We start from the raw sequence: 57,351 nt of genomic DNA, 5'->3' as shown, positions 1-57,351 counted from the left end.
TAAAGGAATATTTGCTGTTGTTGCATACAAAGCAGAATATATGATCTGAGGGCCAAATGGCATGGGCTGTTAATGATGTGATATGTCCCTGAGTGCAGGATTCTATTTGCAGAAGTTGTAAGTGTGGGTCCATTATCAGGATTGGCACCTTAGCAAGGAGAGGGTGCTTTAGTCCTTTGCCTCTTACTATGGTCCCAATCTGGATCACACCCCTCCCTCCCCACCCCAGAAACTTTAATTTACATGGGATTTTAAAAAATCCCATTGGAGTTAATGGGGACTTTTTCTCCAAGCAAATTGCAGGAATGCCCCTCTACCCGCTGATCCAGATCACTAAACAAAGGCTCTCTCTCTCTCTCTCTCTCCTCTCTCTCTCTCTCTCTCTCTCTCTCTCTCTCTCTCTCTCTCTCTCTCACACACACACACACACACACACACACACACACAAACACACACACCCTAACCACCCCAGGAGCCCTGTCATGATTAGGAGGGGGACACACTATCTTCTTTGATAAGAAAATTCGTTCAATAAATGGCAAATGACATAATGAATGTTATATCTTTTTTGGCCCTGATCTTCAAAGAAAATGGAGCACTCAAATCCTTCCCCAACACCCTTGGCTTGCCTGCACTGTGGGAAGAATAGGGTTTCTTTCATGTATAGATGTACCATAGATAAAGAAACACACCTGGTGTTATCCTGTTTCCCATGGGAGTCTTATTCAGGAAGCTGTGGTTGTGATTGTGTGTGAAGCTGATCTGTGATGGTTTCTACATGAGAAAGGAGGATCCATGCAACCAGGTCACTATTCTCTCTAGCTCATGTAATTGGTGTGACCACTACAGACATTCTAATGGGAAAAAGCCCTGTAAATCAAGTTTGTTGCTAAACTTCTTGCAACATTAGAGTGGCCTGAAGTAATAGGGCTGGAATTATTATTATTATTATTATTATTAATTTTATTACTTATATCCTGCCTATCAGACTGGGTTGCCCTAGCCACTCTGAGTGGCTTCCAACATAATACAATGGCAGCAACACATCAAACATTTAAAATTCCCGATACAGGGCTGCCTTCAGATATCTTCTGAAAGTTGTGTAGTTCAGTGTTTCCCAACCTTGTGCCTCCAGCTGTTTTCGGACTACAATTCCTGACCACTGGTCTTGCTAGCTAGGGATGATGGGAGTTGTAGTCCCAAAACATCTGGAGGCACAAGGTTGGGAAACACTGGTGTAGTTGTTCAACTGTTTGACATTAGTTGGGAGGGCATTCCAAAGGGTGGGTGAAAGCTGTTTCCTGGTTCTGCTGGATCTTTTAGCGGCTTTTGACCATGGTATCCTTCATGAAAGATTGAGATGGGTTTTCTAGAATGTCTTGCCAGCAGATATTCCGATACAGCATATCAACTTGGATCTGATTGAGTACGTTTGCTTGATATAATTGAATAACTAAAACTAAAGCATACACTGGGTGAATTTTATGAGTTGTATAAATATCTCGGTGTTTTCCCTAATTGCCAAAAGTATTCCAGCTAAAACAGGCATCCCCAAACTTCGGCCCTCCAGATGTTTTGGACCACAATTCCCATCTTCCCCGACCACTGATCTTGTTAGCTAGGGATCATGGGAGTTGTAGGCCAAAACATCTGGAGGGCCGCAGTTTAGGGATGCCTGAGCTAAAATATTTTAATGGGAAAAGAAAATCAACAAAGCACACTCAGTGCAGTTTAGATGTTCTAATGAAGCAAGTTAAAAGATTTAGTTGGAAATTATTTTTATCAGGATGTTTGTAAATACTGTATGATATAGCACAAACTTTCTAACATTATTTAAATAAAACAAAAGGGCAATGGAAAGTTTATTTCATAAGGCTGTGAAAGCTATGTCTTTACAGTGGTGCCTCGCTAGATGAATGCCCCGTAAGACAATTTTTTTGCTTAACGAAGAGATTTTTCTAGCGGAGGTTGCCTCACAAGACGAATTCGTTTTGCGAAAAAATCATCTAGCGAATCGCGGTTTCCCATAGGAATGCATTGAAATTCAATTAATGCGTTCCTTTGGGCCAAAAAATAAGAAATAAAAAAAATCAATGCATTCCTATGGGATTTGCTAGACGAATTTTTCGTTATACGAATTGACCCATGGAACGAATTAAATTCGTCTAGCGAGGCACCACTGTATATCAGTTATACATGCACACATACTTCCTAGGAACAGTTGCCTTAAAAATAAATATAAATAAATAAATTGCCAACAGCTTACAAAGTTCACACTTTGACTAGTATTGCAACCACTCGTATTGCTAATTAATTGTATGCAGCAGTGCATTTATGAAAAATTGATTTTTTCCTGTAGGAAAATACAGCAGAGGAACAATTCTGGCTGTCAATGTGAATAAAATATATTAATTCTAGACTCCCTGGGATACGCCTTTCATTCAATATTTGCACTAACATAAAAAACCCTACCCCAATTTCCATGCTGTTCAGTCGAAAACAACAACTACTGATTGTATGCATGCTCATAATAATTTATTTAAAACCGGTTTCTTTCTCTGAATCAGAAGAAGTGAGATCTCTCCAAATGATCTTCCCGCCGGTGACTCCTAGTGGCATCATAAAAAGGAGACTCTTTGTACCTTCACAAAATTTAAAGAAGCACATGCCCTCATGATTTCAACATTTAGAATTACTTTGTATATTTTATTCAGACTAACCAAGAGCTAGGAGGAACCCACAGTTTCCGTGGTCCAAGTCCAGAAGAACTCAAAGGGCAACATGCTGATTTCTTTTTAGATACACTTAATTGCAGTGGTGATTCACGAATGCTTAGGAATCCAGGAATATAGGATACCTTCAAACATACTGTATATGAGTGGTGCTTTCGTGTTCTTAATGAAGCAACAATGGAAACCAGAGCTGTACGATGCATCCTCTTTTGTGATACTAGACTTGGCACACCAGTTATTCATGTCACTGCAGAATTAGTAGCACACACACACACATATCCAGGCAAGAATTGTCCGAATTAGTCACACCCAATGGATTAATCAAAGAGCATCTAAATTGCATTAGAGGTGAATGACTGAATAGTAGTATCTATTTTGATATGGATATGAGCGCTGCCATGCTTAGATAGTCACCCGCAGGTGTCTGACTTCTCACCCCACCCTCTTTGGTTTATCACCTGCCTGGTGGTAACAGATGAGCAATAGTGGAGTTTTTAAAACTGATCTGCCCTGGCAGCAGGCCCTCTTGGCTGCACTGGGATTTCCTTAGTGAAGCCAATTCCAGTGGGAGAATGCTGCCAAGTGAACCCAGCTTGCCAAAGGACAAACAGGAGCTCATGTGGTGGTTGTTTCATTTTATTTGTTACCCACCCTTTACTGGGAGGTCCCAGCAATCTAAAATCCAGAATTAAAAACAGTCAAAACAGGTTAAACCAGGCACCCCCAAACTGCAGCCCTCCAGATGTTTTGGCCTACAACTCCCATCATCCCTAGCTAACAGGACCAGTGGTCAGGGATTATGGGAATTTTAGTCCAAAACATCTGGATGTTTGGGGATGCCTGGGTTAAACCCACAGCAAAAGAGTGAGCCCTGGAAACACGCATGCCAGATGTCAAAGGCCAGAACAAAGAGGTGTGTCTAAGCTCCCACTTGTACCCTCTTAGATCACCCATTTCCTGCCCCGATGAGAAAACAAGGTCCGAATGCATGTCCTTGTGTTCGACCGATGACATGTTGAGACATCCCTGTAGTTGTAATAGTAGCCATAATGTTCTGATCTGGCCCAGAATTAATGGCCTTATAGTGTGAATATCAATGTCCCCCAGTATCGATAGCCTGGGGGTGCTCAATATCAAGTCCAAGACCAGCTCCGTAGGCTCAGGATGTTGGACAAAGGGAAGGGTGGCATGGTAACAGAATCCTCAATGTGTCCCATTGGCTCACCACAAGGTGCAAACACTCTAGACACGTACCCATCTGGACAGAAAGCAAGGGGGAGAGAGAGAGATCAAATTCCTATGGTCCATGGCAAGGCTTTCAAATCTATCTTGATGCTGGACCAAGTACCTTGGTGTACCAGTTGAGGAATACTAACTCATTGCTGCTCACCCACCGAGGTCTTGGTTCACTTCCAGCCCCACTAATACTCTCTTCCTTTCTGCTTCTATCTGAAAGCCCACCTGGTTGCATATCTCTCCTATACATGCCTTACTTATGCTTGAAAATTTTACTGGATTAGGAGCCCTGTCCAATAAGGTTGGTGGTAACCCTGGGGCTGTTTCACAAATCAGAATTTTAACAGGAAACAGATTTGTTTAGTGTTCTTTTATCATGGTTCATCTCCAAGTCACCAAATATTCAGGTTTTTCTTTTTTTTAAATGTGCAAGTTTTGATCATGATATCCTTGATTATCTAAAGACTGTTCTAGATGACCTGTTTAGACCTTTTAGACCGTATTCATTCCTATTTGTTTGTACAAAGCTTATGTGGTGACTCAAGTATGCCTGGGTTTTATTGAGCATCTGTTCTGATTATTTCACTGGGTGGTTGGTTATATGACAACAAGCATTCATTCTGATTTGCTTATGGTGTATTTTACCTGTCTCCTTGTTAATCCTATATTTATTCCACACTTTTCAGTCTATTCCCCCCTCACTTTTTCTTTTTCTTTTTTTTTTAAAAAATATTATTACAAAGAAAAATTCTTTGTGTGTGTGGAGTATGGCCTTATAACATTCCCTACTTTCACATTCCAAAACAGGATAAAACTCACCTAATTAATAAGAGTTTATGCATAGTAGTTAAGTCTCAAATCCTGAAAAACTATTCTGACAAAGGAGGCTATTTTCTATACAGCAAAACAGCAGGCTTTTTGTTTTGTTTTTGTTTCAAGTGGATCTGGTGTGCTGGGGTGACAGGGCACTTTCACTCTTTTTAATTGTGCAAATCTAAAGTTCTGATGTGCGCATGAACCCCTCCTGGAAAGAACTGACAGTCTGGAGGAGGCATGCTAAGGATCGTAAAGGGTAATTGTTCCATAAGCAAATAACCTGGAAGATTTGCCTGGATAGAGAGTGGAATGTAGGAGGAGACTTCCTGCATTTTTTCAAGGAAGAGAGGGGTGTAGCTCTGAGTCACTTTTTATACACCTGTTCATCTTCCTTAACTGGTTCAAAGTCTCTATGTATGTATGCTTCAAGGATCCTTCTCAGTTTTGGACTCTGAGGTCAAAGCACCACCTGCAGTGTACACATCCGAGATTTATATGGGTTCACCAGCCAAAATTCTTCTGGTAAGGAAAGTCTTCAACATTAGCTTTATTGTCTTGATTGAGACAAATGAAACAATGATTATTGTGACTGTGATGGAAGAGGGACTGCAAACTCTGTAAGCAAAGTATACCTAACTGTATACTTTTATCAATTTTGCATCTCACAGACTGGTAACCAACAGATTTCATGCATGAAGGTTATTCTTTTTCAAATATGTCAGATCCTACATACTGCAGACAAGGATGGTGTCTGGCAGGCAGGCAGGCATCTCGGTGCAGAATCACTGTAGAATTGCTGTGCCTACATTACAAATCTTTCTCTGTTGGTTCTGCCACAGGTATGTAATATAGCGTAACTAAAAATAATGTGTTTGTAACTTAGATCCATTGAGATTCTATTTTGCCTCCTAGGACCCAAACACTAAAACAAATACATATGGAAATGGAGAAGCAAAGAGGAAGTTTTTTGGAACTGAAAATCCATATGGGGCTGAAAGTCAGGTACCAGACAATGAACGTGTTTTTATTGCATGTCCTAATTTTGTCATTATACCTGATTGAATCTTTTCATATAATCATTCCAGGGCTCTTGATATGTGAATATAGCATACAGTTTTGAGGGGTCAAAATCTCAGCTAACAATATATTATCTAATATCCCTCAGGAATATTATAGTACAAGTATTTTGACGTCTTGCCCATTGTTGAGGAATCTAGTTACCTCCTACATATCATAAGTATGCGGGACGCGGGTGGTGCTGCGGTCAAAACCACAGAACCTAAGGCTTGCCAATCAGAATGTTGAAGGTTCGAATCCCTGAGACGGGGTGAGCTCCTGTCGCTCAGTCCCTGCTCCTGCCAACCTAGCAGCTCAAAAACACGTCAAAGTGCAGACGGTGTTTCCATGCGCTACTCTGGTCATAGCTGCCAAGTATCCCGTTTTTCGCGAGAAACCCCCTTATTTCCAAGCCTTTCCATGTGCTGCCATGGATTTTTTATATCCCTTAAAACTCCCGGATTTCAAAGTAAGCAGCTCCAAGTCCCTCCCCCAGCTGGCCAGGGACTGGGAATACCTTGCCTCCTTGCAGAGAAAAGCCTCAAAGCTTCTCCCGGGAAGTTCAAAGGAACAGCTGTTGTTGTGCCTCCCTCCTGTAGCAGATAGCAGAGATCGGAGATAACACAGACTCAGTCACTGCAGCTGAGATTATCCTGGTTGTTGGGGGAGGGAGCGGAATGCAGATTCAGAGTCTTCATTGCTACCCCTCTGGTTTGTGTGTATCTGTGTGTGGGGGTGTATCGCTCTGAGGTGAGGTGGGTGTGTTTTTTGGAGGCTCATTGGCTTTTGTGCACTTTTTAAAAGTTTGCTTTCGTTGTTTTGCTCCCCGCTTAATTAATTGTGTGTATCTGTGGGGCGGATTTTTTTGATCTATTGTTGGAAAAGGACCAAGTCCTCCCTCTAGGAAATTAGAATTCTCTCAATGCATTCTCCTGTATCTAAATTAGGCCAGACACACACTTCATAGCTGGAGATCAGAATTTTACATTTCTTAGGAATGGTGGTTATTTGCATCCAGAATGTCTGCCTGTACTTGACGCTTCTTAACAGGCAGAAATTCAACATGTAAAGATTTCCTCTTCACTACATGTTCACACTAGGGAAATGTAGTATCTGTGCTGAATGCTCACCTGTTGTGCAGCTTTTAAAGGTACAGCACCCAAGCCAGAGTCCCACATCTTTTTGCACAAGATAGTGACCGCCGAGGACTCCTTATCCCTTTCCCTTCTCCCCTTTTCATTGTATGTCTCAGAATTATATTATATATAGATGGTTTATATGATTTTATTGTTATATATATGCCAATAAAGGTATTGACTTGAAATGACCAATCATGTCAATTCTTCTCCCCCCCCCCCAAAAAAAATCCTGGCTTCGCCCATGCTGGAAGGCCAGTCTAAAATTACCAAATTGTTTCTGGTATCTGAACACTTTAATAGCAACGTTATTTTTTTTTTTTTAAATCTATCCTACCTCTCACTCCAAAGATGCTCAAGGTGGCTAACGAACAGTAATACGCACAGAATATTACAGAGGTGTGTACAATGTCTCTCTCATATTTCCCCCCTCTAACATTTTAACAAATCACTTTCAGTTATTGAGACATTGGGAAGAAAAGGGGGGAAGAGGAGGGTGGGATGGGGAGATGGATGGGGCTGGGGTCCATTCTGAAGGTGGGGAAAGATGATGGTGTGTAGCCTGGTGTAAATTAATTTGTAGCCTGGGGGGGTTACCGCGCCCTGCGGTGTGGACTGTCCCTGAGAATTGTAGACTGTCCCCGGGACAGGTGAGGGTGCTGATCCCTTATTTTCAAATCTGAAACTTGGTAGCTATGGCTCTGGTTCACCAGAAGCGGCTTAGTGATGCTGTCCACATGACCTGGAAGCTGTACGCTGGCTCCCTCGGCCAGTAAAGTGAGATGGGCGCCGCAACCCCAGAGTCATCCACAACTGGACCTAACGGTCAGGGGTTCCTTTACCTTTTTATCATAAGTATATTGTCGTAAGAAGTATGATCTCCTCCCTTGCTAGCAGGACCACCTATGGAATGAATGCTGTGTGTGTTACACAAAGTCATACTGGAACGTGCCTGTGATACCACTGATGGCAAAGCTACACAGTGCTCCCATGACCTCTACCTGCTGCTCCAAAACTAGCGGTTCATATTGCCGAAAGGGAACTTAATAGAGGATCTGTAGTCTAGGCAAAGTGCAGAGAAGACCTAAGCCGTTTTCATCCTCAACATTTCCAATTTCTCCTTGAGGTTTATTGCTAATTGCTTTTCAAACCCTTTAAAAAGGTTTGTTTTTATGTTGTTTTTTTAAATGAAAGCTGGTGTCTGTTAGGGCGGATGATAATGAACTAGATGGACCAATTATTTTATTTGGTATGAAGCACCTTCATACGCATGTGTGCTTGGGAACCCTGCAAAAAGTTAGGTCCTCTCTCTCATGCAGAGAGAGCTATCTGCATACAAGTTGTATATCTGTGAGCTTGGTGGTGCCTGCAGGCCCACTCAGTATATGGAAACAGGTAGGTAGCCGTGTTGGTCTGGATCGAAGTAAAATAAAAAAATTCCTTCAGTAGCACCTTAAAGACCAACTAAGTTTTTATTTTGGTATGAGCTTTCGTGTGCATGCACACTTCTTCAGATACAGTGAAATGGAAGTTTCCAGGCACTTATGTAGAGAAGGGGTGGGGAGGGGTGGGGATGGGGAGGGGGGATCACTCAGAAGGGTGGTGGAAATGGGTGATTGACTGACTGATAGCTGTTGATGACCGGAAACGACTGCAAATGGTTTTGCATGAAAAAGCAAGGGTGGAGATGGCTGAAGATCGCTTATCATGTATAATGAGATAAGAACCCGATATCTCTGTTCAAACCAGGTCCCTCCATGGTTTTGAGCTTGGTGATAAGTTGCAATTCAGCAACTTCTCTTTCCAGTCTATTTCTGAAATTCTTTTGTAGTAAGACAGCTACTTTGAGATCTTGTATAGAATGTCCTGGGAGATTGAAGTGTTCTCCTACTGGTTTTTCTGTCTTCTGGTTCCTGATGTCAGATTTATGTCCATTTATCCTTTGGCGTAGGGTTTGGCCTGTTTGTCCAATATAGAGAGCTGAAGGGCACTGTTGGCATTTGATGGCATACACAATGTTAGAGGATGAGCAATTAAATAGTCCTGAGATGGTATGTTGGATGTTGTTGGGGCCAGTAATGGTATTGTCTGGGTGTATGTGGCAGCAAAGTTGGCATCTGGGTTTATTGCAGGCTCTGGTACCAGTGTCCATGTTAAGTCTGGTGGTTGTATTATTGTGGGTGAGGAGTTGTTTAAGATTGGGTGGCTGTCTGTAGGCAATGAAAGGTCTTCCTCCCAGAGCTTGAGAAAGGGAGCTGTCATTGTCCAGGAGAGGCTGTAGATCTCTGATGATGCGTTGTACTGTTTTAACTTGGGAGCTGTATGTGATGACTAGTGGTGTTCTGTTATTTTCTTTTTTGGGTCTGTCTTGCAGCAGGTTCTCTCTAGGTATCTGTCTGGCTCTGTTGATCTGTTGTTTAACTTCATCAGGTGGATATTTTATTTCTAAAAAGGTTTGCTGTAGATCTCTTAGGTGAGATTCTCTGTCTGTAGAGTTGGAACAGATGCGGTTGTAACGTAAGGCCTGGCTGTATACGATGGATTGTTTGGTATGTTTGGGATGGTAGCTAGAAGCATGTAGATATGTTTGTCGGTCAGTTGGTTTTCTGTATAAGGTGGTGTCTATATGTCCATCCTGTATTTTTATAGTAGTGTCCAAAAAATGTATTTCTTGCATAGATTGGTTCATTGTTAGGTTGATGGTGGGGTGAAAGTCATTGAATGTCTGGTGGAAGGTTTCCAGGGTCTGTTGTCCATGTGTCCAGATAATAAAAATATCGTCAATGTATCGCAGGTACAGGAGAGGTTTGAGTGGGTAGGAGTTAAGGAAACGTTGTTCTAAATCTGCCATGAAGATGTTGGCATACTGTGGGGCCATGCGGGTGCCCATGGCTGTGCCGCTGATCTGGAGGAACAGGTCATCACCAAATTTGAAGTGGTTGTGGGTAAGGACAAAGTGGCAGAGTTTGGTAGCAAAGTCCGCTGTGGTTTTATCTGAAATGGTGTTCCTTATGGCTTGTAAACCATCATTGTGTGGGATATGGAAGTTGAGGAGATAGTGGGTGCCAGTGGTGTGCAGTCAGTTGACTAGGGGGACTAGGCTAATCACCTAAATGGTCCAAGAACCCTCTTGCCACCTAAACCAAAGCCTGCCTGGCTTTAGGAAGGAGGCAGCAGGACTTCATCATCCTGTCAGAGCCCTGGCACCTCCTTCCCAGAGTCCAGGAAGCTTCTGCCTGGCTTAGGGATCTGCGATGCTCACACACACAACGTTGGGGATATTGCGATGTCTCTTCCGCCCTCACAAGTTGGCACCTCCTCTACGCCTAACTGTTTCCCTATGAAACATTTCACCACACACCACTGGTGGGTGCAATCTTGCAGTTTTGAATGGTCTACACCAGGCATCCCCAAACTGCGGCCTTCCAGATGTTTTGGCCTACAACTCCCATGATCCCTAGCTAACAAGACCAGTGGTCGGGGAAGATGGGAATTGTGGTCCAAAACATCTGGAGGGCCAAAGTTTGGGGATGCCTGGTCTACAAGGTGCTCTAGAATTCTTACTGATTTGAAACTTTCTTAGGGCTTCACTAGACTTTGCTTTGAAATTAGTTTCAGGTCATATGCAAGTACTCTCTTGGCAGGCCTAATGCTCTGATCTTTTCTTTGCCAAAATGCACATCACTGAATGGGGGAAACAGCTGTACAGCAATTCCTCTTTCAAATTATGTTGCTGTAATGCAGCTGACCTGTTTTTTTCCTGGGGTGTGGCCGCTGTCACTTGGAGGCAGATTCTAGGAGCCACAGGTGAGAGCTGAGTGCAGGGTGGGGACAAAAGGTGGACAAACTTCCCCAGAAGGAGCACAATGTGTCCCCCACCAAAGGTACTACCCTGCTAACAGAGTGCTTTGGCTTCACCCCCAGAGGCGCACCTCTCAAGACAGATAGATGCCAACTGTGCCAACTTGTTTGAACATCAAACGAAGGCTAAAAATTGGGTCACATGGTAACTGCAGAAAGAATCCAGCCCATGTAGAAATGCTCGTGCGAAAATTCCTTTCATGACCAATTTTCTTCACAGCGTTCCCATAGGATTTCTGTTACAGCAGTTACTCGACATAAGTGACACTGTAGACTACTGTTGTTTAGGGTTGCCAGACTCAATAGAGGACATGACTTCTGTGCCTTTAATTTCCCTGCTCTCTTTTGAGTCTGGAAACCTTAAAGAGAAACCAGCAGACCCTTTGTTTAATTTCCAAGCAAAGGGTCTGCTGGTTTCTCTTTAAGGTTTCCGGACTCAAAAGAGAGCAGGGCAATTAAAGGCACAGAAGTTCATGTCCTCTATTGAGTCTGGCAACCCTACTGTTGTTTGCTGGTATCCTTGCATGCTTAAATGGTATCTCCACCTTTGAGCCCAGATAATGTGTTTTGGGCGTAGGATTTGGTATTGGGGCTGCTAGGCGAGCACCTAATTATGACTTGGAGCTATTCCCAAAATACAATCTGGATACTCCTTGTGTAGGGAAATGACATCACCCATGATACCTGAGTAGGAATGAAAAACTGGATTACTTGAATTCATGACAAATCTTTGTTGAAGAGAACTTGAACAAAAACTCTTCCTAGATTCAAAAGAAGTTGAATCAATGTATGTGGCAGCCACATATTGTCCAAATGGTGCAGTGTCAATGTGCTGCATGTACTGTATGCCACTGAAAATGTGGGAGCTTCATTCTGCTCCTGCTCCTGCTCATAGCTGCCAAGTTTTCCCTTTTCTCGCGAGGAAGCCTATTCAGCATAATGGAAAATCCCTTTAAAAAAGGGATAACTTGGCAGCTATGCTCCTGCTGGAGTGCCAGGCATGGTTTGGATTGTTATGCTGTCCAAGCTCAGGATCGTAGTTTGTTTCTCACTGCACAAACCACAAGTGGAAACTAATGTTTGTTATTGTTTTGCCATTTGTGGCTTGTCTGGGGAAAACAAACCATGAGCCCTGGTTCAGATGACACAGCAAACCAGACCATGTCTCATTTTCTGGAAACGCAACCAAAATATGGTTTTCAGACTTCTCATTTAATTGCAAAAGAACCCCCCCTTTTCCTTTCTTTACTGAAAAACAGTTATAGGATACTTACCACCAAGCCACTTCCTTATTAACATCACACTAGTTGCTTGACATCAGAAAAGCTGCAAGAGAAAAAAGTAATAAGGATTGTGAATATTGGTAAACCAGCTTAGAAAGAAGTCTAATAATGTTTCTAGGTGCTGAAAAAGCATTCAAGAAAATGGAATGGATTTTGTTTGTTTGTTTCAAGCATTTTCAACTTTGGAGCTAAGTTTTTATTTTTAACGGATAAAAATGATGTAAAACATAATATAAGAATCCAGCCTAGGACAAGTCCAAATCGAAATGACCTTCACAATGTAATTATGTAGTAGAATAAGTTCACACTTAAATGGTTATTAATATCCAGCTATTCATAATATGAGCAGCTTAAGTAATAAAGAACAACATCATATTGTGCTCTTCAAAGACACAGATCAGTTCATGACCCCATGACTTTGGAGCTCTCTCAGGTGATTTCATAGCATTTCTCCAGTGTCAGTGACTGCATATAATTGTATATCTTATATTTATTTAGATATTGTCTCCAACTGTGAGCATAACAAATGTGCTCTGGGCATGGGGGCTGCTGAGTGAGTACCCTATACAGCCAAGAACCATTCCCAAAGTGTGGACTGCATGTTCCTTTAAAATAGGCAATGGGCACGAGCTCGGAACCTGCAATTTCAGAAGGAAGAACAAGTGCCTTTGTTCAAGTTAATGAGTTTTAAAGAGATGAGGCTCAAATTTCTGAGTGACAGGATAGCATTTCGAAAAGAACGACTAGTGAAAAGATGTGGGACACCGTACAGCATAGATTTAAGTATTGGGGAATGGATGCTAATAAAGCTGAGGAAAATATGATGGGGTATGATTCTGCTAATGTGCAGATGTAGGCAACAGGATGGGGAGTAATTGTAGTGATATAAATTGATAAATTTATTAATGTGAATGCCAGACAGGCAGTAAAAACAGGATGTTCGTTGTGGCTCCAGTGGAACATCATACTATCTGATGGGTTGTGTAAAGCTTTGTGACTTGGAAGTTGTGTTGACCAAGTTTAAGGACAGTTCTTTCATTAGTTACATGATCACCTATTGATTAAACTGGCATCCAACTATAAATTGACACCAAGACTGGCCCTGGACTAGCTGAACGACTTCATGAAGTGGGAGTAATAAAAATGTATGTAGTTCAATATACAAAGAACAACAAAACAACTCTCTCTTTTTGCATTGCGTGGGAATTTTTCAGGTCACAACCATGGAAGGTGAGAGAAAACAGGGCATCTTTGTTGAACCCAACAAGATGATGAGCCACGTTTGTGATCCAGCTTCAATGAAGGTCAGTGCAATTCTTGAGTGGATCCGGGTGTGGATTTTCAGGTAGAAATTATAACTACTATAATTTTCAGTCCCGGATTTCTTCCCTGTGCTCCTTCTCTTTGCATTGTACTTATAAACGCTGTAAGGGAAAACACACGTTCATCTTCTTAGAGAGAAAACAGCTTGGGAAGGGCAATTAAAACAGGTATAGGCATGTGGGTTGTGTGTGTAGGAAAGGGTGTAACTTTTAAGCAGGAAGTTGTAGACCATTATCAATTAGCAACTAGTAGGAATCCTTTGTGTGTGCTGTTGAATGAAAGATGCATACAAATCAATTATGCAGATGATACCTGCAGCAAAATTTTACATTGCACAAGGCTGGGAAGCCTTAACAAATGCAAGAGTGAAGTAACTGGTTTCAAAACCTTGGAATTTGAGCATGATGCAGTTTGCTTCACCTGCTACCTGACTAAGCTCAGGAAGCAGAAAAACTTAGTACCGGTAAAAGAAATCCATTCAGGTTCCTTCTATTCTATGTAGAGACCAATGATCTCAGTTATTCCATGCTGAAAATGTGCAGGAGTTTCCATTTTAATCGATGAACGTTGTGATATGTTACATTAATGCCCACTGCAATGCGCTTGGGAGGAAATGGGTGAGATTTATGTTCTCTAATTTTTTTTTCTTTTAAAATTTTAATTAATGGTTTCCTGCTGGGACTAGTATCATGGCATATCCTCCCATTTTTTCCTAGCAAAAACCCAGGACATTTCCACCCGCTCGCTGCCTCTCAGCCTTGCCCTTTCCACCAGCCCTTCTCTCCCCACTCACCCTCACTGCTTGCATCTCTGCCTGCCATATACCTCACTCACCCTTGCCCCCCTTGCCTGCTGCATGAAATCGGGGCACCCCAAGATGAAAGCAGAACCCAGGGTGCCTTCTAAAAAGTGGGGCCATCCCACTTACAATGGGACACTTGGCAGCTGTGTCATGGCGCTTATGGGGGGGGGAGGGACCTGTACACAAGGCTGGAATGCAGCTGGAGGTTATCAATAAAGGTTAAAACAAACAGAGGCTATCTTTGTCAATTATTAGAATTGTTCTTATGAACAAAGGATAGGTACAATGCAAATGGCAATGAGGTGTGTTTTTTTTTAAAAAACCCACAGCAAACCAGTGTGCTGTGTTTTTGCTTTCATTGAATTTATCATTCAAACTCCTGCTCCTTTAGTTTCTGCCCTGCTTTCAACTCACTACATTTCAAAGCTTAAAGAGGCATCTTTTGCTTTTTGCTACTACTGTTCCTTCTAGGCATTTCACTGGTGCCTTTGCATTGATTCTGCAGCAGCTTCTCTTCCTGCCTCTCTAGCAACATGAATCACCTTCGTTCATCACCTTTCTTTCTGCCTGCCCAAGGGGAATCTCCTCTTCCCTGCAAACAGTGGAAGCTATTTGCTTGCGATTATCCTCTCACTACCCAGACAAATAACATAAGCCCTGCCAAACAGTGGCGTAGCTAGCTGCCTGGCTGCCCGGGGCGGCAAACGCAAAGGCACCCCACCAGGGGGCGGGGTGTCCACTGCGCGCATGCGTCGCGTGTCACGCCGCATGCGTCACGGCGCACGGCACATGCACACACAGGAACCATGCGGCGCAGCAAACCCCACGAGCAAGCTGTGGAGTGCGGCAGTCTCACTTGCGTTGGGGCTTATTCTCCATAGCGGTGGCCGCGTTGTGCGGCAGTGGCAGCAGCGGCCGTTGGAGATGGTCAGCCCCATCCAGCCTGCTGCCCCCCGCCGAGCCTGCTGCCTGGGGCGGCGCACCCCCTACCCCCTATTCCCTATTACCACACCACTGCTGCCAAATAGAAGGCCTTAATGCTTCTTCTTTTTGGGGTGTGCGTGTGTGCAAAAGACCAGAGGTCTTATCCCCACCTACCCTTCACTACTGCTGTGACTCAGGATGCAAATCCTTTTGAAATAGCTCTTCAGATTTTGAATGATCTCCTTCCTCTGCCAGAAATGTGGTGTCTGAATGTTATAAATTTTATTCAAGTGTTCAAGTACCAGGGGAGCTGATTAGATGTAACACCACTATGTGTGTTGAGTGCTACTTGGGATGCACAGCTGAGGGCATGATTAAAGAGGGCCACATTGTCCTGGAATGCCTTCATCCAAATTTCAAGAGAAACTGCTAATGGAAAGGAAGCTTACTTTCAACACAGCTGTTAATAGCTCAAAAGACTGAGAATGTCATTCACTGGTCCAAATGGCATCACCAACGTCTCCGGCTTCTCAAGTCATGGATGTGCAGGTAGTTCAAGGCAGTATCTTCAAGTAAAAAAACCAACCCCCCACTTCAGTACTGTCAAGCAAGGCAAATTTACAGGTCCTGGTGGCAGTAAGGAGAATATAATAAAGGGGGGAGGGCTCATCATCATATTTCATAAGACCCTGTGTAGAAAAAGGATGAGCAAACCCTGTTGGGGGAGGAGAGTCATGCCAACCTCTCTAAGAGGGGTGGCTAATGTGTGGCCCTCCAGATCGTTGTTGGATTACACAGCTCCCATTGACCTTGTTCACTGAGGCTAATGGAGATTCAGTAGCATCTGGCAGCCTGCCAGCTCCCCAACTCTTCTCTAGCTTCTGTCCAATGGCATTTGATTTCTGTGAGTGTTTTTTATCTTTTACTACTGTGCTTTTGTGGTTTCTTCTTCTTCTTCTTCTTCTTCTTCTTCTTCTTCTTCTTCTTCTTCTTCTTCTTCTTCTTCTTCTTCTTCATGGTGAACTGCCTTGAGCGTTGCCCAGAGAAAGGAAGTAAAATCACTTTAAGTGTTCCTTATATATTTCTCCTTTCTCCACTTTGTCTTTCAGGTACAGGTACTTCCCTTCTGTTTGCTCTCTGTACGTGTTATAAGAATTAGGAATCTCCAGCGAGCAGATGTGTGTGAGTATCTGGCAGATTCTGAGTAGCTATAAATCTGGCTCACAAAATGCTGGCATATGAATATGGATTGATTTAATATTAAGATTCTTTGTTTAATAATGATTTTAATTGTTTTTATGTATTTAATGATATTTAAATAAATATATTTAATGAAAAACATTTAATGAATATTTTTATTCATTTTATGTTGTTACTGTTTAATGGAAGCCACAGTAGTCATTACCACTGTAGGCTCTGTTGACATGTTGGCGTGGCTTGGCCAGATTCAGCTAGACAGATGTGATAGCAGGAGACAGTGCAATAAGTCACATTTGCACAACAGGGCTTTTCCCCATCTCCTTACACCATGCAGCCCCCCCAGACCCCCCCAATTGGCTCTGAAAGGTCAGAAGAACCCCCAAACAGTGTGCAGGGGGAGAAGAGAGGAGACTGCTCTGTGTGGGAAGCAGAAATACTTGTGCTGCCATAAAACAGCACAACAACATGGAATTCCTCCCAAAATTCCTTGCCTGCCTATGCTGTTTGTTGGGAAGGGAAAGGCTACTCTTTGCATCATGCTACTCTTTGCATCATGAAATATAGCATTTAGAACACCGATTGCAATAGCCACTAAAAAACGTTCCCATGTTATCTGTAGTCATAGTATCATTTCAAAAAAAATGATCCTCTAATTATTTATTTGGCAGAAGAGCAGGCTGTTATTCAACAGGATTTAGATAGGAAAATGAATAGGACTGACTTGTTTGATATCTTGACCCTAATACCGTGAACATGAGATATTCCAAATTACAAGATGTATGTTAGAAGTACAACCTTTTTTTAATTCACAGGTGGCTAGGCTGTGGCCCTCTAGATGTTGCTAGGGCTTAACTCCCACCATCCCTGACCACTGCCCATGCTGACCACTGCCCACTCAGCTTCTATGGAGGGCGGTGTTGCGGCCAGACCACAGGCTATGCCAGTGATCTGACCAATGGCTGGCTGGATTGCCGTGCTAGCAATTGGCCAATTCCATCAGGCTTAGGAAGGTTGTTCCCTGGGGAGTGGGTCCAACTGAGCAATGAACAGCACTTCGGCCCACTTGGGGGGGAGGGAGATAAATTGTGGCCTGCCTGGCGCTCTTCCTCTGCCTTTTAACATCTGGGGTGGAGGACACAGGTTCACTAACCATGTTTTAATCGATCCAGGACACTATATTTCTAGATATAAGGTAAAGGTAAAGGGACCCCTGACCATTAGGTCCAGTCATTCTAGATATAGCACTTTGAAAAATAAGAGAGTATCTGTCTTTTTCAGACTAAATGACTTAAAGGTAAAGGTAAAGGGACCCCTGACTGTTAGGTCCAGTCGTGACCGACTCTGGGGTTGCGGCGCTCATCTCACATTATTGGCTGAGGGAGCTGGTGTACAGCTTCCAGGTCATGTGGCCAGCATGACTAAGCTGCTTCTGGCGAACCAGAGCAGCGCACGGAAATGCTGCCTACCTTCCCGCCAGAGTGGTACCTATTTATCTACTTGCACTTTGACGTGCTTTCGAACTGCTAGGTTGGCAGGAGCAGGGACCCAGTAACGGGAGCTCACCCCTGTCGCAGGGATTCGAACCGCCGACCTTCTGATCGGCAAGCCCTACACTCTGTGGTTTAGACCACAGTGCCACCCGCGTCCCAAACAAAGAAACCTGTAACTGACTGTGATCAATTAATTATAGTAAGACAGATTGATTGTTATGTAAGTACTCAAATTCACTGTCAATAGCTGGTTGCACAAGCATTTCTGTTACTATTATATACAACCTATTCACATTCCTTCTTTATCTCTCCAGCACGGTAAAATCTCAGTCCAGTAATTAACAATCCTGACACAGCAAAATCAGAGTATCAGCAGTGCGCATTGTCTTACTTCTAAACTTGTTGTCAGTGTGCATGCTGACTGTGTGTGTGTGTGTGTGTGTGTGTGTGTGTGTGTGTGTGTACGCTTTCCTTGAGTGGAAATTGCAGCCTGCAACTTCCTCCCTTTATTTGCACCTCCAGCTGACAGCAATCAAGCCTAGAGTGCCACTGCTACGCACTAAAGAAAAATTCTGGAACCCTCTTTAAAGCTTCCAGGAACTTTTATCTGTTTCTTAAAGAATGTTTTCCTAATATCATTTGGTAATGGGCAGATAAAAAACATCACAAATAGCAGTCATCTAGTCTGGAATGAAACCTTCTCTTTTAGAATCCAGAGTATGGTGAAGGTGAGGTGAGAATACATTGTAATTGGTTTTAACTGGTTGTTGTTGTTGTTTTTAAAACATGCAGTAAGTCCAAGTGATTGTTACATCAGTTTGAGGTTACTGACAGCTTCCTTTGGTGATACCCGGACGAAAGCCATCTCAAATAGCAGCAATCCAGTCTGGAATGAAACCTTCTATTTTAGAATCCAGAATGTGGTGAAGGTGAGGTTTCCACTGGTTGTTTTTGTTGATTTTAGTAAAAAACAAAACAAAACTACCACGTTGATAAATACAACAGCAGGGATCATTTAGATTGAAACTAGAGGGTTAATTCTGTTACCAGTAAATCAGCTAAACCAGAAGGGCTGGTGGAGGAGGTGTTGCTTAGCAACCAGAGAGATCTTCCCTGAGGCAACATGGCCCCTGGGTGTGTAGTTCTGAGTGAGTTTTCCTACAGGTATGTTTTGCTGACCTCCTCCCTGCACTGCACAAGACCTTAACTAAGAAAGGCAAAATAACAGAATCATAGATTTGTAGTGGCATCACAATTTCATGAGGGGCCTCCAAGTCAATGATAAATACTTATAATAATAATAATTTATTATTTATACCCCGCCCATCTGGCTGGGTTTCTACAGCCACTCTGGGGAATGTCTTGGAGAATGACAGGTTTGCAATGTGGAAAGGAAATTCCCTTGCACTCATTTACCTAGATCTCTTCTCCCCTCTCTCTTTTCTTTGTATTGGATCTGTCTTATGATCCTCTCCCCATACAAGCCTGTGCACACCATACACCTGGATGTCACATGTTTCTCAATTGAGGAGAAACAGCTAATCCTCTTCCCCCTCAGTCAACATCCAGCTGCAGTTGCCAGCTCCCAAGTTAGCCTCCACTTCTTTTTCCATCCTCATTTCAATTAATCAGCCTCTTTGCCCAGTAGTGGTGGCAGGGCAGAAATATCCCCAAGATGGTGCTGGGCAAAAGTTCCCTTATCAAGGGCCACATCCTTTTCATACAATCATAGAATTGTAGAGTTGGAAGGGATCCTGAGGGCATCCAACTCCCTCAATGCCGGATTTTCAACTAAAGCACCCATGACAGATGGCTACTTAACCTCTGCTTAAAAATGAAGGAGACTCCACAACCTCCCAAGGGAGTCCATTCCACTGTTGAACAGCTCCTACTGTCAGAAAGTTCTTTCTGATGTTTAGTCGGAATCTCCTTTCTTGTAACCTGAAGCCATTGGTTCAGGCCCTAGCCTCTGAAACAGGAGAAACCTTGCTCCGTTTTCATGACAGCTCTTTTGATATTTGAAAATGGCTATCATATCTCCTCCCAGTTTCCTCATTTCCAGGCTAAACATATCGAACTCCCTCAACCGTTCCTCATAAGCCTTGGTTTCCAGACTCTTGATCATCTTGGTTGCCCTCCTCTACATATGTTCCAGCTTGTCAATATCCTTCTTAAATTGTGGTGTCCAGAATTGGACACAGTATTCCAGATGTGGTCTGACCAATGCAGAATAGAGTGGTTCTATTAATTTCCTTGACCTGGACCCTATACCTCTGTTGTTGCAGCCTAGAATAGCATTTGCATTTTTTTTTTTTTACTGCTACATCACAATGTTGACTGATGTTAAGCTTGTGGTCTACTACAACCCCTACGTCCTTTTCACATGTATTACTTGCAAGCCAGGTGTCCCCCAACTTATATTTGTGCCTTGGTTCTTCCTGCCTAAGTGCAGAACCTGACATTTGTCCGTGTTGAAATTCATTTTGTTTGTTTGGTCCAATCTGTTAAGGTCCTCTTGAATTCCAATTCTGTCTTTCATGACATTAGCTACCCCTCCCAGTTTGGTGTCATCTGCAAATCTGATTAGCATCCTCCCAATTCCTTTGTCCAGGTCATTTATAAAAATGTTGAAGAACAATGGGCCCAGGACAGAACACTGCAGCATCCCACTTGTCACTTTTTTCCAAAATACAGTGGACGCTCAGGTTGTGAACATGATCCGTGCGCAAGGCACGTTAGCAACCCGCAGCGTTTGCAACCCACAGTGCTGCGTCTGCGCACGTGCGGGTTGCGTTTCAGCACTTCTGTGCATGTGCAAAGTGCAATTTATTGTTTTTGCGCATGTGCGAGCGCCGAAACCCGGAAGTAACCCATTCGGGTACTTCCAGGTTCGGCGCGGGGCGCAACCTGAAAAGACGCAACCCGAAGCATCTGTAACCCGAGGTATGACTTTGACTTTAATAAGGAGCCAATAATTAGTACTCTTTGGGTTCAGTCAGTAAAACAGCTACAAATCCAGCTACTTCTCTGTTCCTTTCTCCTCAAATTATTAACCCCCCCCCCAGTTCCCTCAGTAAAATGTTTTCAGGTTTCTTTTCTGTCTGGATTCTCACAGTGACTTATGAAAGAGCATCATAATGAAATCATGTTTGTATCTGTTAGATGAACAGTGACTGTCCGTACCTAAGTTATCTTGATAATCATGTGGGAACAGCTCCCGCATATGAAGGAGGCCTGATTGTGGTTCGAAGTATATGCTGGAAAACTCACCACAGATCTAAACAAGTTTCATAATTTTCATTAGTCTCCCTTAGATCAGATTTCTAAATAATCTCTTGGGACAGCTCTATAGTCTAATTATAGGGAGCATACGACTCATTTTTCACAATAGCTCCACTGGGTACCAGTTCGTTTCAGGCACAGTTCAATGGGATGGTTATGACCTATAAAGCTCTCTATGGCTTAGGCCCCAGCTAATGAATATATAGCAATAATAATTACAACAGTGATGTGTAATTTCTGACTTTTCCAGTATCACTTTCAGGGGGAGTTCTAATTAGTTTAATTAATGTAAACAAGAAGCTACAGATATTCAAGCTAAGGCTTTGTTTTGATGATCTAGGTGCTGCTATCTTGGGATGGAATAGTGATACAGTGGAACCTCGGTTTATGAACACCTCGGTTTATGAATTTTCGGTTTATGAACGCCGCGGACCCATCTGGAACGGATTAATTCATTTTCCATTACTTTCAATGGGAAAGTTTGCTTCAGTTTATGAACGCTTCAGTTTATGAACAGACTTCCGGAACCAATTACACCCATGCTTCAGTTTATGAACCCTTCAGTTTAAGTACTCTGCGGACCCGTCTGGAACGGATTAATCCACTTTCCATTACTTTCAATGGGAAAGTTCGCTTCAGTTTATGAACGCTTCAGTTTATGAACAGACTTCCGGAACCAATTGTGTTCATAAACCGAGGTACCACTGTATGGGAAGATTCCTCCTCCACGGGGACACACTGAACTTTTTAATGTAGTTAAGTGATGGTTGAGTATCTTTAGTATGTTTTATCAGGGTTGTGAGTCATGTTACCATTAAATGTTCCTCCTGTGCCTAAAGCAACCAATTATTTTACTCCCTCTCTTCTTCCTGAACTACCTGATTGCCATTCACTGCCATCATGACCCATTTTTAATTCCTTATAGTCATGGAAGAAGAGCAGGATACATTTTTATGGTGGCAAGAAGAGGTGATTGCTCTGGTGCTCAGAAGTCAATAATACAATTTCAAATACTCCTTTGAATACCCCAAGCATACACTAATGCTGTCTGTCTTCAAAATGGTTTTGCCCACCACACATTGACTAATTCTCCCTATTCCCTAGAATGTACTAGAACTGAAAGTGTGTGATGAAGATACTCCCTTCAGGGATGACCAGCTTTGCACAATTCTTTTTGATATAGCTCAGCTCCAGCCTGGTGAAACAGTCTGCAGGCATTTTGAACTGAACCAACAGGTGAGAGACAAAATTATATGTACAGTTTGGGAGAATGGGATGCAGACTAATAAGGGCTTCTTTGAAATATCCTGTAATTTATAGTTAATTAGTTCAGAGTATACTATTGTTTCTCATTCTTTCAGTGTCCCCATTGAATATCTGCCATGCAGCATAATTTTCCAGACTTTTAATCTTTTCATTATATATATTGTACATGTCTATAGTAAAATGCTGCTCCTGATTAACAAACCTTTTTTGCATCTTTGGATTCACAGCAATGCATATAGGCAAATATATCAGTTACTTATATAAATTCTCAGTCAGAAACCAATTAGGCATGGCAGTTTGACAAATTTGTATATTTATAAGGTCATGCCTTCATGTAGCTTCTTGGAATATATGGAAATTATTTAAACATATGTAAAATGTAACTGAATTTCTTATGTCTTTATCATATGCCTTAATTTTTGGACTATTGAGTTTACTGGGGTTTAGGATTCTTCTGTTTTCCCATATCAGCTAGAACATCCCTAGAGTGGCACATTTACTCACCTTACCTGTTGTTTACAAAATATGTTCTGGTGCATCATAGAGAAACACAGGATTCTGCTTTGCTGCATGTAATGGAACATCATCATCACCATCATTTTATTTGTATGCCGCCTTTCCATAGTTAAAACAACGCTCAAGATGGCTTACAACATGACAAGATTTACATAATTACCAATGTAACAAAAGTCATAAGCAATAAATAAAACACATCAAAAAGTACACAACCAAATGGAAAACAATTTCCACATAAATCTGAAAATCTAAAACTAAGAATACAGCATTAATATCAATTACAATTTAAAATGACCGATAAAAAAATAAAAGCAATTTAAAAAACAAAAACAAAAATGGAGCCCTCTCTGCCCAGATGGAAGGAGGCAGGCAAGGCCCTCAGCAGCAGGAACATACCTAAGCACATTGAATTAGATATTTGTTGCCAATGTAACAGGATAGACATACAATTTTCCAAGGGGAAGGACTATCTTATAGGAAAGAGTTGCTTGCGAAGTAGCTCCCAGCGGAGTAGAACAACATCAGTTCAGAAGTATATTTTTCAATGTTATTATTTTGAACATTTCCTTTCCTTTCCTTTCTTTACATCCCCCTTTTCCAACGTCAGAAGGATGAGGTGCTGGAAGTGGAGTTCACTTTGGAACAGATGTGAGTAACACTTGAGATGACAAAGGGTATCAGTTTAATTTATTAAGTGTAGACCCAATGGAATTAATACATCCACTGTAATGGACACTTTACCCTAGTAGGGGAAAAGGGTGGGTATTTGGCTCAGCTTGCATTTAAAGGCAAGTCTACCAAATTTACACTTTCTGAAACAATACATGAGCTGAAGCACAGCCATACTTCAAAAAATCTCCATATTTTACAATGCAGTTCTATAGCCAAATAAGGCACCCACAATTTTTCATTTTCTTTCTTTTAATCAGGCCAGATTTTCCTGAAAGCCTTGCTACAAACGGAGTACTGGTGGTACGTTCTTTTGAATTCATACCTATTTTACCTCTTATTTCTGAATTTTTACATGGAAAGGTAGGTGTTTGAGATAAATAAGCAAATACTTCCTTGCCCGGGGCGGCTGATCCTACCACTAGGCAGAGTGAAGTGGGAACCAATTTTGGATGTCGTGAGAGGGCAACGCATTTGCTGACCTGTGTGATGGCCTCCCTTTTGCTCTCAGACAGCTGTTTGAGTTCCATGCACAGACAATTCATCCAAGAGACAATTTCCCTCTGTTCCTGATCACCTCAGGGCCGGCCCTACGTGCAGGCTGGGTGGTGCAGGGCACCACGGCGCCGGCCCGGCAGGAGGGCGCCGCGAGGTGCGCCCGCCCGCTGGCCGCCCGCTCTGCCGGTCCGCCACGCAGCTGCGCACTGCGCCCACCTGCCTACCGTGCTGGGAAACGGGGCGGGAGGGCGCCGGAGAGATCCAGCGCACCATGGCGCCAGGGGCGCTTAAGACGGCCCTGGATCACCTGATGGGAAACAAAGGGGGGGGTAGGTTGCCTTTTGGAAATATTGGCTGCCTGGGGGAGATGTCTCTTGAAGCCTGTACTCTCACCCATCAACTGATGTAATGAGTGGATGTGGATTAAGGGAAATTGCCTTGTGGGCCAAGATTGACCTGTGGGCCAGAGGTTCCCCAACCCTGTTCTGTAGCATCCTGGCTCTGACTCTATGGGCCTCAGTGCTGTGGGAGATGCCTTAGGGGGCTCCCGTTTGCCAACCTCAGGTTCAGTAGTCGTCTCATCACTGGTGTCAGACTCAGAGTCTGGAACCTAGTTTGGTGGTGACTCTGTATTAATAATAATGATAATTTTATTATTTGTACCTGGCACATTTGACTGGGTTGCACCAGAGTTGGTGTCATGGGTTATTGCTGGACTCTGGGGTCATGACAGTGAGGAGCCTCTGAGGATAGAACAACCTCTCCACTTCAGACTGTAGTTTTCCAGGACTTGGAAGGGAACCATATTGCCCCAATTATAACACCTGTAAATAGCTAAGAGCCTTCAACAGATTGTAATAAAGGACACAGCCAGGGCATTTGGTGTGAGAATAGAGGCGTATGCTGACAAATGTTACCCCCTTTTTTTAAATGAAATGTTGAAGGTTTGCAGTTGCTGTCTTTTACATTGCAGTCTCGGGAGCTTGGCTGTCTAAAAGTTGAGGTGGATAGAAGAGAAAAGAAGAAAAAAGACAGAAGTAAGATTATTAATTATTTTACCTAGCTAGCTATCAAGCACACAGTTTCCGAATCACCTTCAAAGGTAGTCTGCGGGCACGTAGGGTCTCAGCTTGCATACCAGGTGGAGCCTGTAGACAGCTGCCCTGGACACAGAATTGACCTGTGCCTCCATGGACAGCTGTGAGTCCAAAATGACTCCCAGGCTGTGCACTTGGTCCTTCAGGGGCACAGTTACCCCATTCAGGACCAGGGAGTTCTCCACACCAGCCCACCCCCAAGAACAGTACTTCAACCTCAATCCGTTAGCCACCATTGATCCTCCAACCAGCTCCAGACACTCACACAGGACCTTCACTGCCCTCACTAGTTCCGATTTAAAAGAGAGGTAAAGCTGGGTATCATTCGCATATTGATGAACACCCAGCTCAAACCCTCTGATGATCTCTCCCAGTAGCTTCATGAAAACTACACCCCCCACCCCAGCTCTCCAAATGCTTCTTGGCAGGCTGGGTGGCTTTGAGCAAGTTGACTTGGCCTATCAGTTGTAAGGATAAACCAGAATTGCACAGGTATGTGTCAGGTGACCACCACCAGAGGTCAGCAGAGAGCCCAGCCGATCGTTGTCAGGGCTCTCAGACAGGGAAGACCCCAGCGAGATAGTGCAGGAGGAAAGGGATGCTGACGACTCAGAGCAGCCACAGGAGGTGTCGGGAGCATCAGAGCGCAACACCACGGGAGGGGAGGTTTCTGGGGAGAAGCAACTGAGCAGCTCAGGAGGGGAGGGAAATGTAGTCCCTCCATCCCCCCAGTTATGCAGGGGGGGGGGGAAGCACCGGGAGCAGAGGAAGAGTTTTAGGGCGCCAAGGATGCTTTGCTGGAGGAAGTCCCGCCGAGCAGCACTTCCGGATTCTGACTTGGACTGAATGGTCATGGACTTTTTTCTTCTTCTTCTCTCTCCCTCCCCCCCCCCCCGGTCATGGACTTTTTATCTCTTTCTTGTACATATGTATATATTAAAACTCTGTAAAAACAGCCACAGAGCTTGGAGCTTCTTACTCGTGCAAAGCACCCTGGCGCCCTGACAGTATGCTGCCCTGGTCTTGGTGGGAGGGCTTACAAATATTATAAATAAAAGTGTTTTTCTGTGCGGTGCTTTTTTCTGGGGGGATGCAGGGGTACGCATACCCCTAAACATTTTGTGAATCTAAGTTTGGCCTCATTGAGGGGCAGTATTTCTATATGAGTAGGAAAATGAGAGTACCCCTTAACATTTTTTTTAAAGAAAAAAAGCATTGCTTCTGTGTACTTTAATACTGAAGTTCTTTTGTGTTCTCTGCTCTGCACTCAGGAGAAGAATTCACCTTTACAGTGAAAGGATCCCTTGAGGATACTCAGAGCATTTTACTGGGCAATCGTTCTAGATATGCCCCACCAAACTCCACAGTGTTCCACTATGTCAAGTACTGTAACCCACACCTGGAAGTGGAATTTCCAAAGAAATGCTGCATTTGTGTAAGTAGTGGTCATCCATTTCAAACGCCAAGTTGAACACAACCGATAAAATCTACAGGCTGTGCTGGCCAGAGTACTTAGCACAAGTCAAGCAAATTGCGCGTTCTTTGCTTGTTTCACAATTTAGTTCTGCTTTTACAATTTGGTTTTTCTAAGGAATGTGAATTTTTTTTTTTTACAAGGACTAGGGGAATGGGAAGTTATGGATGACATTAGAAACCAGAAACTGAAATTAGGAGAGAGGCAATAGAAGCTATGGGAAATAGAGAGGGCACAACAGTGAATGCCCCACCAAAGACAGAAGCTGCACCCTATCCTGCAATGCCCAGCTCTGCATCTGGCAAAAATGTCACCTTCAGGTTACGTATTCTTAATTAGTTTTATGCAGTTATAATGAGGCCATAGTAGTTGGTTTAAAACAAACAAAGAAATGCAAAAGCTGGCCTTTTAAGAATAGAGCGGTAGACTCGTAATCTGGTGAACCGGGTTCGCATCTCCGCTCCTCCACATGCAGCTGCTGGGAGACCTTGGGCTAGTCACACTTCTTTGAAATCTCTCAGCCTCACTCACCTCACAGAGTGTTTGTTGTGGGGGAGGAAGGGAAAGGAGAATGTTAGCCGCTTTGAGACTCCTTCGGGTAGTGATAAAGCGGGATATCAAATCTAACCCAAACTCTTCTTAAGAGATTTACTGTGCAGGTGTCACACATTCAGACGTTTGGAATGCAGCGAACTCTACCTATGTATCAGGTGCTCCTGTATCAATTGCTTGTCAGTCAATGCAAAATGTTATGATCAGTTACTCTTGATCATGGAGATGGAAGAGAAATTCAATTCAGTGTGCGTTTAAGGAATCTACTTAATTTGTGGTTTCTGAAATAATACACAAAGCAAAACATAGTCATCCTGCAAAATGTATGCTTCTCTGAATTTTGCAATGCAGTTTTCGAGTCAAGTAATGCGTACCAAGAATGCATCTGCTAGGGTAAGATGTGCATACAAATGCATATATTAGTGAAAACAACATAGAAAAAGGCATTATATTAGGGGAAATGGCTTTGCAAAAATGTGTATACAGTGGTACCTTGGTTTGCGAACGCAATCCGTTCCGCGGAGGCGTTCGCTCACAAAGACATGCTTCTGCGCATGTGTGAAGCACCGATAGAGTGCTTCCGCGCATGCATGCGCTGTGCAGATCACATCTGTGCATCCAATGCTGCGGAACCCGGATGTAAACACTTCCGGGTCTGCGGCATTCGTAAACGGAGGCGTTCGTAAACAGAGGTAGGCGTAAACCGAGGTTCCACTGTATTAGGCAAAAATGCACTAACATGCTATTTTAAAAATGCAAACTGGTGAACTATTGAGAACTGAACTAAAGATGGGAATAGTGAGAAACAAAGAGAAACTGACATTGACAAACTCATCCATCCCTTGTCATGACCCATTAAAACGAATAGAAGTTAGTTGTCCTACTGCTTTTGATAGGACATAGTTACGAATATTTAGTAAAACTTTAACTACATTTGGGCCCTATTATCTCTGATAATAACAAACGATAACCCTCCAGGAAGCTGGCAATGATTCATTCTAGTGTGTCACCACATTGCTGGTAGGGCTTGTATTTTTATGCTGTGAACCGCCCTGAGATCTACAAAGGGCGGTATACAAAATGAATGAATGAATGAATGAAATCTCCACATGCGGTGGGAATGTACAAAAATCCAGCCTTTCTGGAATTTGGTATTTGAAGAAATTAATAAAACAATTGGAAGTTAAACCAGAATGAGCTTTTAAAAATATATTTCAAGGCACCAATCTGGATTTACATAGTAAAGAAGTAGTAAGCCACTTATTTATTAGTAAGCAACATAACCAGATGCTGGAGAGACCTTTTTGGCACAACATTGGACAATTGGTACAAAACAGTTTGGGAAATATCCCTCCTTGAGAGATTAACAAATAAACTATAGTTGACACGTGGGCAGATCGAGAAAGATGGCTTTACCCCAGTGTCGTTTAATTTCATAGTATATGCCAGTTTTCCAGAAAACCAACCCCCCCATTAGCATTTGACTCAATCTAGTTGACCTAAATTTAAAATTAAGCATAAATTAGTATCCTCACTTTGAACCCTGCTCTCATGTTCATCAATATGTCAACACTTTATATTGTTTCACTAATAACGTAAGAGGAAAAATGACTATTACTCATATTCAATCTAAGTACAATCACAAGGGCTCTTGACTAGGCATTTAGCTTGTCAACTCTGTTCTATCCTGTTTCCCCTTCAGTTTTGTTTAAACAAATTCATGAACTAAGAGCTTATACATTGAGCACTGATAATGAACCATATGTTGTAGATATAACTGCAAATTTATTATGCTATTTTTGTGATACACAAATGACACACAAAGACATAGTCTATTTATTTGTGTCATTCATTATTCCTATGATTCTTGTTTATGAAATCCAATAAAAAGTTATTTCAATAATAATAATAATAATAATAATAGAAATTAATGATGCAAATGGGGGAATTCTGCACAGAATTATGTAATTTAATTTGTGCTGTTTAAACAACATATCCATTACTAGTAATTCTGCTCTCTAGCCATTGCAGTAGGAGACAGGCAACTTTTAGGTAAGAAATATGCCTTTTGGTTTTAAAGACGTATTGTGTTGTGACCATTTGTTTTTCCTTCTTCAGTGTTCAGATAAAGGGCACACAAACTCCCTAACTTTGCCATTGCATCAGCTTCCCATAGGAGAGAGAGTGAAAATATCAAACGTGAGTCCTGATTGCAAACAATTTTATTTTGTTTTCTATGTGGGTTGTAGTCCAGAACATCTGGAGAGCACCTGGTCCGGGAAGGTTGATTGAAGATTTACATGGAGAAAATGTGGTTTAGTAATTTGCTTGTCTGGATTGTAGCTGACCGTTGATTCTTCCAGTGGTGAGATCTGTATGTGCTCAAACCTTTTATATGCATAGGACTCCCCATTATTTTTAATGGAGAGAGTTGATCCATCGGTCTGAAGTAATTTACATGCAGATTTGGCCTTCTGTTGAAATGAATGAAGCAGCCATTCTGCGTGCAGGGAGCCAGTGTAAGCTTGAAAGTAGTTCTGAGATAGGGGCAAAATGCAATGTACAAAGATGCAGCACATACACAGAGATGGACATTGTGGATGTTACAGGTTTGAAATCTGAAACATGTCAGAGAATGGATAAGCACTGAACCTGCATCTGTGGACTTATTCTTCATAACCTGACGTTAACTCCCTGAATGGTCTGTTGCATGAATGTTGTAAATTACTGGTTTATGCATTTTGTAAAGCATACTTCCTTTGTGTAAACCGAATTGATGGAGTCTGAGAGCAAGGAATTGCAAGACATCACATTAGGATGGTTCAACTTATTATTTATTATGATCATCAGACTGTACTAATAAAGGAGGAGAACAAAGAAAATTCCTTTGAAGATTATGGAAATCATAACTTTTTTATTTTTCTTATAGGACAAAGCATATGATGTATTTGTGACAGCAGAAAACTGGTAAGCATTTTTCTCCTTGCAATGACTTTGCAGTTCAATCTTTGCTTTCTTTGTTTTGTAATATAATTAAAAAAAATTGCAGCTTTCTGAAATTGCTTTAAAAGTAACCTTCCCTTCTGAGCACCCTTCTGTACTTGCCTTTTATAGGTATGAATGTAGTGCTAAAGCACTCTGTGTACGAATGGGGGAAGGCATGGGTTCAACTTCTGATGTTTCAAGCTAGAGCAGAGACAATTTTTCAAAATTTGACACAATTTCTCTTTTTGTCATTTGGATTTTGAACGCATTTAAAACAAACAAACTCAGATTTGAATCTAGGATTTTTACTTCGACCTTCTAGATTCTTTAAACTGGTTGGCAGCTCTTCATTGTTTTCAACTTTGGCAGTTTCCAAATACGAAATATTATAAACTCACCAATCAAATGTGAAATATTGTTCCAAGTTCTTTATCAACTGCTGTTAAATACTGCATACCTTTACATGTCAGCTATCAAATATTGCCAAATACAAATTGTTGACAGCAAACATTGGAGCGCTGGAATTTATTCAAATACTAATGCATATATTATGAGTACAGTATTCAGCTGCTCAGGTTTATGATATGAGTTTGTGTCATTTAGCCAGAATGACCTAGACATGCGCTTGGGATTTGATGTATGCCCAGAGGAGCAGGACTTCATTTGTAAGCGCAAGAAATATGTTGCTGCTGCTTTGAAAAGTGCTCTTAATCTTCAAGAAGATCTGCAGGATGATGAGGTATGTAAGATGAGAAGAGAAAACGGTGGCAAAGGGATTCATATATATCCATGCCACATGTTTATCCATGCATAATACTAATATATTTATTTATACCCCGCCCATCTGGCTGGGTTTCCCCAGCCGCTCTGGGAGGCTTCCAACAAAGATTAAAAGTACATTAAAACACCAGTCATTATAAACTTCCCTAAACAGGGCTGCCTTCAGATGTCTTCTAAACGTCAGATAGTTTTTATTTCCTTGACATCTGATGGGAGGGTGTTCCACAGGGCGGGCGCCACTACCGATAAGGTCTAATTCATGCATAATATCTTACACATTCATGTATACTGTTGTAACATAAAATAATTTTTCGCCTTACACATCTTTAAAGTTAATCCCTAGTGGGAGGAGGATGTGTGGAGTTCGATGGGCCCTGAAGGGAGAGCACTGGAAGTCTAAAGCTCCGCACACTGTGTGTAGTTATCCTGAGAGGAGGTGTATGGAGACAGAAAAAAGCGAGAAGCCTAGATTGTGTGAGCTGAAGTTGATAAATGATTCCGTTAAGATTTGTTGGCCCTAGTGTGCATCATTGTACACTTGCCTATCTTGAACTGTATTCACCATTGAAACAAAAAATAAAAATAAAAAATCCTTCCAGTAGCCCCATAGAGACCAACTAAGTTTGTCATAGGTATGAGCTTTCGTGTGCATGCAGGTGTATCTGAAGAAGTGTGCATGCACACGAAAGCTCATACCTATGACAAACTTAGTTGGTCTCTAAGGTACTACAGGAAGCAAAATAAAAAAATTCCTTCAGTAGCACCTTAAAGACCAACTAAGGTTATATTTTGGTATGAGCTTTCGTGTGCATGCACACTTCTTCAGATACCTGAAGTATCTGAAGAAGTGTGCATGCACACGAAAGCTCATACCAAAATATAAACTTAGTTGGTCTTTAAGGTGCTACTGAAGGAATTTTTTTATTTTGCTTCGACTCAGACCAACACGGCTACCTACCTGTAACTAGTACTACAGGAAGGATTATTTAAATTTTTTTGTTTCGACTACGTCAGACCAACACGGCTACCTACCTATAACATGTATTCACCATTTGTACCACTAGCTCTTGGAAATCCCTTTCCACCACAGGACACATTTTCTATCTTATATTCCATAATGTAGAGCTTTCCTGCCTACCTACACCATGTGGTTCCCCCCCCCCTGTAGGGTACTGGTTCTCTTCACCAGCCTATGGTATTTTACAGTGTCTGCATCCTGGTTTGCCATAAGGCTGAACAACCCAGAATTCCTCTTAATCATTCTTCGTTCTGGCTCTGCTTGCAGCCAACCCGCTTATCCGTCTGCCTTCACTTTTTCTCTCTCTTCCTCCTTCTGTAAGATTATATTGGCTTGTCCTTTTTACTCCTTCAGCTTCTGTTCGCCTTCACTCATTCATTTTCTAGGACCCTCACTCCAACACTTCAGTGCCCTGCGTTTTGGGGACGCTGTTAGCATCTGTGTGATGCTCCACAGCTGTTTCCATCTCCCCCAACTCACCTGTGCTTTCATGCGAGCAAGCTGGGAAACAGACAACTTAGGAGGCAGCCCAAGCATCACCAGTTCCTGCACCTTCTATTTTGATGCCCGTTCACTAAAGGCCAAAATGAAGCATGGTGCTGAGCAAATGGAAATGGGGAGGGCATTCCATAGCCAAGGTACCAGAACCAAGACCAAGACCCACATTTCTCCTCGTTTTGTGATGCAGTTCTTCAACAAAAACTGTGTATCTTTGGCAAACTTGCGTATAAAGATGTGTACTGAAATGCTGGCAAATATGGTGAGAGCATTTTATTTAAATATATATATAAACGGAAATGTAGTGAACTCAATTTAAGACCGAGGAAAGCGAGAGAAACTGAAATTGATAGAATCTTCCATCCTTGATGAGGTTTTGGGATTTGTGATTAAGCTTTTTTTGTATAAAAAAAAGGGGGGGGGAGTGTGTGTGATTCTGCTCAGTCCTTCAATCTTCCCTCTTCTGCAAATTTGTGAATAATTGCTCTCAAATTTATTCAGGTTCCCATTGTGGCTGTGATGACAACAGCAGGTGGCGTAAGATCCATGACTGCGATGTACGGCAGCCTGTTAGCTCTCCAGAAGCAGAATCTCTTAGACTGTATTTCATACATTGCTGGTTTATCTGGCACAACATGGTAAGGAGAATATGGAGCAAAACTATTAGGGATGTATCCAGACCTGCTGAATTTTCCTACAACCTTCCGCCGTGGGGTAATTACATGAGATGACGGCACATTTTATGTTTATTCAGTTGTTGTTGTTGTTGTTGTTGCGTTCAACATCTATGGAAAACTTTGTACCACATGAAATAGAAGCAAACCTTTCTGCAGCTCCCCTGGATAGCCCCTGCCATTCCTCCTTTGTTTAGCATAACCGTCACTTTATAAAACAGAAAAATAAATTATGCTGAATTTGTGCAATTTTACCAAGGATTTTTTTTAAAAAAAGCACAAAATAAGCCTGGTGACTTCATGGTCCTGGAAACTGATTCAATGGAGCCAAGCCTTGTCATCATAACTACCTCCCCCTTTTCAGATTTATTAATGAACGGAAAATATACTCAGTGTGATTAGAAAAACAGAAATAAAAAACTGAGTCTGTAGTTCTAGGGAAATGAAGTACTGTATATATGCATTTCAAACATTGTCAGATGCTGAGACTAAACTGCATTCCCAGTCTTGATATGACCATAGGCAACCCTTTGGAAAAGCTTCCGACCTTAGCAACAACAACTTACATGGTTTAGGAAACTTTAGCAACTTTCAAATCAGTTAAGAGTCAGATTATTATTATTATTATTATTATTTGAGGAGAGTGTGGGTAACATGACCTTTGTTGCTGTTTGCATCAGATTTGCAAAATCCTTTGAACCAAACAGTGTTTCAATGAAAACTTGTTTTATACATGGAAGTGATGTGGAAACTTTTTATGAAAATTGGTGAGAATAATTTAACTGGTCCTTTGCTTCCCTGGATTGTTGATTGGGTGCAGATGTGTGATGAAATGGTCCTAACTGATTGGCAGGATGCTCTAGATGAGTTGCTCATCGAGTAGTCACATCAACTAGGCATAGACAGTTCAGTCTAATTCAAGTTCACATCACTTTCATATGTATTCATTTTAATTCCATTCTGCTCCATTCCTGTATTAATTTCCATTCCTGCCCCCATGAGAACTCCGAATAACATTTTAACCCAGATAAAAGACATACATACAGACAGTTGTGGGGTGGTTCTAGGCCTGCCTTTTGACATTTATTTTCTTCTTTTTAAAACAGGTGATGGCTTCTTCCGAGCGGATTGAAAATGGGGCTGCAAACACTCCTGAGAGCAAATGTCCCATTGCTCCAGGGGCATTTACAGTCTCATTTTCCATGTGCACAGTGGCAGATGCTGTGCTTTCCAACTGCTTGGAGTAGCTATTATTACCTTTTTCAAAAGTTGTGCCTTTTTAAAAAAGCACCCCCAGACCACCTCAAACAATTAGCTTTCTAAGGAAGGCCACATTCTGATCTACACAATAGTCCATGGGATGCAGATCAGGTGAGTTTGCCTTAGAATGTGGATGAAAAATAATAATCCTTGAACATCCCTAACTTGATTAGCTGCCAGTTGATAAGTGACTGTCTGTATTTGCCCAAAGTTCATGGCCAATTTCAATATTAGCTTCTTCTTCTCCTTCTCCTTTTAAAATTTATTTTCCTTAGGACTATGACAAATTTATATGAAGATGCCAATTGGTCGCAAAAAGATTTGGAAGCGCATATCAGTGATGCTCGGAAACACGTCATGAAAAACAAACTTTCCTGTTTTTCTCGGAGGCACTTAACATACTATGAAAAGGAAATCTGTCAGAGGCACCGAGATGGATATAAGCTATCTTTTATAGATCTCTGGGGGCTCATTATTGAATCCTTGTTTAATGATGAGGTATTGTATTCATACTTTTTGGGGGTGGGTGGGAAGCATAATGTGGGCTGGCATATTGGGAAAATATGAAACAAATCAAGCACAGAAAGGGGACAGGGTGTTTGCTATTATTTCTTTAATTTACATTGATAGCACACCCCATGCCCCATGCATTTGATCTGGAAGGTTGTGGGGGACCCAGAACAGATTTATGGGGTATGCTTGGAGAGGAGAGGTCAGGAAATCATAGAATTGTAAAGTTGTAGGGAACCCAAGAGTCATCTAGTCCACTCCCCTGCAATGCAGGCATCTCAGCTAAAAGCATCCCCCAATACTCTGGAGTAGTGTGTGAGGTGGTACTGGCAACTGCAGTGGGAAGGAGGAATTGGCAAACGTTGCCTCTCATACGGTAGGTAAGGAGCAAAGTCTGGGTCTGACCCAAGATGAAGATGCCAAGATGTATTGCGACAGGTTCTTTGTGAAATTTATTTGTGTCAATGTCTCTTCTGCTGACTGTTGTTTTTCCCAAACAGCCCAATCATCACAAGCTCTCAGATCAACGGCAGGCTGTGAATCTGGGTCAGAACCCACTTCCCATCTACCTTGCTCTCAATGTCAAAGAAAGATACAGCACTCTAGATTTTAAAGGTAGGGACAAAATTACGTGAGCTCGCTTCGAAGGCTGGGGGCCAGGGGAAGACTATTGGTTGACATTGTCCCACTAATACCGGTAGATACTAAATCTCCTGGCGATGGAGCAGCATAGATTGTGTGTTGTGTACATTTTTATACAGAATTATACCTTTGTTTCAAAATCCTAACAGAATTCTTGGATTTTGAGCATTTAATAAGTCCTGTCAGTCTTTGATACCACATTGAGTGCTCGTGAGTACTACTCATTCTCCCTCATTTTAGGCCTGTTCTATACTTGAAATGACACAACCTTGATGGCAGAAAGTGAGGAGGAATTAAAGAACCTTTTGATGAGGGTGAAAGAGGAGAGCGCAAAATATGGTCTGAAACTCAACATCAAAATAACTAAGATCATAGCCACTGGTCCCATTACCTCCTGGCAAGTAGAAGGGGAAGAAATGGAGGCAGTGAGAGATTTTACTTTCTTGGGCTCCATGATCACTGCAGATGGTGACAGCAGTCACGAAATTAAAAGACACCTGCTTGGATTTGGATTTGATATCCCGCTTTATCACTACCCAAAGGAGTCTCAAAGCGGCTAACATTCTCCTCTCCCTTCCTCCCCCACAACAAACACTCTGTGAGGTGAGTGGGGCTGAGAGACTTCAGAGAAGTGTGACTAGCCCAAGGTCACCCAGCAGCTGCATGTGGAGGAGCGGAGGCACAAACCTGGTTCCCCAGATTACAAGTCTACCGCTCTTAACCACTACACCACACTGGCTCTCCTACACCACACTGGCTCTCCTACACCACACTGGCTCTCGGGGAGAAAAAGGCTTCTCTTGGGAAAAAAGCAATGAGAAACCTGGACAGCATCTTAAAAAGCAGAGACATCACCTTGCCGACAAAGGTCCATATAGTTAAATAATAATAATAATAATAATAATAATAATAATAATAATAAATAATAATTTATTATTTATACCCCACCCATCTGGCTGGGTTTCCCCAGCCACTCTGGGTGGCTTCCAACAGTACAGTACAGCATCAGTTAAAGCTATGGTTTTCCCAGTAGTGATGTATGGAAGTGAGAGCTGGACCATAAAGAAGGCTGATCGCCAAAGACTTGATGCTTTTGAATTATGGTGCTGGAGGAGACTCTTGAGAGTCCCATGGACTGCAAGAAGATCAAACCTATCCATTCTTAAGGAAATCAGCCCTGAGTGCTCACTGGAAGGACAGATCGTGAAGCTGAGGCTCCAGTACTTTGGCCACCTCATGAGAAGAGAAGAATCCTTGGAAAAGACCCTGATGTTGGGAAAGATTGAGGGCACTAGGAGAAGGGGACAACAGAAGACAAGATGGTTGGACAGTGTTCTCGAAGCTACGAACATGAGTTTGACCAAACTGTGGGAGGCAGTGGAAGACAGGAGAGCCTGGTGTGCTCTGGTCCATGGGGTCACGAAGAGTCGGACACGACCAAATGACTAAACAACAACAACAACAACAACAACAACAACAACACCACTTGAAACAATAATCACATGGAAAGTGTTCCCATACACGTGATAGACCCAAGTACTGGCTTCCTTTGTAAATTACTCTTGTTGCACAGAGAGTTTCCACTTCACTGTCAGCTACAGATGAAGGTGACCCATTTAGGGAGGTGTAGTAACACATTATCCCTGCCATGTGTGAATGCTGCATGAATGCTGTGTGTGTGTGTGTAATTAAAATTAAAAAATTGTCTAGTAGCACCTGAAAGGTAAAGGGACCCCTGACCATTAGGCCCAGTCATGACCGATTCTGGGGTTGCGGCACTCATATCGCGTAATTGGCTGAGGGAGCCGGCGTACAGCTTCCAGGTCATGTGGCCAGCATGACAAAGCCGCTTCTGGCAAACCAGAGCAGCACATGGAAACGCTGTTTACCTTCCCGCTGTAGTGGTACCTATTTATCTCCTTGCACTTTGACATGCTTTCGAACTGCTAGGTTGGCAGGAGCTGGGACTGAGCAATGGGAGCTCACCCCGTCATGGGGATTCGAACCGCTGACCTTCTGATCAGCAAGCCCTAGGCTCAGTGGTTCAACCCACAGCGCCACCTGGGTCTTTGTGACTGAGATAGGGTGCTAATTCCACCTGGGTCCACCTATGGGTTTAAACCACATTCCACCTGTGGGTTTAAACCGCAGCGCCACCCGTGTCCAGTGGCACCTTAGAGACCAACTAAGTTTGTTCTGGGTATAAGCTTTTGTGTGCATGCACACTTTTTCAGATACACTGAAATGGAAGTCACCAGACCCTCATATATAGTGAGAGGGTGGGGAGGGGTATTACTCAGAAGGGTGGTGGCAATGGGTGATTGGCTTATAGGTGTAGAGTTTCTGTAAGAGGGATGGGGTGTTGTGATGTCCAAATCCATTGCAATGGTTAATTATGATTATCATAGAGAGGTAGAATGCAGGTTTTATTGCAATGTTCCCTCCAGTGTAATTATTACATCATTTATTTATTAGATTTCTTACCTGTCTTTCACAATAACTATACTGTACTTAACATTTATTTTTATATGGTTGTTTGCAGAGTGGGTGGAATTTACTCCCTATGAAGTAGGCTCCTTGAAATATGGAGCTTTCATTAATGCGGAACATTTTGGAAGTGAGTTCTACATGGGCCACTTGACAAAGAAGCTGCCGGAATCTGAACTCTGTTACATGCAAGGTGACTTGTTGTTATTATTATTTATGAAATTTGTATACCGCCCTTCATCCGCAGATCTCAGGGTGGTTCACAACATAAAAATACAATATAAAAGCACAAAATACAACATGCAGTATAATAGCACAAGATAAAAACAAGAACAAAAAAACACAAAGAAATAACCCCTCTCCCACAAATACATTTAACAGAGGTATAAAATGTTAATCAGCCAAAGGCCTGGTTAAAGAGGAACATTTTCGCGTGGCACCTAAAGGTGTATAATGAGGGCGCCAGCTGAACCTCCCTGGGGAGAGCATTCCACAAACAGGGAGCCAATACAAAAAAGGCCTGTTCTTGTGTTGCCACCCTCCGGACCTCTCATGGAGGAGGCACGCGAAGAAGGCCCTCAGATGATGAACACATATGGAGAGAGGGGGTCCATGAACACCTGAACAGAGATACCAACAAAATCTATACTGTTTTAGTTGCATGCATTTTGAAATTGACTCCTTACCACTCACACGGTTTTACTATATACTCCTCTTTCACACAATTCTGATGGGAATTAGAACTTTACTACAGGCTTTTTTCCAGCCGGAACTCAGTTCTGGCACCTCTCACCATTGCCATTATAAGAGAATAAGGGAGGCATTTGTGGTGAGTTCTGGCACCTTCTTTTCTAGAAAAATAGCACTGACCACAGGAAATAGTAAATACAGTAATTAGTAAAATATTAGTGAACATGACATCCATTTCAAAACAATAAATTAAAGGAAGAAATGCAACAGCCTCTTTACCTTCACCTGGAAATTACATCAAAGCTAATTAAAAATGTATCTAAATATCAAATGGTTTTTATTTTACTTTTGCATTTTCTACGCTTCTCAGGCATGTGGAGTAATATATATTCCCAAAGTTTGCTGGATGCATTGTATTTAGCTGACTGTTCAGAAGACTTCTGGCACAGGTGGACAAGAGACAGAGTGGTGGATATTGGTCAGTAGAACATCATTTCTTCTTTGGTTAATGTACCTTGGGCTCTGTCATGGGCCACGCAGCACTGTTGGGATCAAGCCTGGGTTGGCCGGCTCTGATGGAGGAGGAAGAAACAGGGATAGAGCTGAATTGGTGGAACATGGGTTGGAGGAGCGGGGTGGGAATCTCTCCTTTCCACTTCAGTCGCTTTGGAAGGGAGAGCAGGATGCTGGCTCTCTCTCTCTCTGACCTTCCTGCAGAGCAGAGAGCCTTAGTGGAGACTGGGGAAGACTTTGATCAGCTATGGCGGGAGCCTGAACAGGAGGGTGCAGTCTTGTTGCCTATAACCGGTCGCCACCTGCACAGATGGGAGAGCCTCAAATGACCACTCCATACCTCCTTTTAAAAACTTTGGGGGGGGGATGGGAAAGTTCATTGGGACACCTGCTCCGGAATTGTGACTCTAGAGCACTGTGTCTACTGCTGAGCCCATGCTTTTACCTGCTTAAATAAATATATCTTTCTTCCAAGTAAGACATTCTAGGAAGATCCACATCATACATTTAAAGTGCACACAACGGACATTTAAAGTGCACAACTTCCTTTCAAAGAATCTTGGGGACTGTGATAGGAGGCAATTCCTAGACGTTAAGGTCCCTTTGCCCTCCCCAATAAAATATTTGAGGGGACCGAGCCCCCACTAAGTTAATGGGCATTGGCCTTCAAATGGTACAGGTGAGCCCAGCCATGTGATTGATTATGCAGGGTGGGGCTTACCTGCCCCTTGCAATATTTTATTCATGTTGGCACCCCTGGGAACAGTAGTTTGTTAAGGGTACTGGGAATGGTCGGTCTGTGAGGAGGAAACTACATTTCCCATCAGGGCCGCCTCTAGGTAGAGCTCCGGTGGCGCAGTGCGCCAGGGCGCAGTGCCGGTAGGCTGGGCGCTGCGCTGCGCAGCTGCGCAGAAACCATGCTGCACCCTGTGAGGGTGGGGGCGCCGGAGCGATCTCTGCCCCTCAGTGCCAGGGCGCCCGACCTGCTCGAGACTGCCCTGTTTCCCGTGGTCTTTAGCAAACAGTTGGATCTTATAATTTATAGTTAAATGCCATGATTTATAGTTAAATGCCCAAAGCTAGTAAATTACTTTGGCCTATTTTGGATAATTAAAGCAGAGGATAATTTAGGGGAGTGGGACTGTATGACATAGAGGTTGCTTAAAAATGGATTGAATATTAAACAGGCTAAAATATAGCCCTAGCTGATTTTAAAGGCACACAGCAAAAACATGCCCTTTAAAACCTTAAGTATTGTTACTGTTAATAGTAGCAGCAGAAAAGAGGTAAAAAGGTAAAGGACCCCTGGGCAGTTAAGTCTGGTCAAAGGCGACTATGGGGTTGCAGCGCTCATCTCACTTTCAGGCCGAGGGAGCGCACAGAAACACCATTTACCTTCCTGTCGCAGTGGCACATATTTATCTACCACACTGGTGTGCTTCCGAACTGCTAGGTTGGCAGAAGCTGGGGCAGAGCAATGCGGATTCGAACCCCCGACCTTCTGATCAGCAATCCCAAGAGGCTCAGTGGTTTAGACCACAGTGCCACCTGCTCCGCCTAGTAGCAGCAGTAGCTTGTATTGGTACTACCAAGGTGCATTTTGAGTAAGGGATCTAAACAAAACTCTCTTGTGTTCCACAGAAGATGGTACTCTGCCCAGCATGCCTCGCCGGCCAGATGTGCAGCCAACACGCCTCTTCACCCCCAGCGGAAGCCTCACCGATGTGCTTAGAGATGTTGTAACAATGCGGCCAATTGTTGCACAATATCACAATTTCATGAGGGGCCTCCAAGTCAACGATAAATACTTGGAGAATGACAGGTTTTCAATGTGGAAAGGTAATTCCCTTGCACTCATTTACCTAGATCTCTTCCCCCTTTTTCTTTTCTTTTGTATTGGATATGTCTTATGATCCTCTCCCCACAGAAGCCTGTGCACACACAGCCAGCCATCCAATCCAGCTGGGGGAGGTGTTGCCAGGGGGGATTGGCCAGGTAGAAGGAGGTAATCATCCAGTGCACACAGCAGAAGGCGAGACATACCTGGGTAGCAGCCGACGGCTCCAGAGCTTTCCCACCCTCCACTCCCAAAATTAATGCTTACATTACAGGTTAACCCCTTTTTTCTTCCGCAGGCGTACACGCACGCAGGCGCTGCTACGACAAGGCCGCTGTTGAAGGGCCGGAAAGGACTTTCCCTGCATTGGCAGGTTTCTCCTTTCCCGTAGCAATTCGTCACACGTTTGGCGGGTGCAGGCCTGGGGCAGAATCCTCTAGTCATTTAGCAGAATGGGGGGGGCATGGGGGAGGTGACCCCCGCCCCCATTGTGGTGGTGATACCAGGGTTCCCATAAACGGGGTCTAGGGGGGAGGCATTGACCATATGCCCAGAGGTCGTCATTGCCCTCCCCCTCCAGCGACGGTGAAAAGGGGAGTGGGCTATCTGCTTGAACATATGTTCTCCAGAGCTAGCCCAACCCCCACATATGCTGGATAACCCGGAAATTACCCCGACCCCCGGCTGGGGGCTGGGAAGGATAAATGCCCAATGCCTGAGCCAAGGTCTCTCTACATCTGAATCTTAAAAAAGTTGTGACCAATTTTAATCCCATAGAACGTTGTCTGCTGTCGTTATTCCGCTCGGGGGCTGCCTGGGGTTTGGGGGGGTCTCCTCCTGACCGCGCAAAAGTTCCCTGATCAAGGGCCACATCCTTTTCATACAATCATAGAACATAGCTGCCAAGTTATCCCTTTTTTAAAGGGATTTTCCCTTATGCTGAATAGGCTTCCTCGCGAGAAAAGGGAAAACTTGGCAGCTATGTCATAGAATTGTAGAGTTGGTTGCGAGCGCCGGCGGCTGTGGGAGAGATTCCTCCCAGTCCTTTGAGGGGTTCTGGGGGGTCTGCAGAGCGCGCAGCCCCCCGAAACTTCGGATAGAGAGTTCCGAAGGCTTGGGGAACCCGGCAGTTGTCTTTTTTTTGCCTCCCTTCCCCCCGAAGAGCTCTAATAAGAGTCCGAGAGCGGGAAGGTGGAAGGCACGGCACAGCGGGTACAGCGCTTTCCCTTAAAGGAGAAGCTCCGTTTACTGGCGGCGGAACAGCAACCAATCTCCTTCAAAATCTACAATATCAACATGGAACCATCTGGCCATCGTGAGTAATGAATCTAAAAAGCTTTTAAAGTCTCTAATTTGGACGGATTTGGTCAAAGGGGAACCTAAAATTTATGGAGGTCGGGCTCTTCCCTCCCCCCTGTGGAAGATTGAAAGCAAAGACAGTCTCCGCAGCACTTTAACCATAAAGCTTTGTAACTTTATTTCTTGGACTTTGAACTATCTAAAAGAGAGCAGGGCTCTGGAAAATACCCTGCAGTGGACAGCAATATTTACATTTGAGATTGCTTGCTCAAACTGGAAGCGGGACTTCGTTCTGATCTCTCTAGCCGTTCGCCATTGTGACGGCACAAAAGAAATTTCCATATGAACTTCTGTTTACCCCTTGACAGGCTTTGATCTGCCTGCAACTTTCCTTGGAGGATTTAAGGATGTTTCCCCCCCCTATTTTATAGACTATGCGACGTATCGACTTTTGAGCTATAAAGTGACTGTGTGAAATATTGTTCCTTTGCCTTGTTCCTTTGTCTTGAATTATTTTAATGAGCCAGTTTCAGTTTCAACATACAGGCAAGCATACAGAGACTGTGTTATAAGTTAGCAGTTTGGAACTTTCATGCCAGCATTGACCTTGAAAAGACTGCCAGCTTCCACTTGTTTATACTATTTCACTGATAAAAAGACATCTGGACTACTGGCGGTGAAAGAGCTCTTACTGACTGACTTGAAGCAATCTATTGAGTGGAATTTTCCGCTGAACGGCTTGCTCTTTCACTAGACTGAATGGTTTATATTCTATTTTGTTGCTTTGATTAAAAGACATCTGAACTACTGGCTGAGACAGAGGGCTTAAGGCCTAAGTTGGGACTACTATCTGAGTGGAAATTTTTATTGAACTGTGTGCTTTGAGATTGGATTGATTGGAAGTATGGCTGGAACAGAGACTGGCAAAGAGACTGGCAAAGGAAAGAAAAAATCATCCATCTCTGCTACTTTGGAGGAGCAAATCTTAAGTGCTCTTGATCGAAATTCGAGAGAACAACAACGGACTACTGAGGAACTTCGAAAATTGCGGGAGGAAGTGGGTGCAATTTCTAAGGATATTGCGCAGGTGAGAGCACAGGTGACTGGTGTGGAGAAGAGACTGGACCATCTCGAGGAGGAAAAGGTACCTGACTTGGAGAAGCAAGCCTACAAGACCAAAGTGGACTTAGCTTTTGTACAACTACGTCAAAAAGAAGGGAATCTCAGGATAAGAGCGTTCCCAAATATTGAGAAGAGTGATTTGAAAGAGGCAATAATTGAAGAATTTGTGAAGGCCTGGAACCTATCAAAGGAAGAGCTAGAAGGACAAATGATAAAAGCATTTAGGTTTGGAGCAAAATCAAAAGGAGACAAGAAACTGATTAGTGATTGCTTGGTGTCATTTCAAACAAGAGAACAAAGAGATAGAATTCTGGGCCTACACTACGAGAAGACCTTAAAGGTGCAAGGAGCGCCAATAATAATTTTTAAAGACCTTCCAAAAATTTTTTTGGACCTGAGATCCCAATATTCGGATTTGGTAGCCATCTTGAAGAGACAAGGGATCAATTATAAGTGGGAATTGCCGGAGGGCTTGAATTTTCAATTTCAACAGAAAAAGATAAAGATCAGGTCAGAACAGCAGAAGAGAGAATTTCTTCAGCAACACGAGAGAGAGTTGTCAAGAGTTGGGTTAGCAACCTCCACCCCGGGCCAACCAGGACACCCGATTGAGTTGGATTCAGATTCCTTCTTGGGAGCAGGAGCTGCGGCAGCAATTTAGAGATGTCACTGAGGATTTTGTCGTGGAATTCGAATGGCTTGAATTTAAAACGGAAAAGGAATGAAGTTTACCATACCTTAGCAAAACAAAGATTGGACATAATATGCCTTCAGGAAACTCATATTACAAGAGCACATCAAAGACTTTTAAAGAATAATAAATTTGGAGAAGAATTTATCTCTTTGGATGATGTCAAAAAGAGAGGTGTGGTGATTTACGTGAAAGAAAAATTAAAGCCAAAGTTAATATTTAAAGATGAAGAAGGGAGATACGTAGCAGTGGAAATCTCATCGCAAGGCGAAAAATTGTTGATTCTGGGAGTTTATGCACCAAATGATGGAAAATCGGAGTTTTTTAAGAAATTACATATCAAACTCTTGGACTATTTGGATTACAAATTATGCTTAATGGGAGACATGAATGGAGTGGTCTCTACATTAATGGACAGATCACAAAGACAGTCTTGCACCAAAGAAGGAAGACTACCAAAGTCTTTCTTTGATTTGATTGAAAATTTTGATCTGATTGATACTTGGAGATTGAAAAATCCATTGGAAAAAGACCAGACTTTTTTCTCAAATTCTCAACAATCGTGGAGTCGTCTCGATTACATATGGATTACAAGAGAGTTAGGACCAAAAATAAACAATGTTGAGATCTGCCCAAGAACTTGCTCCGACCATAATGCTGTACTATTAGATCTAAGGGTATCTCTCCAGGGAACTTTCAGATGGAGAATGAATGATGCGTTAACAAGAAATGAGAAAGTAGTGGAGAAAGCCCAAAAAGTATTGAAAGATTATTTTGAGATAAATTTAAGGACTACAACGGAGAAAAAAATTGTATGGGATGCCAGCAAAGCTGTGATGAGAGGATTTCTAATTCAACAAAATGCTATAAAGAAAAAAGAAGCCAATGCAAATAAAGAAAAGATTCTAAATCAAATGAAAGAAAAAGAAAAGAAACTGAGGGAAAATCCTAAAAATCAACAGGTGCAGAAAGAAATTAAGGCATTGCAAGTTCAATTTTCTAAATTGATGAATCAAGAAATTGAATCTAAAATTAAATGGATGAAACAGAAATCCTTTGAGTCAGCAAATAAATGTGGAAAGTTACTGGCATGGCAATTGAAGAAGAGGCAGAAATTGAACACTATTGTAAGTTTAGTGCAAGATGGAAAGCATCTGGAGCACCCGACAGAGATACAAAAAGCTTTTCAGAAGTATTTTAAACAATTGTATAAACAGGAAAATCAAAATAAAGAGGAAGTGGAGCAATTCTTGGACAAATTTGGGCTGCATAAAATCCCAGAAGAGAACAAATCCCTACTGTCTCAACAGATATCAACGCAAGAAGTGGAATATGCTATACAACAAATGCAGTCGGGCAAGACCCCAGGACCGGATGGTTTGACAGATGCATATTATAAGACAATGAAAGATTGGTTAGTTCAACCTTTGAAGGATTTATGCAATGAAATTTTGAATGGAGGAGAGGCCCCTGAATCTTGGAAAGAGGCTTACATCACTCTGATACCAAAACCGGACACAGATAGAACGCAAGTTAAGAATTATCGCCCAATATCCCTACTTAATGTGGATTATAAAATATTTGCTAACATTTTAGCCTCCAGATTGAAAAAGGTTTTGAAAGACTTTATACATCAAGATCAAGCTGGCTTCCTTCCGGGGAGGCATTTGAAAGATAATATTAGGAATATAGTTGACATTTTGGAAATGCTGGAGCAGAAGATAAACAAAAAAGCCATTTTTATGTTTATAGATGCGGAAAAGGCGTTTGACAATATTTCTTGGCTATTTCTAAAAAGAAATTTAGAAAAAATGGGAACGGGCAATGGTTTTCTGAATGGAGTAAAAGCAATCTATTCAGAGCAAAAAGCTAAGATAATCGTGAATAATATGGTGTCAGATGAGATTAGAATTGAGAAAGGTACAAGACAAGGGTGCCCTCTCTCTCCTTTGCTTTTTATATCGGTCCTGGAAGTCCTGCTTGACAGGATTAGAAAAGATGATGAAATAAAAGGTGTAACTGTAGGGAAGAGACAATATAAACTTAAAGCCTTTGCGGATGATTTGGTGTTAACTTTACAAGATCCAGAGTCCAGTGTTCAGAGGGCTCTGGAAGTTATTCAAGAGTTTGGAAGGGTAGCAGGTTTCAAATTGAATAAATCCAAAACTAAAGTACTAGATAAAAATTTGAATAAGGAAGAGAGAGAGAAATTGCAAGAAACAACTGGTTTATCTTTTGTTAAAAAAGTGAAATACCTTGGAGTGTATATGACTGCAAAAAATTTAAATTTGTTTAAAGATAATTATGTGAAATTATGGAATGAAGTTAAGAAGGATTTAGAAACGTGGACCAACCTGAAATTGTCTTTATTGGGCCGTATAGCAACGATTAAGATGAATGTATTGCCAAAGATGTTGTTTTTATTTCAATCATTACCAATAATTGAAAAGCTGAGTTGTTTTAAAGAATGGCAAAAGGTGCTATCAAAATTTATATGGCAAGGGAAGAAGCCAAGAATCAAATATAAGATATTGACTGATGATAAACAAAGAGGAGGCTTCTCTCTACCTGATTTTAAAATTTATTATGAAGCAGCTGCCTTTTGCTGGTTGAAAGAGTGGTTTACATTGGAAAACGCTGATATTTTGGACTTAGAAGGTTATGATAATGTTCATGGTTGGCATGCATATGTGTGGTACGATAAGGTTAAGGCCCATGGAAGTTTTAAAAGGCACATTGTTAGAAATTCACTGTTCAAGGTTTGGTCCAGATATAAAGATTTATTAGAAAGAAAAACGCCAAATTGGCTCTCGCCTTTGGAGGCCAAGGTTCGCAAAAGATTAAATATGGAGACCAGTTGGTTAAAATATAGAGATTTGTTGATTCAAGATGGAGACCAATTTAAATTAAAAACATATGAGGAGTTGAAAGGTAAATTGGATGATTGGCTCCAATACCATCAGATAAATGAAGCGTTTAAAATGGATAGAGTAATTGGCTTTCAAATTGAGAGGTCAAAGGTGGAAACAGAATTGTTAGAACCTAAGACGAAAATACTCTCGAGAATGTATAAATTGCTGCTAGAATGGCATACAAAAGATGAACAAACTAAAAATGCTATGATTTTGTGGGCAAAGGATGTGGGACATAATATTATGATAGAGGATTGGGAAAAGTTGTGGAAGGAAAATATTAGATTTACTGCGTGTAGTTTATTAAAGGAGAATATAATGAAAATGATGTACAGATGGTACCTTACACCAGAAAAGCTAGCAAAGATTTACCACAACAATGACAATAAATGTTGGAAATGTAAGAAAGAAATAGGTTCATTTTACCACATGTGGTGGACATGTCCACTGGTGAATGACTTCTGGAATAAGATTTATAATGAACTTAAGAAAGTGCTAAAAGGCACATTGGTGAAGAGACCAGAGGCATTCCTAGTGGGCATTGTAGGGAAGGAGATTCCCAAGAGAAAGGTATCCTTTTTCATGTATGCCACTGCAGCTGCGAGACTGTTGATCGCTAAATACTGGAAGCAGCAAACGTTACCAACGATTGATGAATGGCAGATGAAGATGATGGAATTTATGGAATTGGCAGAGATGACCGGACGAATCCGCAACCAGGGAGAACAAGCAATTGAAGAAGAGTGGAAAGATTTTAAATTGTATTTAAAAAAATATGCTAAAGTAATATTTTAAGAATAGAAATTAAGCGGTAAATAAATCTGTGGATTAGGTAAAAGAGGTTATTTTAGAATAGAAAATAAGAATTTAGTATTAAAAGTGAATATTTAGAGGTAGAATTTGCTAAATTGGAAGTGTGTTTGAGAAACACAGGGACGGGAACCCGAGGAGGACCCAATATACACTGTGATAAAGATAAGTTATATAGTTTTCTATTTTTTCTTTTTTATTTTTTGGTTTTTTCTGTTTTTCCTGACTTTTGTATTTTTGCTTTTTTGTATATCCCCCATCCCTTCTAAACCTTTGTAAATCCCTTTTCTATTGTGAAAATCAATAAATATCTATTCAAAAAAAAAAATGGAAGGGATCCTGAGGGCATCCAACTCCCTCAATGCAGGAATCTCAACTAAAGCACCCATGACAGATGGCCATATAACCTCTGCTTAAAATGAAGGAGACTCCACAACCTCCCAAGGGAGTCCATTCCATTGTTGAACGGCTCTTACTATCAGAAAGTTCTTTCTGATGTTTATTTGGAATCTCCTTTCTTGTAACTTGAAGCCATTGGTTTGGGCCCTAGCCCCTGGAGTAGGTGAAAAGAAGCTTGCTTCATCTTCAGCTCTCTCCTTGCATTGTTTATTCTGTTATCACCAGGTTGGGCACGGTTTTCCTTTTGAGTGAAGGCAGAGGCAAAGTAGGTGTTGGGCAGTCCTGTCTTCTCTCCGCCACCCAATAGCATTTCTCTGTCTTCTCCACGCAGAAGACCTAATACTTGCAGTCCAATTGGACCAATTGCAGTCATTAACAGTCGTTAACAGTCATCAACAGGTTTACCACTCCTATCAGCCCATCACCCATTCCCATCACCCCCCCACCCTCTGACTATACATAAGGGTCTGGTGACTTCTGTTTCAGTGTATCTGAAGAAGTGTGCATGCACACGAAAGCTCATACCTATGACAAACTTAGTTGGTCTCTAAGGTGCTACTGGAAGGAATTTTTTTATTTTTATTATGAATAAGTAAATTAAGGCTGCACTGTAGTATCATTAACCTGTTAATGATACATAATTAATTGAGTCCTCCTGGTCTTTAATAACATATATGAGTTTTCTTTGCAACATTGCATATAAAGCTAAAGAATTTGCCTTTCAGATACTGTACTAGATAATTTCCCCAACAAGTTGAATGAAACACCGGAATATTTGGGACTGACAGACACAGCTTTTTTCATCAATACCAGCTGCCCACCGCTTCTGAGGCCAGAGAGGAAAGTGGACCTTATTTTGCATTTAAATTATAGTGGAGGATCACAGACATTGGTGAGAAGATTCTTTTTATTATCTTTAGCAACTTGACCATAACCATTTGTCTTTTCATTAATTTTTCTACTTCAAATATTAACAGAAGACTGGAAGAGCTTGAAAAAGAACTCGTCCTATGCCATATAGTTATTTGATGTAGTTTCACATTTGGTATCAAAATGGATTCTTTTTTCCTTTTTTCTGGGGGGCAGGCAGGGGGTCCCCATTTCTCCCTACCACCAAAGATGTAGCTTCAGCTTTTTTACACAGTCTTCTTACATGGGAAGTAATGTGGAGAAAGATGGCTTTGCTTTCTAATCCTCAGTATTTTCATTGAAAGAGAGTGTGAACAAGCAAAAGAGAAACAGCCCCTGGGAGAGGACAGTGGACGTCCTAGACAGACTGGACCTTGGACAATTATCATTGTTTCCTCCTCCTTCGTCACCATTTTATAGACTCATAGTGCTAGAAAATCTGATCCACCTACCTATGCCAAGACAAGAGTACTCATACCCCAAATATCCCTGATAAGTGCCACATCATCCTTCTAGTGCAACTACTAGCTTTTGAGAAAGGAAAGCTGTAACCATATCTCTTTGGGTTCTGATTTTGTTCATGTTTAACGCTCTAGCCATTGGATCTAGCTACAAAATACTATGCGGAGCAGGCCATTCCATTCCCCAAGGTTGTGCTGACAGATGAAGACAGGAAGCATCTCAAGGAATGCTACCTCTTTGACAAGGCAGAGAGTCCAAAGGCTCCCATATTGCTGTATTTTCCCCTGGTATGCGATACCTTCCAAAGATACAAAGCTCCTGGTGAGTAAAGAAGAGCAATAGTCTTCCTGAAGAGGACATGACTTTCTTATCTGCTTATTTTCATGACTGACACCATTAAAAATATATACATTATGGCTGGGATCAAAAGAGATAACATGTGCAGGAGAGAGCAACAAAGCTCTCTGTATACCCAGTCTTTCCCTTTTGGACAATGGCACTCTATGCTGCTCAAGTGAAAAGCCACTGCTCAATTTGAAAAGTGTGTTGTCACTTTGGCAGTAGCAAGCACTGCAGTGGAAACAAAAGAGAAGCTCTGGGTATGTGAGGTGCTGTCCTCCATCTTTGGGTCATGGACCCTGGGTTCTATGTAGCATCCCCACTTCAATCTGTCTTCTTTTGTTCCACTGGCTCGTCATCTTTTATCCCCAACCCAAGTCTCCTTCTAGCTTCTAGCCTTCAACATCTAGCCTCCAACCCATTCACTCAGCGCTTGTTGCGCTGCTGCGTTAAAAACCAAGATGAATGTGGCAGATGGAGATCTTCTCCCCTTTTATTATAAATACAAATATAGACCATAAACGCAATTGCCCAACCATCACAACCTCAAATTGGATTCAGTTACCTTCAAGATTTTCCTCATCTCATCCATTCTGACAGCGTGTTTTACCAAGATGAGGTTGTGTCAAATAGCCTGGGCAGCGATTTCTCCCCAGTTTCTCGCTGGAAGCTGAAGTGGCTGAGCAATTAACAGGCAGACGAATATGCTCATACTCTCCTCTCTGACTCCTTGAAAAGAATGTGAAGCTTGGCTGCTCTTGCGAGGCACTACACCCCCACCCCCACCCCTCAACTTAGTTCAATGTTCTAATTTCATTAGAAGTTATTGACCAGGAATGGGGGGCCTGTGGAGAACCAGTGTGGTGTAGTGGTTAAGAGTGGTAGACTTGTAATCTGGGGAACTGGGTTCACGTCTCCCCTCCTCCACATGCGTCTGCTGGGTGACCTTGGGCTAGTCACACTTCTTTGAAGTCTCTCAGCCTCACTCACCTCACAGAGTGTTTGTTGTGGAGGAGGAAGGGAAAGGAGAATGTTAGCCACTTTGAGACTCCTTCGGGTAGTGATAAAGCGGGATATCAAATCCAAACTCTTCTTCTTGTTGTTGTGGCTCTCCATATATTGTTGGACCCACCAGCCTCAGCCAACATGGTCAGTGGTCAGAATAGTGAGAGTTATAGCTCAACGGCATCTAGGGTGCCAGAGGTTCCCCAGCTCTGGTTTATCTAGGGGTGGCATTTTCTGAAAATCCTGATGTTGAGCTTATCCACCCCCCCCAATTCCTGTCTTTCTCCTTGATCTTGAAGCGAAGTGAGTTACTTATTTTACTGATTCTACTAAAATGGCAAAAAGAAAATTGCATATCATATGGATTATAACACACATTATTTCCTTCCATCTTGTTTCCATAGGTGTAGAACGCAGTCCTAGTGAGATGGAGGAAGGCCAAGTTGATGTCAGCAGTGAAGTATTAACCCCATTTGCTACTGGCATGCTGCAGTATTCAGAGGCTAATTTCAACAAGCTGTTAAATTTGACCAACTACAATATCCTCAATAATCAACATATGATTCTTCAGGCTCTGCATACAGCAGTGCAACGAAAGAAGCAGCAGAAGCAACAGTCTCTATTACTCTCTTCTTAACCCTCTCCAAACGTATTTTCTGCATTTTCTGCCACTGGCCAGTATTACAGAAATGGGAAGTTGCTAATTATTATTTGTGATTTATGTGCCCCAAGTGTACCAAGGTCTTTGTTATTTTGTTTGCATACAAATATCATAGAATCATAGAGTTGGAAGAGACCACAAGGGCCATCCAGTCCAACCCCCTGCCAAGCAGGAAACACCATCAAAGCATTCTTGACATATGGCTGTCAAGCCTCTGCTTAAAGACCTCCAAAGAAGGCGACTCCACCACACTCTTTGGTAGCAAATTCCACTGCCGAACAGCTCTTACTGTCAGGAAGTTCTTCCTAATGTTTAGGTGGAATCTTCTTTCTTGTAGTTTGAATCCATTGTTCCGTGTCCGCTTCTCTGGAGCAGCAGAAAACAACCTTTCTCCCTCCTCTATATGGCATCCTTTAATATATTTGAACATGGCTGTCATATCACCCCTTAACCTTCTCCTCTCCAGGCTAAACATGCCCAGCTCCCTAAGCCGTTCCTCATAAGGCATCGTTTCCAGACCTTTGAAATAGGGTAGGAAACAAATTGGGAGATAGTGACTGAGAGATATAGTGATCTGCTCACAACTGCTCACCAATGAGGGGCTGGAACACGGTCGTCTCAGGCTCAAGTCCAGCACTACAGAGGCTTTGCTAAAATATAGACCTGAGTTATATTGCCTCAGCAACCGAAGCTTAATGACAAAAGCAATTGACAAAATGCGAATATCTATAATAGGCCTCTAAGCTTCAGGTCTTAGGTTTTGTTCATAAATGCAGGATTGTCACTTGGTGATGGCAATATGAAGCAGCCATTACTGATCAAACAAACCAGAACAGAACCCCCCTCTCACTTCATATCAACCAAGATACAATACCTTTAAATGGAGAAAGTTTACATGTTCAGCACAAGCTCATTGACTGAGACCGATATGTTATGTACATACAATGTGAATTTGTTCTCAGTATCTTCTAGAGATATGATCTTGGTTTTCAATACTATAAACTATCATGAAGCAATGGAGTGTTCATGTGTGAATCAGCCTTCCCTATGTGAAAATTCAGATCGAGAAATACTGTTATGAGTTTGGGGGGTGCCAGACCTCTAAATTCCTGGATCCAGTAAGTGCTAAAAGCTAATCAGGCCAGGCTGGCTTCCTGTGTTCAGGTAATTGCCTGGGCGAAGGGCCATTAAATGAAAACAAAGGGAAAGATGACAAGCCATTAAGAGAGTAAAAGAGAGGGGGCTCTGGGCCAGATGGCGAATGGGTGGGGCTCCTAGCTCAAGCTCTTAGATAGTTAAAAAGACAAAAGTCAGAGTTTAAAGTGTGTGTAATGTCACCTAGAGGTAACGTTGCAGGCTAGAAAGTAGAAAAGGCAAAGCACAGTGTTTGAATCGAAGGCTGTAGCTATAGGAGAAGAAAGACCCTTTTTGGGGTGTTAATTCTGTGAACCCCCTCCATTGCAGGCTTAGGTTTTATACGTGTGTAAATAAACCACATATCTTAAAGACACCACTGTCTCTGCTGTGCCTCATTCCCAAAAGGAAACATGAACTCTGGGTAAGTGCTTGGAACCACTGAAATCTTGCACAGCTCAGAGATTGAGGCAGCATGCAACCATATGGTTTTTTTTTAAAAAAAAGCATTATGTTTACAAAGTTGTAATTCGAATAAGTCATATAAACTTGTAACAAAGAAAAGAAATACAAGAATGGGAAACTCACCCCCCCCCCCATAATTTTCTCATATATTATCATGATCACCAAAAAGATTACAACAGTGAACGCCCCCACATGAAATGGGGGGCGCCTTTTGCATGGTTGCGTGCAGCCCCCCCCCCCCGGATCCCAGTGCGGCTCCTGGTAGTTCAGGCTGGCTTCATCTTCCCCAGGCTGGATACCTGGAGGTCTCCACCTACCTCAGCCAATCGCCCAGTCCCGCCTGGGGAGGTGTTGCCAGGGGATCGGCCAGGTAAGGGGAGGGACCACCCTGCCCACACAACAGAAGGTGAATCTTACCTGCAAAGCCTCAGTTGGCTCCAGAGCTTCTCCCACCCTGCCCTCCCTCAGTTAAGTCTTATTTTGCAGGTTAACTTCTTCTCCACAGGTACACAGGTGCTGCTACGTCAGGGTCGCTGTTGAAGGGCCGGAAAGGAATTTTCCTGCATTGGCAGGTTTTCCTTTCCCGTAGCAAAACGTCACAACTTTGGCGGTTTCAGGCCTTGGGCGGAATCCTTTAGTCTATCTTCCTAAATGGGGGTGGGGGATGAAGCGGTGACCCACACCCCCTTTGTGGCGGTGATTCCAGGGTTCCCCGTTAAAGGGGTCTTGAGGGGAGGCATTGGCCATACGCCGAGCGGTTGTCATTGCTTTCCCCTCCAACAGCGGCAAAACGGGGGGGGGGGTGGGTGGGCTCTTTGCTTGAACATATGTTCTCCAGAGCCAGCCCAATCCCCACACATTCTGGATAACCCTGATGTCTCCCAGATCCCCAACTGGGGATTGGGAAGGATAAACGCCCAATGTCTGAGCCAAGGTCTCCATACATCTGAAATTAAATAAAGTTGTGGCCAATTTTAATCCCATAGCACATTGTCTTGAGTCAGTATTCTGCTCGGGGGTTGCCTGGGGTTGGGGGGACTCCACCTGTCCACGCAAATAAAAAAGGATCATCAGCACAATCTTAGCTTCAATATGCACAGCTACCTGGAGACCTGTGTTAATTCTCTTTCCACAGAACAAGATAAGTTGAGCCTTAAGGCTGGCCCTGGGCCTCACTGTCCACTAGACATATAACCTAGTCATATCTTGAACCTAGTCATATCTTGAACAGCTATATGACTAGGAGAAATCAGGAGATGGGGGAAAAGCCACCAAGTTCATACTACAAAGCCAGGATGCATTCCCACCCAAAAAACCCACACATTTTCTTTTGTTGGTTGACCTCAGCAGTGGCTGGGGTGGTGGTGACACGACATTCAGCTAACCCCCGGCAAACACATAAGTAGAGTCAATTTGGTGCTCACATTGGTACATTGGCTGCCTTGCCAGCCCTTGCCCCTCTACTCTGGCGCTGTGGTCTAAACCACTGAGCCCCTTGTGCTTGCTGATCAGAAGGTCAGAGGTTTGAATCCCCATGGCGGGGTGAGCTCCTATTGCTCTGTCCCAACTCCTGCCAACCTAGTGGTTCAAAAGCATACCAGTGCAAGTAGATAAATAGGTACCACTGTGGTGGGAAGGTAAACAGCGTTTCTGTGTGCTCTGGTTTCGGCATGATGTTCCATTGCACTAGAAGTGGTTTAGTCATGCTGGCCACATGGCCCAGAAAGCTGTCTGTGGAGAAACGCTGGTTCCCTCGGCCTGAAAGTGAGATGCGCCCCATAGTCCCCTTTCACTGGACATAACCGTCCAGGGGTCCTTTACCTTTTTTTTTAACCTTATCTCTATGTGGGACAAGAAGCTACAGTTAGAACTGGATATGGAACAACTGATTGGTTCAAAATTGGGAAAGGAGTACGACAAGGTTGTATATTGTCTCCCTGCTTATTTAACTTATATGCAGAATTCATCATGCGAAAGGCTGGACTAGATGAATCCCAAGCCGGAATTAAGATTGCCGGGAGAAATATCAACAACCTCAGATATGCAGATGACACAACCTTGATGGCAGAAAGCGAGGAGGAATTAAAGAACCTTTTAATGAGGGTGAAAGAGGAGAGCGCAAAATATGGTCTGAAGCTCAACATCAAAAAAACCAAGATCATGGCCACTGGTCCCATCACCTCCTGGCAAATAGAAGGGGAAGAAATGGAGGCAGTGAGAGATTTTACTTTCTTGGGCTCCTTGATCACTGCAGATGGTGACAGCAGTCACGAAATTAAAAGACGCCTGCTTCTTGGGAGAAAAGCAATGACAAACCTAGACAGCATCTTAAAAAGCAGAGACATCACTTTGCCGACAAAGGTCCGTATAGTTAAAGCTATGGTTTTCCCAGTAGTGATGTATGGAAGTGAGAGCTGGACCATAAAGAAGGCTGATCGTCGAAGAATTGATGCCTTTGAATTATGGTGCTGGAGGAGACTCTTGAGAGTCCCATGGACTGCTAGAAGATCAAACCTATCCATTCTTAAGGAAATCAGCCCTGAGTGCTCCCTGGAAGGACAGATCGTGAAGCTGAGGCTCCAATACTTTGGCCACCTCATGAGAAGAGAAGAATCCTTGGAAAAGACCCTGATGTTGGGAAAGATTGAGGGCACTAGGAGAAGGGGACGACAGAGGACAAGATGGTTGGACAGTGTTCTCGAAGCTACGAACATGAGTTTGACCAAACTGCGGGAGGCAGTGCAAGACAGGAGTGCCTGGCGTGCTATGGTCCATGGGGTCACGAAGAGTCGGACACGACTAAACGACTAAACAACAAAAGTAAGCAGCAGGAACATGCCTGGAGGTCAGGTGAGCACTGTGGCTGCCCCAGCAGGCCACCTGCTACTGGTCATTCTGTATTATCATTTCAGGTGAAAAACAATACGGAATATGTCACATGTCACTCCCATGGCAAATGGTGGTGGTGCTGGCTTACAAATCTAGGACAAATGGCCATCTAGACATTGTTCAACTTCCCAATTGGGACAGGCAACACACCTTTTATTCAATGTTGCTTTGTTAATTAGACATCTGATTGCTTTTGCCCTGTCCATTTGCAGTTTCTGCCGCACTTATTTTGGATCAGCCCCTGTCTACTGGCCGTGGTAGTAAGCAATAGCTTATTTTTCAGGTAATCTCTAAAAATAATTTCAGCAGTCTCTTGGCCACCACCCCATGAGTTTTGAGGGTGGTGAAGTGCAGGCAGGGTCAGGGTCACATATAAATCCATCCAAGGGTTGTGCTTGTTCTCATGTTGATTTCTCATTCAGCTGGACTAGTGAGGTCAGCACATATAGCACAGCAACTCTTTACAGTATGAGTAACTCTGATCTACGCTGTTCCTCCTCCCTCCTCCACTAGATACTGCTCCTGCACTTCCCATGCGATGCTGTTGATAACAGAGCCTCTGATAGTGTCTTGTCTAGTGATGGGGGAGAATTTCAATTCAGGTCATATATAAAGCTGAATTTATCAAATTCACCCTTTCCAAAACAATATGAGAACCAAAACACAATTATCTTTTGAATTTTGCACTTCTCTGAATTTTGGGGTTCATTCCTGCAACTAAAGAATGTTTACAAACATGCATATTTTAGGGGAAATTGCTTGCAAAAATATGGTGTCAAAGCTGTATAAAAATGTGTTTATTAGGAGAAATTCACACTAAAACAATGACAGATTTTCATGAGGTTTTTTTATAAAAAAAATCACAAATTGCTGCAGAAAGGTGGGGAACTGAATTTAAAATTGGATAAATGAGAAGTTGAGAGAAATGAAATTGACAGAACTGCCCATCACTAGCCTTGACGGTTCCTACTGTGCTGTGGTCTAACTCTCCATCCAAAGGACATCCTTGAGGTATCTGAAGAGTGCTATCATGTGCCTTTTCAGAGCTAATTCACACTCGCATATCTCCCACTTGCTGCAGGGGAGAAACTATGTTTGATTCACCAAGGCTGTCAGCATGTCTAGGTAAAGCAATAAAAGAAAGCAC

General features: G+C 42.6%; 1 protein-coding gene across 1 annotated transcript; it reads left to right on the top strand.

Annotated features, from left to right (window-relative positions):
• The first annotated feature begins 15,654 nt into the window (after window positions 1–15,654).
• Window positions 15,655–51,765, top strand: LOC118075436 (cytosolic phospholipase A2 epsilon-like). Its single transcript, XM_060283029.1, has 21 exons — window positions 15,655–15,718; window positions 16,238–16,351; window positions 18,652–18,788; window positions 22,246–22,377; window positions 23,531–23,571; window positions 23,853–23,895; window positions 25,064–25,127; window positions 26,459–26,622; window positions 27,232–27,234; window positions 29,332–29,412; window positions 30,143–30,180; window positions 30,802–30,937; window positions 32,996–33,132; window positions 34,704–34,926; window positions 35,439–35,553; window positions 38,123–38,260; window positions 39,128–39,235; window positions 40,912–41,109; window positions 49,066–49,232; window positions 49,846–50,032; window positions 51,460–51,765. The coding sequence occupies exons 1-21, from the start codon at window positions 15,655–15,657 to the stop codon at window positions 51,690–51,692; spliced, it is 2,523 nt and encodes an 840-aa protein (XP_060139012.1). The 3' UTR covers window positions 51,693–51,765.
• The last annotated feature ends 5,586 nt before the right edge of the window (window positions 51,766–57,351 follow it).

This window comes from Zootoca vivipara, chromosome 1 (genome assembly GCF_963506605.1).
Source record: "Zootoca vivipara chromosome 1, rZooViv1.1, whole genome shotgun sequence".
Taxonomy (NCBI): domain Eukaryota; kingdom Metazoa; phylum Chordata; class Lepidosauria; order Squamata; family Lacertidae; genus Zootoca; species Zootoca vivipara.
Note: the sequence above shows the minus strand (reverse complement) of the source record. Positions and strands in the feature narration are given on the sequence as shown.

What these genes read in the sequence shown, in the direction of transcription:
- LOC118075436 (XM_060283029.1), top strand. Translation starts at nt 15,655, where the DNA reads ATGTCATTCACTGGTCCAAATGGCATCACCAACGTCTCCGGCTTCTCA. An exon ending in AAGATCTGCAGGATGATGAG is followed by an intron (nt 30,938 to 32,995) that starts GTATGTAAGATG and finishes AAATTTATTCAG; the next exon opens with GTTCCCATTGTGGCTGTGAT. An exon ending in CCAAAGATACAAAGCTCCTG is followed by an intron (nt 50,033 to 51,459) that starts GTGAGTAAAGAA and finishes TTGTTTCCATAG; the next exon opens with GTGTAGAACGCAGTCCTAGT.